General features: G+C 35.3%; 1 protein-coding gene across 1 annotated transcript; it reads left to right on the plus strand.

Moving 5' to 3' along the window:
• The first annotated feature begins 30795 nt into the window (after positions 1–30795).
• LOC148661628 (kazal-type serine protease inhibitor domain-containing protein 1-like) lies at positions 30796–53309 on the plus strand. The gene is made up of 5 exons (XM_088635644.1): positions 30796–31174; positions 34927–35550; positions 47864–48024; positions 50264–50411; positions 52012–53309. The coding sequence occupies exons 2-5, from the start codon at positions 35043–35045 to the stop codon at positions 52104–52106; spliced, it is 912 nt and encodes a 303-aa protein (XP_088491770.1). The 5' UTR covers positions 30796–31174; positions 34927–35042; the 3' UTR covers positions 52107–53309.
• The last annotated feature ends 18780 nt before the right edge of the window (positions 53310–72089 follow it).

Below are 72089 nucleotides of genomic sequence, written 5' to 3' on the forward strand. Positions count from 1 at the left end.
CAGCATGGAATAAACCTGTTAACTGACATAATAATGTAATTGATATACATAAGTAAGTCTCCCAATACTTAATTTTCTAGAGTGGTATTTTCCAGAGGATGAACATACTTGTTAAAGCATTTGGTTTCAAACTTGCTTCATCACTCCATCTTTGTTTCCAAAGGAATAATTTATAGAGAAAATTTATTTAAAGGAACTCTAATCTTAACATTCGGAACTTTCATAGAATCTGTGACATTAAAATCATACAAATAAAATCATTAAAATATTTAAGATGCTCCAAAATGTTCTAGGTGTTGTTGTGCAGCTTTGAAAATTTTCTAACATGTATACAATTATCATTTTTGTTTTTTTTTACTTAAGTGAATAAGATTTGAGATTAACACCGCACACCTGAAGAAGGCTCCACGGCCGAAACGTTGTTTTCTTTCTTCTTTTTTTCAGCATGGAATAAACCTATTACTTGTTTCTTTGCAGCCTACGCATGCTGACGCAGATACCCACCTAAGATTTGAGATGCCTGCCCATGCTTATGCAATTAAAGTATATAAATAGTACGTTTATGTCCCGCTAGAGGGCAGCAAAGTATATTATAGAAAGATTTGTAGAACATACTGTTCAAGCAAAACTGATATTCTTAGAATGATTAAAATGAAATTGTGAAGTTTTTAAAGTATGTCTATAGCTCGTGTTTGCATATTTACTAATAAAAAGGTCTGGTTTACATTACAGTGGTTCCTTAAATTATATTTTGGAGCAATGTCTTTCAGTTTGAGGTGAAAAGAAGCACTAAAAATTCTAATGTAATCACTGCTCTGTCATATGTGTAGTGCTTTCATTTTTAGATTATCAGTGTATGATCTGTTGCTGTCAAAAATGGTGAGCTGGGGAAGAGCACTGAGGTCCAAAATAAAACCTATTTAAGGAAACATCTTTTAACCACATTTCCTATATACAGTTCTATAAGTCTATATTAAAAATTCACTGATAAAGCCCAAGTCATGTGATTTACATGAAACTTCATTGAGCTACTATAGATTTATAGCTTCAAATATTGGATTACTCTTCCAATTACAGGTGTGTGGATTTCAGAATCGCACAACCATGGGATAAAAAGGTAAACACAGTGATGTAGACTCCTTGTAGAACACCACAACTAAACTGCCCTACAGTATTAAATGGTTTGTAGTTTTGTATTTCGACAGTAGTTTAAGCAAGAATATATAATATAGTCTGGAGTGCTCATAAATCATTTGGTTTTTTTGACGTATATCTACTACCAGAGCTAGTCATTAAATGGGCAACAAAAATAAACTTAATTATAGTGCAGATATACACGAAAGACATCATCAGCAGGAAAAAGCAACTAGCTAAATATGGGGTTCTTCAGGAGAGGTTTTATGTTTTGGCTTCTAATTTAAGATGTTTGTAAAAGTGCAGCTGTAATATTCCGACTTAAATGTTGAGTTTTCTTCAGTGAAACGTATCATCCAAATCAGTGACTGTTACATTTGAAATACATTTGAGTTTACATTTGAATTACATCACCTCTTCTAGCACTGGAACGGTGGTAGCTCAGACAGCAAGGGCATCTGGCTCCTGCCTGGAAGGTCCCTGGTTCAGTCCAAGGTATAGGCAAACGATGTAGCTTGCTCTAATTCCTTCCAGACATCTCCCAGGTCCACTCAGCCGGCTTTCCAAAAATGTATCGGGGGTTAATCCTTCCGGGGGTAATAGACCAGCCAGAGCGTGATGCAGACCACATCACCTCCACCTCCAGTGTCGGATGGTTGAGGAAAAACGGTGGCCCTTGCCCCCCATTCCCCCATGGGCCTTTATGGCCTGAAAAGGGACCTCCTGTACCTACCTTCTAGCATTATCAGTAACTTGTTTGGAAGTACAGGTTATCTTTAACGTTTATTTTTAATATGAAGATTTAGTAGTATGTACAATATTGAGTATGAACTTCATTTTTTTCTTTCAGTTCTATTTTTCATTTTTTTGGAAATGAAATTTAATTTTCCTCCTGCCACAATAACACTGAGTCAGGATGGATTTCACAAAAATATCTAGCTATATTTAGTTTGAATGTAATCAGAACTGTGCATTGTAACTGACCATTGTAAATTTACCTTTACCCCTTTATCAATATTCACACAATCTAGCCTTCAGGTTCTTTGCATTTTACACTAGATAGGTTGCATTTCTAAATGTACTGTATTTATTGAACTTTGCATTAAGCAATATTAATTCATTATATAAGCAATGTTTTGCAAAGTTACATGAAGTTAATTCAAAACCAATACATGGATTTTATATTTTCTCTAGTTTAGTTGGATTTAGCTATTACTAATATTAGATAATTGGCAATCTTGTGATTTTTTCTAGGACAATAGAATGGTTTTATGTGGAGCACAAAGAGCAAAGTTAACAGAAATCTTGAATAGCTTCAGTTACACAGTGGGTTGTGAAATTCCTAAACCTTGCTAACAGAGTGGAGGAAATAGTAAATCTCTTCAAAACAGTGAAAAGCCTTTTTCTTTATAGAAGGTTCATAGTATGTTTTTTTATCTCTGAAATGCCATTAAAATGTTTAGGTTGAGGCAGTTTGATAAAGTTCCCATCTATTGTAAATAAGAAATACTGTACAGGGTGTTAATGGGAGAAAAGAAACACTATGATAGAAACATTTGAGAATATTTATAATGCTGGCACAGATTACTGAAACTTCAAGCTGCAGGTCCATAAATTTGCTAAATCTGGGAGTTTAGCCAAGCTCCTAGATGCATTTTTTGGTGCAGTACTCCAGTTCACATGTCTTTATTTCAGAACTCTGTCCAGCTTTTCATCTAAGAATTAATGTAAAATTGCATTATTTTTAGGCTGTATCACAAATAAGTAAAAAAGATAGCAATCATGATTAATAGAAACTACAAAACTATGAAACTTTTTATGGCATTGTATGGCACCACTACAACTGCAACACCTCCATTTAAAGCTCAATAATAAAAACTAATGACAACAGCTCACACCTGAAGAAGGCTCCATAGCCGAAACGTTGTTTCCTTTCTTCACTTTTCAGCATGGAATAAACCTTTACTTGTTCTTTTGCAACTACAGTAGATGTACAGTAATATACTGAACATTACTTTTAAATTATTTTATTAATCCTGATTTAAAAGCTAATATTAATTTGTATTCTTGCAGATAAAGTGAATGCTTTTGTACAAGCAACAGCAGCATTGCAAAGTAGTGATTAGTGTTCTGGACCATTCATCTTTACCCAGATCGGTCGATCAAACTTAGATGTGCAAAAAGATTAAAACATTTTTGATTATAACTTCTGTAGGTCATTTTAGACAAAAGTGACCATCAAACAAAACATTAAGAATTTTCTAAAGGTTCTTTTCTCATCCTGTATTTATATGGACCCTTTAAGGCATAAACACTCCCTTTTGGAGTATTTTGGGGTTTTTAGTATATAACAATACATTTTTGAAACTAAAGCATAATTTGACACATATTTTCCAGAAAACCATTTAGGTTTTCTATGACCTTGATCTAATGTTGTGGTAACCACTATGAAGAAAGTCCTGAGAAAACAGATGTGAATGAATTAATATTTGATTGCATTTTTAGTTACTTAGATTGATGTAAAATAGGTAACTACACACCCATCCATGTAAAAAGCTAAGCATAATGGTTAGTTTATTATTGTGTTGAAGTGTAAAAATAAATTTCTATTCAGTCATAGCAGACATGACAGGAGGAAGAGTCAGTATAATGAGTATAAGTCAGTATAAAAATGCTTTTTTCAGTTTTTGTTCTGCTCAAAATATAATGCTGTGAAAAACTGTTACATGATGCATGCATATTTTTAGTAATACAAGTTTCTAACCAAAAGATTTAGTCTTAAAAATAGTTTTTTGCCATTTACTCGTGAAAAAAAGCAGTGAAAAGGGAGTCTGTACAATGCATGCTACAGTGCACTTTCCACAAAATGGATCTGCCCTACTCTGGTTTTCATTGTTACTTACATAATATTAGTTTCCTATCACTTACCATTGTACCTAAAAAGAAAATGATGTTTTGTGTTCATTGATACATCTCTCTGCTAGTAGTCCTGAAAATGGCTTCATGGTTGGTGTTAGGCCAGGAACAAAGTTCATTCCCTCTGGCAACTAAGCAAGGTTAGTGCACTAAAAACAACAGACTAAATATTTTCTTTCTAATTATGTTCTTATGATTTCTTTACAGGCAGAAATCAAAAGAACTGTCAAACTGTTCTTGTTAAACCATTACTTTCATGTAACAAGTACGTCTGTTTATTGTCTGTAACCTAAGAGAACATTTAATAGACAACACTGTCGATCTGCTGTAGCCAAGTCATATTTTTTCCAATAGATACACAGGAAATTTGTACACTACAGAGACTTTTCTATTTTTTCCAAAAGAAATATAATCACAATAACTTTGTCGCTTCCCTAGGGATACTACTATTTATGAATTTATTGGATATTTACAGTGTACTAACCAGACATCAATATCAAGTTCTAAATATTTATTTCTGTATAATTCTAAAGATATCTTTTCATTACACTCTAGATTAGAATACAATAGTAATGTCTGCTTTATTTAAAGTCCAGCTAAAGCTGAAACATAAACCTTTTTTAAGCTCCAGTAGAAACAGAAAATTATGTATAACTGCATAAAATGCTAAGGGGTGACTCCTTGTCACGGAGAGACACAGGGTTCTTTGGTATTAATTGCAAGTTGGCCTTTAATAACCTAATAATGAATTATTTACTTTATTCAGTTCTGTAAATGAGGAACTGCAGGGCGCACATTCCCCTAATCACAAGTATTATTTTTCTATGTAGATACAATAAAAAAACTACAAAATCCCTCTCCTTAAAAACCTCTAAAAGAATAAAATATTGGTCATGGCCACACCCCCTCCTTCCTTCAGGGGGTACTGAGAAAAGCCCAGAACCAGGTACACATGGAGGCACCATTGTCCTCGATATAGTTTTACAGCTTTACTGCTAACTTATTACAGTAACTTTAAGTTCACTCCATCTGCAAGGCTTCAGTTGGTGAATGTGCTAAGTTGCCTATAAAACCTGTTGTGACAGTTATTGAATGTTGGGCATTTCAATAAGATATTCAGATGTAATGCTGCTAGCCCTTACTGTATATTGCCAATTCTAACATCAGTAAACCAAACTTAATTACAATTTTGAATACAATGCTTGAATAAAATGTTTTTTTTTTTATAAAAACAAATTTTAAACTGTCCTGTTGGTCCCATGCTCTCAGGGTGAGCAGTTTTGCAACTCACCAACTCAGGTGAGGTGAGATCCACGTGTTTGCTTCAAACTCTGCTTTTGTTGGATCTGTTAACTGTTCCCATGGGCTACTTTTCAAAATAACTACTGAAGGCTGTTAGAATGCGTTTATAAGATGCACTTTAAAGGAATCTGTTAAACAGGTTCCCTGGAGTACTTCAAAACCAAGGCCCACTGCCTGTTACATGGGACAGCTTTCCGTTGACACTAGCTAAACAGTACAGGTACCTCCGTCAATCATTTTATATAAGGTAGATGTAAGAAACACCTCATACTGTATATGTGTGCTCACGTGTGGTATTACAATGTGGTTTGGCAGCAGCTTGTTGTCTGACCGCAAGGCATTACAGGGGGGGATCAGGTCGGCCCAGTCCATCATTGGAGTACAGCTTCCCTCTATAGCGGACATTTTTACAACTCACTGTCTCAGGAAGGATGGAAGTATCAATAAGGATACCACTCATCCTGGTTTCTCATTTTTCTCCCCCCTTTCTTCTGCTAAACGTTATAGCAGCGTAACAGCACAAAATTCCATATTCATACAATTTCTTCCCACAGGATGTCAGATTACTGAACCTCTATCTTATATGTTATTCAACTTGTTGTTGCTGTTGCTCTGTGTTTGTTTTTGGTGCTTGTTTTAATGGAGTCAAGTAAATGAGCACTTAATTGTACTTGTGCATATAACAAAAAACTGAACAGAAATATGACAGTAAACATAACTGACTTTATATAACTGTTTAATTATAACTTTAAAGCAGCCTGGTCATCTGCATGAACAAAGAAAAAAAGCTATTTGAAATTTCATCACATCAGGATGTAATAGTTGCAACTTAAAGAATTTCATTACTAAGTCAGTTCATTCTTACTGTTAGACATTTCTGCCTTTCTATGGAACTTTCAGCAGTTTATGCATATAAAAGTCTTCAGCATTTCTCACAAGATCTTCTTAAAACATTAAAATGCCATTCCATTAAATTCCATTGCCATAAATAACACCATAATTTCTTCCCAGCTGTGAAACGCAGATATCCCCTGAGTACAGTGTGTAACCAATGTGCTTTTTTACAGCAGTAAAAACAAATGTGACCAGCACAGGGGATACATTTGAAGACTATACCTTGTTTGATGGGGTGTAAATATTCTGGTAAGACAGCTGATGGTGTGGGGTTTTCCTGGGGCACTTTGTAAGGTCATGAGAAGAAGTTACTTTTTTCTTGCTAGAACAACACATTTCCTGAATAACACAAAGGGATTTCTGTTCGTTTAAGTATTTAGTTTTCTTTATTTTCCTTGTTCTGCTTGAGAAGGCTCAGGAGGTGTTTCTTAGGTCCACAAAGAACATGCATTGAACTGTTATTCAATTCAATAAATTTCTGACCATAGTGGAGAGTGGGGTAGTCTGTTGGCTAATACAGTATAATGTGCACCAGATGTGGAAGGACCTTATTGGTCTAATGCTGGAAGGTAATTCATATATTGTTTTACAGTCACTGGTGAAAATGTTTTAGATGTTAGGCTTAAGTAGGATCCCTTCCTTGAGAGTCAGATTTGGTACAGGTATACAGTGCCTTGCGAAAGTATTCGGCCCCCTTGAACTTTTCAACCTTTTGCCACATTTCAGGCTTCAAACATAAAGATATAATTTTTTTATTTTATGTGAAGAATCACCAACAAGTGGGACACAATTGTGAAGTGGAACGAAATCTATTGGATTTTTGAAACTTTTTTAACTAATAAAAAAATGAAAAGTGGGGCGTGCAAAATTATTCAGCCCCTTTACTTTCAGTGCAGCAAACTCACTCCAGAAGTTCAGCGAGGATCTCTGAATGATCCAATGTTGTCCTAAATGACTGATGGTGATAAATAGAATCCACCTGTGTGTAATCAAGTCTCTGTATAAATGCACCTGCTCTGTGATAGTCTCAAGGTTCTGTTGAAAGCGCAGAGAGCATCATGAAGACCAAGGAACACACCAGGCAGGTCCGTAATACTGTTGTGGAGAAGTTTAAAGCCGGATTTGGATACAAAAAGATTTCCCAAGCTTCAAACATCCCAAGGAGCACTGTGCAAGCGATCATCTTGAAATGGAAGGAGTATCAGACCACTGCAAATCTACCAAGACCTGGCCGTCCCTCTAAACTTTCAGCTCAGACAAGGAGAAGACTGATCAGAGATGCAGCCAAGAGGCCCATGATCACTCTGGATGAACTGCAGAGAACTACAGCTGAGGTGGGAGAGTCTGTCCATAGGACAACAATCAGTCTTACACTGCACAAATCTGGCCTTTATGGAAGAGTGGCAAGAAGAAAGCCATTTCTCAAAGATATCCATAAAAAGTCTCATCTAAAGTTTGCCACAAGCCACCTGGGAGACACCCCAAACATGTGGAAGAAGGTGCTCTGGTCAGATGAAACCAAAATCGAACTTTTTGGCCACAATGCAAAACGATATGTTTGGCGTAAAAGCAACACAGCTCATCACCCTCAACACACCATCCTCACTGTCAAACATGGTGGTGGCAGCATCATGGTTTGGGCCTGCTTTTCTTCAGCAGGGACAGGGAAGATGGTTAAAATTGAGGGGAAGATGGATGCAGCCAAATACAGGACCATTCTGGATGAAAACCTGTTGGAGTCTGCAAAAGACCTGAAACTGGGATGGAGATTTATCTTCCAACAAGACAATGATCCCAAACATACAGCAAAATCTACAAAGGAATGGTTCACAAATAAACGTATCCAGGTGTTTGAATGGCCAAGTCAAAGTCCAGACCTGAATCCAATCGAGAATCTGTGGAAAGAGCTGAAAACTGCTGTTCACAAACGCTCTCCATCCAACCTCACTGAGCTCGAGCTGTTTTGCAAGGAAGAATGGGCAAGAATTTCAGTCTCTCGATGTGCAAAACTGATAGAGACATACCCCAAGCGACTTGCAGCTGTAATCGCAGCAAAAGGTGGCTCTACAAAGTATTAACGCAAGGGGGCCGAATAATTTTGCACGCCCCACTTTTCATTTTTTTATTAGTTAAAAAAGTTTCAAAAATCCAATAGATTTCGTTCCACTTCACAATTGTGTCCCACTTGTTGGTGATTCTTCACATAAAATAAAAAAATTATATCTTTATGTTTGAAGCCTGAAATGTGGCAAAAGGTTGAAAAGTTCAAGGGGGCCGAATACTTTCGCAAGGCACTGTAGTAAAGATACTATATATAGTCAGAGTGAAAAGTAATTATATACCAGTTCCTTAAGGTACATATGTGCGATGCATCAATGTTATATACTGTATAAGCTAAACTGGTTTAAGTTATTAATGTGGCGCTTGTTTTGCATGTTTATTTAGAAAAACAGTTCTAATGAGAAGTCAGTATTAGGCCAGTTGCCATTGCCTGTCCAGGACATGGAAGTTATTTAAATCAGAAAATCAAATACTTTGTTGTTGTAGCAGCATGTGGGACAGACAATACTTTCTGGAAATTGCATGTCTATGTCTACTATGCTATCATAGATTCTATATCTTGTCACTGTAAGTGTTTCTAACTGTTTAGAGGCTTGAATTGATTTTTCAAATATGTATAGCACTTTACTTACAACTGATTTAAGCATATTTCAGGGTAAGGAAGCTTGATTATGAGAATTAAACTTAGTGATTATGATCTATTTTGCAACTATAAAGATGAAATTAAAAAATGTGCACTGGTACTAGTTATCATTCCTAAAATTATATCCATATATATCATGTGTATTATTCATATATATAAACCTTTCAAATTTTAAAGCACATTACATTAGCCTAACATATTTGACACCTTTATTCACAATGGAGAATGGAACACTTATTTGTAAAACAAAATATTTTAACTTTAACTGACATAATGGAACTTAGAAATGCAGAATAGCTGTAAAACCTGATTTGCATCCATATTTCAGATTAGAAAATGTCATTTACATTTTGTGTGTGTATTAGTAGATGCAGCATTCTATTCCACCTAAAAAATTGAAATGAATCCTCCAGTTATTTCATAACCATTGCTCTACTATTTTGCCTATTAACCAGCTGATCATTTAAGGTCTTGAAGAAGCTAGCTGATGGTTTGTCTGGTATGCATTCACGTTCTGTTCAAAAAAGTTTTTTTAAGGCAGTTACTGTAATTCTTATTTTTCCCCATCAGAAGCCCTTTTGAGTTATTTCAATACAATGTCACTCTTCAAGCTATTGCTTTAATCAAAGAACTTGTATCATTAAAATAAAAACTTGTATCTGCTTTTGTCTTGTCATTATAGAATGAAGGGTTCATTAGTAATGATTTTCAACAGGCAATTTGGCACAATGTCACATTCTTCCAAATACATCAAAGTTTCTTCATAACTTTAAATATCTATGACAAGCCTTTTCTTTTACAAAATGTTTTGTCCCCTTGCTTTTTTGATTTCTTATTTTTACAAAATATACATTTTTTTTAAGCCGAGAATTATTTGGTGGTTACTTTTTTTCTTGACTAGCAGCTGGAAGCCATCTAATTAAAATTACCTCCATCAAACCACATACAGAGCACCTCATTAAATGCAAAGAAATTTCTCACTCCTGTGGATAGAGTTGCACAGAGAGGTATACACTGTTTTTGTTCTGCAGAAGTCAATTTAAGCACACCTACATACCGTGCCTAATTACCATTCAATGCTAAGCACAATAATCTTTTCAACCAGTATGATACTGCTTGTAGTTTTACAATCTCAAGTTACTTTGAAAAATTCTGAGACTAAAAGACAGTATGGCATTGACATGGTACAAAGAGTAGCTTTAAAGAATAAGGAATTTGCTATTGCAGTATTGTAAATGTTTCTTAATTAAAAAGAAAACTTAAGCAGAGTTCCATCAAAATATAAGATCTATGTAATTAAGGTTATGAGCAAAGCAAACAACCTTATGTTATTATCCAAGCAAGACGGTTGCAGGAGAGTATGTCTAGTTGCTACAAAACCTCCACTTCTAGTGCTTGATAATAACCTAACTGCGTGTTGCTAAATACAGTAGATGAAGCCCTGGGAGCTCACTTGTTTCCCCTCCTACAGGCTCATCATGTCATGACAATTCTAGAAGGACTATGTACATTCTTTGCTTCTCATGTAACAATGGTTGGAGGATAAGACTTTGATAGTAATGAACTGATGTTCTGCTTACCAGAGCCCTGTTGAATATTTATGGGATGAGGTGGAATGTTGTGAGGCATCTAGGGTTTGGACACCAGTGAACATGCACAAACATGTCCTGGCAGCACAAGACAAATGGGACAGAATCCAACAAGACAGCATCTGCATTTCATGTGTCACAGATGTATAGCTACTATTGCTTCTAATGGTGACTACTCTATGATTTCCATTGCAGAGCACCTTGTTGATAGCAAATATTAATTAACAATGTATATACTTATGCCATAACTGTCCAGTAAAATATCACTGCATCTGTTACAAAAAATGTTTTAGTAACCATTTAGTAACTGTTTTTGTTTAATTTGATTAACAATTGTATAAATGTTTATTTTGTTGCTCTGTGTACAGTGCATTGTTCTATATTGAACCCTGATTCTACTATGATTCATACTTTACTTTTGGTGCACTATCAGTATAAAATTAAGAGATCCGTTTGCATTACTGCAGACAGACTGTCACTGCATACCATTAAATTACCATTAAATTTTGCATTGGATAATGGCATCCTAGCTTTTGACCACACCAATGGTCACATTTCACATACCTGTACAATGAAAATGTTAACTGTTATATACATGATATCAAAGTAACTCAAATTTGAATAGATTGATTTCCTCCAGTGCTCTTCAAATTGAATCAAGCTGAATCTTCTGACAAATATAAATTATATGGGATATGACCATTAATGAAGTTGTCCACTATATAGGATGAAGATCTGGCTTTGCCAAGTTTTTTTAATTTACTTCTGTGCTTTTGTTTTACATCCATAGTCTGTTTGCATGAACCCTTCTGCTCTTATACATTTTGCATCCTATTAAGGAAAGCCTGTCTCACCATTTGGACTTCAGGATATAATTTATACTGGGGTACTTGTCTGATACTGCAGATTGCTTTTTCATCCAATATCTACACATTTAAGATCTGATATAGTAAAAAGATTCACATTACAGAAAACAGGGAGTGTCCATACTCGTCTATCTAATCCAAAACTTTTTACAGATAATTCCACTTACTGTTTTCCTCACCGGAGGGACAAAGGAATAAACATTCTAATATTAACAATGTTTTTATGAACTTCACTCAATGCAAGCTTCCTTAGTTTTCTGACTGCACAATTGTCTCCATTCTAAAGTGCATGCCTGTGGTGTCCCATGAAGGACAAGTTTATCTATACACCCAATGCACAATGTTTTATAGAAATAGAAAGGGTTTTCACATTTTTTAAATGCCAGCTTCATATAAGCATTTTGAAGTGGTTTCTATCTGGAAAGAACAGGTAAGGCCATTTCCTGGGACAAAAATTGGGATAAAATGAATTCTGCTTCCAAAAATTCTAATCATTCCATAATACATGTAATTAGTTCAAATAGTGTTAGTTCCTTGTCTCCTGTGCACAGTCCATTCTGACAGTCCACCTGACTGTGGGCACATTTGTACATATTTTGGGAGTGACTAGAAGTGGTTAAGTTCTAGAGGTGGTTATCTAAGTTAAGGTTGTTATTTGTCCATTATTATAAACATGGATATTCCCCTTTCGTGCTTAGTACTCTTTCCAGGTGATGGTTCCAACTGGGCCTCTCACAGAAGCAGAAACAAAATCGTATTACTGGGCCCCCTTCACATAAAATACTTAAGACAGTGGTACAAATCTGTACAAATCTGAGCTCTGACCACATATGCTCCACCTTTATTTAAATAACAGTTTCAGCTGCTGATTCTAAATAAACACACTGTCCAAAATTCCAAAAATTCCGTCTTCTTGTGTGAGAGGGCCAAGCTGGTTGGCTCCAAGTAGTTAGTCACGTTTTAAATAATGGCTTTAAGGGACCCCTTTAAACTTAACTGGTATTCACAAAACAAATCCCCTATCAATAAAAATGCTGGCCACCACTCAAGTAACTTTTCCCTGACCTGAGCCCCACACAGCCAATCTCACAAGTGTTATTACAACTCTGATGTTCTTATTCTGGGGATTGGATGCCAGCAAAAGATCCACTGAAACTTTTGTTCTGCATGTATTCAACACCACTTTAAAAAAATAAGCTTTTTTTTTTTAAAAGGCAGTATTTTTAAAATGTCCCAATTCCAATTCATTAGCATTTTTGAATAAGCATGTGACAGGTCATACTGGGTATATTTCTGGCACAGTATAAGGGACTGTACTCTTCCAGTAGTAAACCACTACCACTTGAAACAGACGAGGCCAATATAAATAAACCAGCAAGCTGTGGTGTCTGGAATCCTTACCCTTAAATTAAAATTGAGTAAACAAGCAGACTGCTGTAAGTCTCAGGAGAGAAATTAAACCTTCTTAAATATTTCCACTCTATATGAATAAATGCAGTCTATTATAAATTATCTGACATTAATTACTGAAAAGTGGCTATTGAACAAGTGTTTTTTAACCATACTTAAATGTCACTTGGTCTTATAATTACATACAATCAATATGGTAGAATAACTACAATTAAGAAGATTTTTAAAATAGAATTAAAGCCTCATCTTACTGTAAAGAAGAGCATTGCAGTTCTTCAATACCTGTGAAAGAGAACCTTTTTCATTGGAACTGGCAGTTCCTAAAATGGATGGAGTACCATCCTGCCTATATCTCGAGATTTATTTACCATGGGTGCTGCCTCATGACCCAGAACAACTAATAGTGAGAGTGTCCTAGAGATGTTATTCAGGGAAAGGGGAGATATTGGAATAATTCTTTCATGGAATCTTGAAGTGAGTGATGCCAGGAAAAATCAATTGCATTTTGCACTGGAATTGTATCAACATTTCCTATTGGTTATTTTACAGTCTGCATATACTATAAAAAGTGTGCGAAAGCTTTGGGCTTTTTATGGACCTTTGTCTGTAGATTTTTATGGAGAACTGAATCTTATAATTTTAATATCATGTGCAGTTCTCTGAATTCATTAAATAAAGCAAATCCTGGACATCACTGTTTAAAATGTCTCAAGAAGGGTCATTTCTATGGCTTAGCATCTACTACAGTAGGTTATTCTAGTACACCATATTTTTAATTACATGTTATACCTGCTAGATTAAATTTTAGATCTTAGTGTGTGTAACTACAGACAGAAAAAAATAGTCTTTTATTTAACCTGTTGTGTTCCAAGGTATTTTTCAAGGAGTTTTTACGTTATACTTCTCTCTGTATTCTTTTATTTTTCTTTATCTAGGCTAAATAGAAAATCAGTAGTGCAGCCATTTCCATTTCTTTTTTAACTGCAAAAATTAATATTAATGCTAATGCCCTGGATGGTTGCCTACCACGAAAAATAAAACCAGATAGTGAACGGGTCATAAACATAAAGAACGGATGTTTCATTTCCTTCAAACTATCACTATAATGCAGAACTTAAGCTTTACAAGTGAACTGGTGAGTGCTAATGTGCTACAAAATAATGGACACCATTCTACCACCAGACAGGCCTCAGTTATAAAAAAAAGAGAAAAAAATGAAGAAACAGTACTTTATTCAGAGGAAGACAGTAGCCAATGAAGGCAGAGAAATCCATTCCAGCCAAGAAACACATCACAGATACACAGAAAAGTTACTATGAAAATAAATCTGACTAAATTTATGAATTTCAATATCTTCCTGTCAGAGCCTCCAACACTTGGTGCGGGACCACAAAATGGATCAGAATACATTTGTTGGTCAGGAAATTTTTGGTTTATAATAATTTCTTTTTTCACTCCACTATTTTCCACTTTCTGCAAATGACAGGTCAAATGTTTCAGCACCATGTGCCCTTAGCAACTCCCACTGGGCAGAATGGGATTGGTACCATATTGTGACTAAAAGAAACTAGTCACACAAGTTAAGACATTGTTTAACTGTAATACTGTATATCCAGCTACATCTTATTTTGTCTTATGGTCCTGCTGGTGTTGTCCAAATGTAAGCAAAAAGAAATATTTTTAATAATTTGCAAGTCTTACTATACCTTATTCTTCTTCTGTGGTAGACAGAGCTCTTTCCCCCAATACTTTCACCAGTTTTTGGTGAAAGCTTTCAATTTAAGGAACACTAGTTGTTTCTGATCAGTCCCAATGTTTACATGACACCTTTAGTAACACCACAAGGTGTCATATTATCATTAAAATAGACACCAGAAACTCTCTCATTGGGTGTGCACCAATGTTGTTACCATTTGCAGAAATTATTATTTTTAGTGTTCATTATAACGGCATGGACTGAGAAATAGTCTTTTATTAGTAAAGTATCAGTTTCATAAGTCTTTCCTTATAAGATATTTAACAAATATAAAATATTAGCCATTTATGATTGACAAAAGGCAATAAGTAAAACCATCACTCATTTCTTATCCATGACATACTGTACTGTATGAAGCCCCAGTATGATAGTCACACAATCCTTATAAAGTTCACCAGATTATGCACTGCCCAATTTCCAGTTGGAAAACACTAAACATTAATTACACGTACCTAAGGTGTTTCATTAATATATTTACTTTTCCACCAGTATACAATTAAAGGCTTTGGCAAGTATTTTCTCTAGACAGTGGGAAAACATTCTAATACACTTAGTTGTGCCACAAAAGCTATCAAATGGAAAAACAATGTTGGAAGACCACTGCAATAGTATGTTGGCTTCAGACAGTGGGAAACACTACTGGACTGACTTCCACTTTTCTAGTGAAAAACAGAATTTCTTCTGTTTGTATATTGTAAATGGTGGTGTTAAAAAATGCCATATTTCAAAATGCCATATCTCACAATTTAATCACTGTGGCCTACTAATTTGGAAGACATCATATAACGTCAGCTTCCTTTAAAATAATGACTCAAGTCATTATTAATCACAGTTTCTTACTATATGGAATTTCTTACCATCTGTGGTATTTTAAAATGATAATATTGCTTGATTTGAGTACCGGGTCCTGCACTTGCAATTTCCTCAGAAACAACTGAAATGTTTTTCAGTTATTTCTAGTATCCAAAGCCAAAGTGGGGGCTGCACAGAAACAGACAGACTTATTTTTCATTTTAATGACTTTTCTGGGCAATTACATTGCTTCATAAAGAGCAGGGGCAAGAGCAGTGTTAAAGTGCGTAATTAGGAGAGAAAAGGGAAAACATTCCAGGGAGACTCATGGGGATATTGAACCAGCATGGACTGTAATGAGCCTGCCAGTTTCCAAAGCTTATGCTTGGTCACTGGGGCAGGAAAATGCAAGTTAAAAACCTTTTAGGCTCAGAAATAGTTTCCATCCTTTTGCCAAAGCCAAGGTTCTCACAACATGTTTCATAAAAGCTGTTGCTTCAGGAATAGACATCATTTTGAGGAGCATCAGTCACAAAACAGTCACAAGGGACAGTCTTTCTGCTGCCAGTAAGGAGCACCGGATTTCTGAGGTCCTTTGAGTATTAAAAGGCAGGCACACTAACCTGCAGACACTCAAAACTGCCCTCCAGATTGTAAAAACCGTAAGAGTAGATATTTAAAAGTCTCCATCTTACAATTTAAGTTAAGATACACTAGCAAACTTTAGCATTATGTTAGACTGCTAAAAATGGTGTTTCTTAGCAGTATGGGAGTTTATTGCAAGAAGGATATTGGTTGTTAAACTGTAAACTGATGTGTCCATTTTGTAATTTGTGCAGTTACCTAGCATTTACAGTATATTGTTCAAATCAATCCACCTTTCCATTAACTACATAAAATACAAAGCACAGGAAACTGACTCGCCAGTTTAGAGGTTTATTCAAGTGGATCTCAGTCTCTTAAGCACAATGTCACATTTTTATTTTCTTGTACAACCTTTAAAAACAGCGTCCCTTGTGAAGCCCTAGCCTTTGACTATTTATTTGTCAAATCATGTGGCCCTTCAGCTTCCAAATTTTAAGACCACATCTGGACTTTTTAACTCTAAATTCCACCAGTTCACAATGTCTGGAAATCATTATTTTTCTACTGTGAAGAACGTGACAGGCATTTAGTAGATAACATGTTTGATTGGAGTGCAATGTAAGTATACTAGTTGTTTGTTTTCTTATGTTTTCTACACATTTGCAGAACTCTGGGAAACTGTTGCAAGAAGTTTATGACTACATTTGATCATTCATCCTTTTTATTCCTTTGAAAATGAGGATGTATAAGATATTGTATATAGGAATTTCCTGATATCTCTAATGCTGGAAGGATACTAGAAACAGATTTGTGGTATTCTTTGAGACTCAGAATGTGAACTCAACACTAACCATATACTGAATACATACTGTATAGGTTATTATGCATGAATCCTGTCACAGCACTGTACAGTATACTATCTTAAAGTTACTTCTATAAATAAGGTAGTCAAACCTTTTTCAAGTGCAATTACATTTAAGAAATGATGGACCTCATTCCTTCCACCTGGTGCTGGTCCCAAGGCTGTAATGAGATTCTATTGACAGCTTGTAGCCCTGTGCTTGCCTACTGATGACAACACCCCCGGATGTTTGGCAACATAATGGTCAAAACATAAAAAGCAAACAAAATCTAGAATGACAGCTGGCCAGTTGAAATACAATGGGTCAGTTGCATCTGCATTATAACTTGCATTATGAATATTCTATAATACGCTTAATTGTAACAAACTACTCTGCTGTTTCATGCGGGAAAATATTACAAACTTCAGTCACTTAATGTGACAGAGGAGTCTGTCACGAGGCACGGTAGCACTGGATAATACAAATCACACTTTCCGCCGACCAGTTGCTAGCTAGTTCCTGAGGATGCATACTCAGGGTCTCGCTGGTGACTGCTGTTAATAGTCATTTGTTAACTGGAGGCACAGATGCATACAAGGTGATTGACCATTCATTTGAGTGTTGAGATTGTGTGAATGGAAAGTACTCTCACTTTGAATGATACTTACCGTTTCATTCTGTTCTTCAAGACTTCCGGTTTACGCCAACCTATGGTAGCTTCGAAGGGCCAAACCTAACCGCCCTTCTACAGGTGTATTTATAGTGTAAAGGGAGAAATTCAATTTTTGTTTTCTATTTGAAAAGGGTAAAAAATAAGTTGTAAAATGTTGTTTTGATATATCTGTTTTTCGCTTTAATTTGTGAATATACTGAACGAATTGCGGAATTGTTAACTATTTTGTTTGTAAAAAGATAATGTAACAAGACAATGGTTCATTCCAGGGGGGAGGGGCCATACATAATATAAGCGGCTCCTCAGGGCTGAAGGTTGTTGGGTGTAGTTGGATGTGTGGGAGATAGTGGGAGATAGTGGGAGATAGTGGGAGATAGTGGGAGATAGTGGGAGATAGTGGGAGATAGTGGGAGATAGTGGGAGATAGTGGGAGATAGTGGGAGATAGTGGGAGATAGTGGGAGATAGTGGGAGATAGTGGGAGATAGTGGGAGATAGTGGGAGATAGTGGGAGATAGTGGGAGATAGTGGGAGATAGTGGGAGATAGTGGGAGATAGTGGGATGTTCTGGTGTGTAGTAGTAAGCATACAGAGCTTTAACTGTGGTGATTTTTTTTGTTCCTGATTTAAGAACTGTTTTTGTTGGGAAGAGGAGCAGAGGAGCACTGTAAATAAATTGCACTTGATGTATATTTAAAAAAAACAGACCTAATTTGACCATTGCTCGGGCCATTTTGTGACACTTAACCAAAAAAGAATAAGACTTTATTCTTATTAAATATACTGTATGTATATGAATTTGTTTGATTGTACAGTATTTGCAGCAATCCCTGCTGTAATGCTTGACTGAATGACATTTCTCTATGTAGTATTCTAGTTCCTATAGTATTTGTTTTTAATTTTAAGGATTTTAAAATTGAGTGCTGTCCCACAAAAAAGTGTCATAAAACATAAAAAAGCGTATTAAGATAAAAGCATAGGTTTAGCTGTAGCCTTGTAAATCTCCACTCAGAAGACTTACAACAGTTCAGGCTGGAGTTTTGTGGACACGAAATCAAAAACTGGCAGTGAAGTCATTGGAGAAGTTGACAGGTTTATATGCATGAATGATAGAACTTCTTAAGGAGGTGACGGCCACTTCAGTTCATTATCATTACTTTAAAAAAAAAGACAAATACCTTTAACTACATAAGTAATGCAATATTTGCTCTCAATAAATATGATGCATTTCAGTAACAAGATATTCATCACTAGAAACACTAGATAAATAATAAATATACTGTATAGTTCTTTTCTTTTCGCCCACTCTTTAAAAACTTGTCACTAAGCACTGTGACCACCCTTGGCTGAAAAAAGTAAATTTATTTAATGCAATTATATCATTATTGAATACCTTAGGTTTATGGAAATAGTGCTGACATTGTTTTTTAGTGTCTACTGTACCTTGAAGTATTTTAAGTACCTTGTAGCTGAATAGATCTCAAAAATATAATGATAGTCTCACCAACAACACTATGGTGTTTTCTAGACATACTGTAGTAAATGTATAGCCATCTCCTGGTAATTCCTTGGAGCTTGAGTTACAAAACTCTGAAAATTGTCTTTTTATCTATAAAAAACAAGATAAACTGGTAAATAGTTTAAAAAGAGTTATGGTGACATATACTGTAAGTATATAAAAACAGTACTGTAGATAAAGCAATACAGTATGTAGTAGACTTTTTGAAAGCTCCCACATACAGTATATACACACTCCTGTGTCTATATATAGTGCAGAAGCTTATCTAAAACCTTGCTCTTATGTGTCATTTCAAATAATCAGTGGTGTGAAACAGTGCAGTGGTTGTGCACACAATGTCACTTTTCATTTCTCAGACTGGGCCCACCTGGCACAGCAAGTAACTGTACAGCAGTTCCCATTACATATGACATGAGCTTTATTAGAACAAGATCCCCACTTATTTATTACAAAAACACTTTGCTGTACCTGACATTTTTGGGGGATGTACAGTACATTTTAATTCCAAATCATAGCTAGAAACATAGTTATCATAACTCTCTGCAGCACCTCAAGATAAGTGCTTTTCAAAGAGTACAAAGTTTCTTTTAAGTTTTATTAACTTATCAATACAGTAAATTGTAAAATGTACTAGCATGAACTTGATAATCTTGGAGTGGGGTTTTAAAAGTTATGAATTGAAGAGTGTCATGTACTGTATATATACAGTAGGTACTTTTACTGGCCAATAATGGCCAAACATGATTTTTTTTGGTTGCTTAATATACTTCTGTGAAAAAGTTCATTTTTTGAGAGGTATCTTAGTTATTAAAATGAGTAAAATTAGTTATCAGCTTTTATATTTATATATTTATATTTCTAGAGTATATTATATATACATATATATTTATATATTATTATTTATATATTTATATTTTATATTTATAATTAATTTGCTTAACATAAGATTTTAATTTTCAGCATTTATTTATGAGATGAGTAAACATTTTCTTTGGAATTACTGACTGATTTTGGTAGACTGGCAATCTTTTTTTAATTAGATATTCTATACTTTCCCATTTGAAAGTGATGCACTTGTCTTACCGTTTGAACACTGTCCCCTGCCATGAATCGTGAGTATTTATCACAGGACTCATTAAACACTGGGATGGAATACTGATTAAGTGCTCTAAGCCTGCAGCAGAATCAGGCAGGAAGTCTGAGTTCTAATCACCTCCGAGTTTATCGCCACACAGCTGGGATTTATTTTTCTGTTACTGGGAGGAATGCTAGCAATTATTGCTTAATAAATGTGTTTGTTTTATTAGTTACTTCATTTATGACTGAATTGTACAGAGTGTTTTTGTTTTTTTTGTTTCAGGAAGTCACTAGATTCATTTCATATTAAGATAAAACATAATGAATGTATTTGCCTTATGGTCAGGCAAGCAAAACAGCCTTCTGAGGGAATGAACCATTCCACACTCAGGTCTGAAGATGCCATCGGAGGAAGCCAAAGAACCAACATACTATGAGCAGTTACTTCAAATAACAATTGGGAAAACAAGTTTCTTTTCATATTAAAAATAAATGGTATCAAATAATATTTATAATAAAAATCCAGGTTATTTAAAATATATGATACTGTACTTTGTGTACATTAGATCTGTTTTGCATGATCTCCAGGCTACTGAGTTCAAAACTCTCCAGGGTTAAGAATAGATAATGAAACGCATGATTTATTTTAGTTTCCAAAATGATGTGCTGTATTCTTTAAATTATTAGATCTTCCATGTTTTTATAGTCCTTTAAGTAAAATACTGTAACAATCATATTTTATGGCTTAATATTGGAGCTCAATTGCAATTGTGAACACTGTTCTTTTTTATGTATTTAATAATCATATTCTTCACTAAAGTGGTTTAAAAGGAGATGTGCTTTGTCACTTTACTGTACATTTAAATTTAAATACAGATGATACAGTATGTACTGGAAGGTAAGTTTTTTTTTTAAGTACACTCCAATCACATTGCAGTGTTATGTACATCACACAAATTAACCCCTTTTAGGTGATGTCATTGATACAATTCTCTGTACAAGGGATTCTTAGGGATACAGAATCAACTATACAGTTTAGTGATTGGGTGATTTAGAAAAGAGTTTTACTATCCACAAGTAAGAGTCAATGCAGATGCTGGACTTGTATTACATTGACATTTACTGGACCCAGCATACCTTTTTACAAGAACTAAAAAACATTTATTTTTCCCTGTAAGGGGTAAGCCATGAGAAACCAGAAAGAGTAAATCAAAGCACACCCCCTGCTTTTTTAGTGTGAGTTTTAATGAAAGCCACTCTTAATATAAAGTACTGACTTTATATCTTTGTAATGTGATATCTTTGAATTTTGGCCTGGAACTTGGTTGTCATGTGGTTCTTTATATGAGAATGAGACTGCCAAAGGAGGTATGCATTTCTGATGTGTTCTCATAAAGCAACTCTGTGTCTTCACTCCTTCTTCACTGAAGGACAAAGATCTTGGCTGCCATTTCACCAGAATTACAGCTCTACTGTGAATATTGTGTATAGCGAAGAATCATTGATTAATTACCAAAGCTGAGTTATAGAGCAATTTTGACATCTATTTCTTGTTGTCTATCGGGTACATACTGTATGGTCGATACACAGAATTCAGTGCTTTAACTATTTTAAAAATTATACTCTATGTATTACTCTAGGATGCCTACAATTATGCCTGCAATTATGAGATTGTAGTGCAGTCGTTCAGATGTAATTATGTTCTTCATTCCAACAACAATAATGCTACCTTCTATAACTTTTATGTACTTTATTATCGTAAAAAAAAGAACTCAAAATTCTTCATGGTGTGTGCTCATGTTTATAATAGTTGCATTTTAAAACTGTAGACTTTGTAGCTGTGTAGTTTAAACTTCCGAACTTGCCTTTGGCATCAAATTAGTCACAGAAAACTTAACTTTATTGCTCTTACTAAAAATATATTTCTATTAAGGTCAGCCTTGCAGGTTTGTACTATAATGATCTGAGCCAAAGCTTAGTTTGAATGCTTTCATTTATGAGCAAGATTTTCTGGCTTTGGCTTGGATGGACTAAATCACACCTAATGTAAAAAACAACCTATGGCCTCTACACAAGGAGAATATGTAGCAAGTTTTTGCTTGGGTCAAAAGACCATTGACAGGTTCCTGTGAAGATGTCTGATAGATGGAAGCCCAGAGCTAGCTGTGCTGCCCAACATAACAGGCAAGACAGTGTGTAATGATCTGAATGTTTTTTTAAGGCTGTTTTCTAGTTCTGCTATACCAAAATAGGCTTTATGATGTTTGGATTCTGTGTGGCTGTTTTTATCCTTTATCACTATATTTGGAAATTGTCCCTCAGCCCTGAACCGTGCAACAACTATCAATAGTAATAAAAAAACAAGCAATAAGAACAAGAAATGTTAAGATGTGCAAAGCTTTTATGGTTTTCTCCTGAGGAGTTTGACGTTCCTGATGAATAACATTAGCTTTAAGGTTATACGGAATATTGAAGGTGCTAAAGAAATAATTTTCCATTATTTTTTGTTGTCCCCAACATTAATATAGGCCAACACTTTGATGAAATTTCAGATCCAATATTTGAGGAGCAAAAAGCATGTCTCAGCCAGAATTAAGCGTTTTGGATTTTGTGCCATTTCACAGTTTGCCTCACAAGCAGCCTTTAACGTGAAAATCCATTGATGTGAAACATACAGTAGAGACCAATTTTCTTTCGTTTTCAGCATAGCCTAGTTAGTCCAAAATTAACTGATTTATTGATAAATTTTTGTTTACAACACGTTCTAAAATTCATTTTTCTTTTGGGGAAAAAAAGTTTCTGAAAATGTATTTTTTACCTACAGTATATGTTTTCAGCATCTGTTTTTTAATTATAAGACCACCTGTTTTTCAGACTTGAGTAAGAGCCATAATGGGTGGAACTGCTCACTGAAAACTGTCTTAATATCCTTCATGGAGGCCATACAGTATATAGTTTTTACATATTAAAGTAAGGAGTAAACAAAAAACAGCAATGTAAAAACCTGAATGTGTAAAAACACTGAACGTGTGAGCCAATCAATATCTGCATTATCCCATCTTTAGTATTTATAATGCTCTGAATTGTGTTGAAAACCCAGATTAACAAGGTGATCCACTAAATAAAGTCCCGGGGTGAGCTATTCCATTTTAAAACAAGACCAAGTTATCATACAGGCATTTATGCATTTAACTAGAACTGTAAAAATGTAGGTTCATTTTTGTAAAGGGGTTCCTTTTCAAACTTGACCCATGTTAAAAATAATTTTAATCTGTAATGCAATTATATGAAGCACTTAACCTTAATTTTATTTAAACAAATATAGAATTACTGAAATATTAAAATACATGGGTACTAGGTTTGGCAGCATTTTAAGTACGTTAAGTGACCATGGGTCCTCTGAGAGAAATAAAACAATCTAACTTTTCGAGAGGAACTATTCCAATGTTAATGCAAACACTTTGTTGTGAGTGTGTACAGTAATTTCTTGAATTTCTAAGCATAAAAGATTTTTTCAATGAAAAGCTTGAGAAACTTTATTAATTTTGAACTAAAAAAATGCTTTGGGGATTTGCCTTTTGTATTTCCAAGGAATTGTGCAATAAAAATACCTCTTATAATGCTGTTTTTCCCAGAATGTGAATAATCCCTGGAGAGGTATGTGGATATAGACTGAATAAAGACCCACAGGAACAGCCTACTGGTATCTGTTTAAAAAGTTGGCTTTTTCTGTCCCCCTATAATCTGAGCTGATATAATTTACAGCTGTAGAAAAGACTGAGGTATGGAATATAAACTAAGGAGGCCCCCACTGCAGGATGGAATGTCTTGTAATGTAAAACGTGCTTGTTTTCAACAAAGAGACAAATATGCTTTGGGAACTGTGGATATATTTAAGATTTAATCAGTGGCTTTCAAAGATGAAATATTAGATGTTTTTATTTTCTTTTTTCAACAGGTGGTTTAGAGAGTATGACTTGGCACTTGCATAACTGTTGTTAGATTATCATCCTCTTTCTATCCCTAAATGTGTGAGGACAATTTTTTTCTGGTTCACTGTGAAAATATTTAATTTAATAAAGTAAAGCCAAACCCAGTTACTACCTTTGCAGAAGTCAAGCACTTTTTATATTTTGGGATTTATTATTCTACATATAGAATATTATTATTATTGGACACAAGTTGCTGTGATACATCTTTCTTATCGCATCATTAATCTTGAAAGGTTGTTAAATTATTTCTTTGCAAAATATACTGATGACAGCTTTTTATTTTATCTCCTAAAACAATTTCAACTTGAAATCTAGCAAAGATCTAAATGGAAAGGGCTCTCACTAGTGTAGCAATCATAATTTCCTCAAAAATAATTGGAAATTTACAGTGGAACATGTTTTACAATTTTTTTAAATGTTGCTTGTGCCAACAGTCTTCCTCTGCATTTTCCCAAAACTTATACTTAACAAATTTACTCAAGGATCTCACTTTTCAGTTCTCAGGTAACTGGAATCATAAAAGTGTTTATATGGTCTGGAAAAAACTGAAAATAAGGAGGAAAAACATTGATTCAGGTAATCCTAAAAACACAGAAATCAATAAAAACAAGCAACAGATCTGAACATTATAGTAATATCACAGTTTACAAAAGTATGATTGAATATTCTACTTCAAAGATTATATTGACCATTAGACTCATATACTGTAGTACCACCATTGTATTATGGGCTTATATCCAATTAGATTTATAATCATAAACAGCAAAGTGGAAATGCACTATTGTGTATACTAACTAGACAAATATCCTGATCAGAATCTGAAATATCTACAGTATTAACCAGCATAAATTCATGCATGGCTTTATGCAACTTCTAGACTTTTTTTTTCCCCCAGTCATGAGGATGCAACTGAAGTATGGTATTTCAGGCTTTCCCTTCAAAAGATTTGACATAAAGTGGTTTAATTTTAGTCACTGTTTTTTGAATTAAAATTACCTTTAAACAGTAATACCTTTTCCTTTTTCAAAGGAAAGTTCTCATGATAACAGAATGATATTTGGTAGATTTTAACATGGATAATTGAGTGAAAATGTGTTATAAGAAGAAATATTTGATAGTCTTTAATGAGGCTGGAAGTGCCGAAGACCACACACAGGAAATCTTATGCATGAAGGTTGGTCTATTTGCTTAAAACATGGCTACTACTTTGTTGTGCAGTTTTGAATCTGGCAAGCTGACCTTTTGAGATTATTCTTGTTAAGAAATATATTTGTATAATTATAAATCATTATAATTTAGAAAAATATGTATTTTTGCTCCCACATCCTATATGATGTTCTGCTATAAAAGAAGTTTATAACATGGGTTCTGGAGGAAAATTATATCCAAATCTCTCCTACTATGTATATTTACAGTATATACAGGTACAGTACCTACTGTATGTATTTTTATTGTGCATATTGACCTTTTGGACTTTGTGCACTGCTCTCACACGCCTCCCACTACCCAATCTACACCTTTGCAGCAGCTCCCTAGCTCATTTCTTGAGAAGATGATGATGGGGGGGTTCAGTTTAATTCCCATGGTTTTACAGCCATTTTCTCAGTTAGGAATGTTAAACAAAATAACACCTCCACCTGTTCATCTATCACATTCATTGTCAGAACCGAACTACTGAAATGTTTTTTTAGAGAAACCTTAGCATATACTGTGAAGCATTTGTATTTAAAATAACACTGTATGTCTCTTTCAGTATCTATGTTCAGAAAAAGAATATGGATTTTTCTAACGAAGTGTCCATTTTGTTGAATTACACATGATGTACAGTATACACATTTTAAGTCGATTTTTTATAAACACTGAACACTTTTAGAAATGAGAAAAGTAAATGGTCAGCAGAAACTGCAATGAAATAGGAAAAGTAAAAAAATTGATTGCACATGTGTATACTTCCCTGAATCAATAGTTCACAAGGAATGACAAACATCCCAAATGAAAGCGTCATGGAGCTAAATTGTGGCTTAACTTGCTTGGCTGAGGGCTGGCAACCTGGCTATAGGACAAGGAGACAGGACCCCCATGCAGGGTGACCAATGGGTAGCTGCAGAAGTGGAGATGGGGTGGAGGTGTGATGCAAGAGAGAGATGGGGATCTCTTAGGTATTTATAGTGTTTGGGAGAGGAATGGTTTGTCAGGAGCGATTGCCAACTACTGACAGCCAAGTCTGATTGAGCTTGGTGGTTTTCATCCCTCCCGAACTTTTGTTATAACCTCCATTTAGTTGAAGCACTGTTGGCAGCAATTTTACAGATGTTGTATTGAATAAGTACCATCTTTGCTTACTGGAATAGTGGTTTTTCCCCATTTGTCTTTATAAACTTGCTCAAGCTCCATTAAGTTGGTTGGAAATCATTAATGGATGATGTTTTTCTAATTTTGCCACAGATTTTCTAGCAGATTCAAGATTGCTAATGTAACAACAATAAATGTCTCAATCAGTACTTATGTTCAGAAAAATCTATTGTAGACACTTGGACACACACGCACTTTCCAACCCACTCCAACACAGCAGTGGGTCATTCTTCTGTTGAAACATGAATTTGTTTACCAGTTTTAGATCTAGTAGACTAAAAGCAGATTTTTCTCTAAGATTTGCCAGTACTTTGCTGAATATATTTTTACTTCACTGCTGGCAAGCCTCCGAGTCCCTACTGATGACAACTAGCTCCATAACATAATCCTGCCCCCTGACAGAATTGGTGGTGTTGACAGAGTGGAGTGCTGTGTTGTTTGAACTGTAATAAGGCTTTGGATTTCACCAAAACAGTTCCAGTTCTGTTTGACCATGAATCTTACCTTTCCCAGTATACATTTTTCCACATACAGTATTATTTAAAAGATTTTTACAAACTCTCTGCAGGAGTTTGAGGTAAGTTTGTCACACTCTGTCACTCTGTCACACAGGTCTGCCTTACTGAGTGACCAGAAATTGTTGGCTCATGGACATTTTCTCTCAACTCAGCAATCCAGCTCCAGTAGCTTTTTTAAAGTTGACATTGGTATCACAGTGGTATTTCTAATTGCTTTTCTCCTTGTTCAGGAGCTCAGTTTAGATGCATAGCCTGGTCTAAGCTTTGTCAAAATGGTGCAATATACAGTACCTTCCACTTCTTAATCATTGACTTTACTATGCTCAAAAGAATATTTTGGTGTTTTTACCCTTCTTCTGATCTATACCTTTCTACAACTTTATGCCCAAGATGGTTTGAAAGCTCCTTGGTCTTCATGGATGAATTGTTTATTAATAAGCATTACCTGATTGAGGGACCTTGCACAGATAGGTGTACTGTATTTATTCTTGTCATGTGAACCCCATACTGATAAAGGTCGCTCAACTAGTTGTGTAACTTGTAAAAGTAATTTAGTGCAACTAAACTCATTTAGGAAAGGCATAGCAAAGGGGAATCCATATTTATGCAATCAACACATTTTAGTTGCAATGATTTTCATTGTAGTTTTTTTATGATATTTACATTCTTTCATTCGGAAGTTCAGTTTGAGCTTTCAAGTTTTGTCTAAAAAATATTCACTTAAAAAAATCTGTATACATTTGTAATTAAACAAAATGGTATATCATTGGAAGGTGGTGGATACTTTTGCAAGACCCTATACTTGCAACAGGCCAAATAGAGAGAGACATTTTAATGCAGGATTAGAAAAAATATGGTTGTGTCCTGTATCTTATTAAATCACTACAGATATCTAACAGTTCCATTCATTTAAATTCATTCATCTGCTGTCACAATCTGCTGTTGGACTCATTAATGAGAGTTGATACAGATAGCTCCAACTGTTTTGAGGCTAGACCACATTTTTTTTGTCTTATGCTTCTTTGGCTGGCATTTGTGCAGTAGTCCATGGATAAGAACTTGCACAAGCACATCAGGTTTAACTTTGACTTCCTTTTCATTCAATTGGCTCAAGCTGGGGGAGGGAAGTGTCCAGATCTTTTGAGCTTCAAAAGCAAAGCCAACTTCTTCACATCTAAAGCCATGACCTCATTCTTCATTTTACCATTAGTATTTCTTTGTGATAGGGAAAAGAGCCGTCACGGGTTAATGCTGTGAACTGGTGACAAAAAAATCAGGATTTGCTTGTCGTTTTAGTCATCTGCCATGCTTAAGAGAGAACAACAAATCCCAATTATTACACTCTCCCTCTGAGGCTGGGCTTCCCGCCTGTCTGATTGAGGCAATATGAGTGTGAGATGATAGGATTTCATCTAATTAGAGGACAAGAATGTTCAGAATTACAGAAAAGGGCAGACACGGGCTGATTATTGATTTAAGAGGAGTGAGCAGGCAGGGTCCCAACTGGAATCTAGTTTCCTTGTAAAAATAACTGGGCGAACAAATTAAATGGAAAGTGAAATTAAGAAGCTTCTCCTTCACTTTTATTTGGGCATTTATAACAATGCCAACTGTATTACTACTATTACTACCACCAACTCTATACCTGCTATTCTTATTAATGTTTCTTTTTATAGGCATGTGGCAAGTGCACCACTGTATATCTTAAACAGTTGCACATATCCTTGGAAAACAGCAAAAGGTTCCCAATCTTAAACTTTGTACAGGCAATTGCAGCACATTTTTCCACACATAATAATACACACTTTTAAGGAACGATGAACTCAAATGGCTAGTCTTTCTCTTTGGCACGTCAGTTTACAGTAAAGACACTGGAAAAAAGACAGAGAGGCCAGACCAATAATTCTTTTTGTTTCCTGCTATTCTGACAAGACATTCATCAAAGACTGTCTGACTTTGTATTACCTGGGCCTGTTATATTATTATAGTTAAACTCTTTGACATAATGAGTGCCTGCATGCAGTAGCAGATATGTAATAGTCTGTGGCAACCTCACAATTGAGAATGTGGTCACATGTTAGGATCAGTATCAGTCTGTGATTTAGAAAAACGAATGGCACTTTAACCTCAGGGTGGAGTAAAGAGATACACCCACTGCTGGATGGTTAGATTTAAAAATAACCAATACTAAACATGTTTAAATCAAAACTACTGTTAACAGATAATCTATATGACATAATTGTCTCTCTGCATATAAAGCATATAAAATATAAAATATTATATATACAAAACAAAATATATGTGAAAATAAAAAATAGTTCAGCCATAGTTTTACTTCAAGTTACATGAAGATGGTAGAAAAACATTTTGGGCTTCCTCATGCTGATTGGTTCATCTGCATTGTCTCTTTCTGACTGGGGAAACACAGTTGAGGATATGAATAACAGTTTAAATCATACTAAATACTAAAAATAATATATAATATACTGATCAAGTAATCCATGTTGTGTCTTCTCCTTAATAAAGGATCAGAATTTCCAAAATTGTAACGTGAGTATAATCAATATTAAGATCTGACTTGACTCTTTACTCAGCAGACTAATCAAGCTAATCCTAGTGAATTAAATGCATGGACAACACAAAGAAAATATGAGAATAATATAATGCTTTGACTGTGTTTCTTCCACTTTCAAGCCAGTACCCATCAAATCAGACCCAGTAAGGGTATTCATCCTATGATCATGGGTTTGAGTCCTTTGTAATGTTATTACCAGGACTCCCTAAGCAGCAGGCAGGCCAGGGCTTTGTCTGTCTGCAGTGGCACAATGACCCCTGTGGCCTCCAGGAAACTTGCAGGCTTGCAGTGCTGCCTGTGATGTATGAAAAGAAAAATGGTTCGAAGGTTAAAGGAGTCAGTCTACATTTCCTCATTCTCCCCTGTTAAACATCATATGGTTTGTACAGTAGCTGTGAGCCAAAACATGAACAATGCACAACTGGCTTTTCCTGGCTTGGTGGGTGTGACAAAAATAATTGGTGATTCTAATTTTTTTTAAATCCTTATACCGACCACCATGAACAAATGTTTTAATTATTCAAGTTCAATTTAATGCTCCATGTATTGCTCAATCCATAAACCCTTGCATTTATTGCATTTATATAGTTGTTTTATCCCAAAGGATTCTAAAACACTCTACATATAGAAGGGGAACCCACTGCATCCACCACTGAAGTGCAGCATACATTATGAGCCTGTAGACAGCTGATAAGTTAGAAAATTGAGAAACTGCTGCATTGATTGAATTAATGAGGAATTTTTAGAAAGGCCAGATTGTGCAAGCCCAAGATGGAATTTAGTCAGGCACACCAGAGTAACAACCCCTAGTCTTCTGAACTATGGAATGGGATTCCCTGACATGCATGGTCAGGTTCCATCTAAGCTCATGCATCTCAAGTCTACATGTTTGGAGAGAAAACAAGCAGAGTTGCCAAGCTGGAGGAAACAAGAGGGGGAGGAACAAAGTGTAGAGATTTGTTTCTGCAGCATCATGTCAGCACTGCTGACATTTTATTGTGTTAGACATTTTTTTGTAAGTTTGCTCCCTTGGGACCACGAAAATACATGGACGTCAACAAATTCCAACACCTTGTTTTAACAACTATGGTTAACCACACTCAGAAGATAGGGTGATTAAATGGAAAGGTTAATAAAGAGAAGAAGTGAAGCTTACTGAAGAATACAGTTCAGATTTTATTGGCATTTAAATCATCAGCTGCATCAGACCACAAAAGTAGCTGACTATATTGTAGCACTTTTCAACAGAACACAGTGAGACCTTCAAACTCACAGGGAGTGCTGGAGTTTTAGACCTTAGGATCAGAAAAGGAGAGAACAAAGAGAGCAAAGAAAGGAATAGACAAAAAAGAATAAAAAAGGACTGGGTGGGACAGTGTGAGGGGTACCCGACAAAAGAGAAAGAGAAAACAACAAGAGACAAAAGGAAGCAAGAAGCTGAAGGGAGAGCAAGGGAAAGGCAAAGAACTGGGTGGGGGAGAGAGAAAGCCAAGGAAGGAATCACATTTCATTCTGACATCACAAGTCTTCATTGAGAGACGGGCTGTGAGTAGCAATAGCCACTGGAAAGGAGCTGCTTAAGCACTGCATAGTGCTTCTGTTCACTAGACTGACAATCTCCCTTCAATAAGGGATTCCTGCTATCCACAGCAGCTGACAACTTCACAACAGATTGAACGGTAAGCAATACATTCTGCCTTAAGATTCCATATTCTCAACTAAGCATTTGCATCTTCTATAAAAATGGTTGATAGTTGTATTATTGAGGTTTTTTCCATAAGTATGCCTAGCACATATTAGCCATGAAGAGAGAACACATCTGAGACCAAACAGAACTTATACATTGTGTATTTAAACCTGAAATTTACATGAAATGTTGTAATTCCATATTCCATTCAAGATCAATCATTCTGAACAACTTTTTCTGACGAGACTATAGGGTAGTTCTGTACATTTTCACCTGTAGTATCTGTTTTACAGATTTTAAGGTGTTTTACGAAATGTGTGAACAAAAATGAGTTATAGTGAGGGATAATAAATGTTTTGGAGAAAATGATCTTTTGACTTTAGGTTTTTGAAGTGTTTGTATTGCTTAGCAAAAAGTTTGCTGATTCACTGGGTGGTAGAAATATTTTGCTGATTTTATTAATATTAATTGTGCTATGTGCACTTGAAACATGTTATTTTTCTGAAATCTTAAACCACAGCATCTTCTATATTCTACCCCCATGGCTCCAAGTCCACATGAATTTTCCACCTGACCCCGAACTTAACTGAAATCTGATGAAAGAAATGAATCAAGATAAAGCAAAGCTGGCTTAGCTCATAGCAAGTCAGAAATGTCCTGCATGGTTTACACTTTACAGTATATTCAAAACAACCTCAGCCACTGTCTCATAATATATGGCAACATACTATAGTTTGCCTCTGTGATTACTGAGGAATGTCACACTTATCAGCATATTAGAAATTTATGAATTTATATTTCACTTTAGCAGATGGTCTTTGATTAATCTTGATTAAGGCGAAAAACTTCACTATGTCAACAATATTTTTTCAGCCGACAACATCTTCCTCATTAAACTTCCCACTTGCAGTTAATCTGTTTCTTCAATAAAATTAAACTGGTGCATAATATTTCTACCTCACAAAAACAATCTTTCTTTGAGTCTTCCAATACAACGTACTGTAACTGTATGAATTATCTGCAGAAATGAGGTGGGAAGACTTATTCTTTTTAATATCATCTAAACTTTGAAAACTGCTACATTTAAAAAACCATCAGGAAAAAAAATAGTTTTATTTAAAGTCATGTGTTGGTTAACTCATAAAAGCTTGATTTTGAGCTTTCTGATATTTTCCTGTGAGCTTGACAATGGTGTCTACAGACAGATGTGATTTGGATTAAATATTGTAAGAAACTTCAAGTATAGCATCACTATTAAATGTTCAAAAAACAATTCACCATTTCAGCACAAGTATTTATCCTGGTCTGTTTTGTGCTGTTGGAGAGAGTTCATCTCTTGGGATAATCTCAGTGAAGGAAACAAAATTAAATTCAATGATAAATCTGATCTTGAGAGACTTCATGAAAGTGATGAAACTGGGCACAGCTAATAGTTCTTGGGTAAAAGAAGACTTAATTTGCTTAATTGGAATAGTGTTTTAAAGCTACAGAGCAGGAATCAGAGTCAGGGGTCATGGCACATATGCAACAGATGGGGATGGTTTGGAGGGAGACAGGAAGAAGGGAAAGCTGCCTGTACAAAGAGTCAGTCTGCAATAACAGTTAAGGCATGTTCTAAGACTACCTTTAAAGAAAAATAAAGGATAAATACCACAGGGACTTAAAAAAGGAAATCAGCAAATCACACAATTTTTGCCATTGCACAACCATCTACTGTAAAACATCCATGCTTTTTATGGAGCTGAGTGATTTCTACTGTATACAAAATATGTGGAACATTAAATGCAACCTAGTACTATTTGTTTCAATACACAGAAGTGTAAGTTTCGTGTGAGGCAAAGTGTCTCCTTAAAGGTGTAAGGCTTCTACTGTATCAATCTAGAAATATGTGCTTTAAATGAATTAAAGGCAGAAGAAGATGAAAAAGAAGTTAATATCCACCACAGTGATTAAAAACACATGGATCTCCTCAACCTGTCAAAATCCATTAACAAAATAATCTCATGTTTTTGTACCTGTTCTGTGCCAGGAAGAATAAGACAAACAAAATGTCTGAATCTATTCATTCATTTAGATGGTCTGTTTGACAGGTATTAAGGCAGCAGGAAATGCAAACTGTGACAGCAAGGAAAATAAGACCAGAGACTAAAATAAGATGCCATATCTTTGGGTTCCTTTATTATTGTTTGAACAGTGGGTTAATGTTACACATTTCATGAAATGTCACATTAAAGATTGGTTCTTCAAACTGTTTTATAAACAAGACAAATTCTGTAGTCTTTTAGAAGCTGCAGTTACTATAACTGCTCTTTTTTAAAACTGTGTAGGAATTAATAACGTAGTTAAATTAATGTAACACAAAACATTTCTTTCACACACCATGTATCTTCACTCCAAATTTATAAACATTATACTGAATATGATTTGAGTAGAGCCATATGTTTTTTTTTAACATTTGTATTGAAAAAATTAAAGAATATATGGGCTTGAGTGCATTACAGTAAAATATTTCAGAAAGAGGTCTTATGCTTTTATAAATCACAAAATCAAAGCTAGAGTTGTAAATTATAGATTAGATCTAGTGCATATTATAGATTAGGTAAAATGAAGTAGCAGTTTCAGTAACACTTATCTCCACTCCTTGTAGCAATTACAGCAATTCATTGACCCAAACAAAACTCACATATGATCTTGGTTGATTTGATTACGGTCAGTCTTGCTCCATTATTGCTAGGATTTAGAAAATCCTTTGAAGAGTGCAAATTTGACATACAGTGATGTCTCAGATATAGTTCATGTGATTTAAATCTTAATTCATCAGAGAAAAGCACAATAGCCAGCTGAATTGGGTCATCCATTTAACTACAGCTTGGAGGTGCCTGGGGACAAGAAGTGGTCACTGAACAGACTGATGAACATAGATTTCTTTTATACATAAGTCCCTCAGAACAGAACACAAACTAATACTATCATGGCAAGGAAGAATTTCTGCTGTTCAGTAAGCACTATGAAAGCAATTACTAGACTGCATCATTTTGGTGCCTGCTAACTAGTTAGCCTGCTAACTAATGTCTGTCCATTTTGTAACAGGTGCCTCACGGTCTTACTTACCAGCATCTCCAAAGATACTAGACAGTTGTGCTTTGTAGTTTGAAATGTTCTGTTATATGTTAAACAAGGAGCTTTTCTGCAGAAGTTCTATATTAGGATATTGTTCCTCTCACGGAAATATCCCAGTGACATAAAAAGTCATTGACCAGCATCAAAATACAAACGTTAACCTTGAGGTTGTGAACAACTTTAGTAGCCTAAAGAGTGTGTACTTGCATGTGCTGCTTTTTAATCTCAACCAAGTGATGTCTCCTCTTTGAAAATGCTCTTTCCATTATTTCTGTTATTTCTCCATAATGGTCTGTACTTTAATAATAATTAAATCAAAATGCAATGTATCCCCAAAAGGGAATGGTAGTTTACAAATAATAACGAACAATTAAAGCATGAAGTTGAAAAATGAAAAAAAGACAGCCCCTTGAGTATAAAAAGATTTTCCTTTGCAGAGGCAGGTTTTGATCACTCACGTGAAACACACTCAGTATTAGCAGTTCTCACCAAAACATGTGTTGCAGTTTCTTTACCTACTGAATGGATAATCCGCTACCCCATGCCATATATTAATTACTCACTGCATGAAAGAGTTCATTCAATTATGTTGAGGAAGAAGAAAATTGTGTTTTGTTTCCAAAGGGCTGGAGAGACAAAAGTGTAATGACTATCGGTCAACCTGAAAGGAAACAAAGAAGCAACACAGGAGCAGGACATGAAGTGATGGATTATTTTGGAAGAAAACTCCTAGCTTGCTGATGGAAATGCAGCATTTGAAGTACCACATGTCCTGTTGTGGGGCACTGCTTCTGCTCTGCCTGGCCCTAGCACCCCGGCAGCTGGTCTTGGCAGCTCCCAGCGGCCCGGAGTACCTGCAGCGTGGCTGGCAAAGACTGCTGGAAGAAGGGGAAAGCTGTGCAGACTGCCGGCCTGAAGAATGCCCTCCACCTCGTGGCTGCCTAGCTGGAGTAGTAATGGACCACTGTGACTGCTGCTGGGAATGTGCCAATCTGGAGGGCCAGATCTGTGACCTGGACAACACCAACCACTTTTATGGAAAGTGCGGGGAGAACCTGGAGTGCAGGTTGGACATGGGGGACCTGCGCGAAGGGGAAGTTCCTGAGCCACAGTGCATGTGCATCTCCAACAAGGCAGTGTGTGGCTCTGACGGGAAGACATATCCTGAGATATGTAAATTTCAAGAGGTTGCTAATGCCAGGCCTGATGCCAAGCTAAATATATCCCACGAAGGGCCATGTGAAGCAGGTAAGATTTTCAAATTGTGAACACAGAGTGTTAAATTCAGCACTTGGTGTTAAACCGTTCTTAAGAGCAGAACACTGATTACGAGCATGTTACAGTGTTACATGACACCAAAAAGCTGGAGAATGCAAACACAATAAACTTTAAAACAGCATGACGTTACAAGTTCTGCTAGTATCCCAATTCACACATTAAGGTATTAAAACAAGAGTTTCCAGAGCAGAACAAAGCCACAGCTGTGAAATAGATTTTTTCAGAAGGTGGTCAGTTACTCATTTCTTCAGCCATGGTACTTTTCCAAAACAATATGTTTTCTCGCCATGGAAAAGAGCTGAGAAAGACAATGTCGTACTGTTCAGTTTTGAGCTGCTTCTTTTGAATCCTTCTTATAAGAGTGATAGTTTATTGAATAAAGTCCTGCACATTTACATTGGTTTTAAAACTTAAATTAAATTAACTTTGATATGTGTGTTTTTGGATGACATACTATAGCTACAGTATTACAGTGCTTGAACCTTCAGCACTGTAACACAGCACTTCAGAACAGTACCTTCTGTGTGAGTTTGCATGTCCTCCCCATAGCTGTTCTCTAAGTGTTCAAGTTTCCTTGACAGTCCAAAGACATGCTGTTTAGATTAATTGCTGCCCCTGAATTGTTTCCCATATGTGTTATATTTTTACATTACAGGTTAGGTTTTAGGCAGTTGTTTCTTCTCTTTCAATGATTCTCTGTTGTAAATGTTTGTTTACTGAAACAAATATCTCAACTTCAGATATAAAGAACTTACTAATTATTTTTAAATAATTAAAGCAGTGAACAGATTTCTTCCTTTTACTGTCAATTGTCAAATCCAGATACTGATGAACACTTGCATTTCTGTAGTTAGACTGTAATATTACTGTTTTTAGCGGAGGCAAAAACCAGTTTACCTCCATCACTGTAATACACCTGGTGGAAATGATTTGATCAGTGGTAGACATCTCTACAAAGTGCCACTGAATACAGTCACATGAATAATGCATGATCAAGGCTGTTTTAAAGTGCATTTCAACATATTTTCTTTTTCAAAGAATTGCAAAATGCATTTCATTAAATAATTTCATAAAATTCTGTAAAATCAGTTTACACAGGACTTTATTTCTAACACAAATGTTTGAGCTTCTCATTACAGTGTTGTGAATGTTTTACTGGTCTAGACAGGTGTAATTCCTATAAATAGAGAGGACACACAGGGCTAATTGACGAACACCTGGTCTGTGACCATTTGGCTTTTGGAATTCATGGCGTTCTTGTTATGAAGAATCTTTTTTTAAGGTTGGTGGTGAAGAAAATGTTTGAAGCGTCTGGTTTTAGACGAAGTCTTACTAGAACTAGGTGAGAAGTTTAAGATTTCAACTGCTTACTGAAATCACAATGAACAAATCCAGATTGCTGACACTTTAAACAAGTGGTTGTCTGACTTCATTGCATTGTGTGAGCAGCTATTATCCATTGTAACTATTTAGACATTTTGTATAAATCTTTAGAAGGAACATTATTACATACTAATGACAAAAAAATTAAAAACCACAAGTAAATAACCATCTTCCTTACAAACAGAACTTTATAATGATAGTGTGAAACATTACTAAATATCCATGAAGCTGACATCCATTTACAGCTACATAAAAGCTAAGGGCATTCAAAAGCCACCTTAACAAGCTGCCAGTACTTTGGGGAGCTGCCAAAGGCTGTAATTATTCCCTGATTTATGGGTTGTCAAAAAAGCTTGATACTTAGCAGTATGATGGCTTTGGCAGCATAAGGGACTAAACTTTTAAGTAGCAGTCGGTATTTTAATGGACAGCATTAAGTGCTCCTACTCCCTCCAATTTCTCTCAGGTTTCAAGGACACAAAAACAGAGCTGGTACGTTCTGCTGTCTTTTCTTAGGACTAGGGTCCCTCTCAAAGTAAAATGTAAAAGTAAAATGGATACAAAAATCTTTTCCAAGGAAGGAAATATTCAAATTTTAGCTAATGGCATGTGGGCATTCTATAACAACACAACTTCAAAAGCTAGAACACTTTCCTTCATTTGTCTTGTGACTAGTTAGCAAAAGGAAGACCGTCAAAATTTCATTGAAGTCTATACCAATTTCAAAATGTTGAGTCTTTCGTTTGGTGTATGCAGATTTAGGGAAGTGATGAACAATTCCAGTTCTAAAGAGTCTTGTTATAATGCACCATTCCAAAGAAGGCAGATGGTGTGTGGCAGCTTCTATCATAGTTTCAAATGGAGACTGTTGTGAATAATTTTAGAAAGAGATTACCAGGTGAGGAATGTCAAATTCATTTTTAAATTCAGACTTACACAAACCAATATGCTCCACAACTAGACATGACAATTGCAAAACTTACCTACCTTTGCATTTAATGCAATGTACTAGGTGTTGTGGATCATTTTGTTGTTTTATGGAACCCTCATCAAAGAATGATTAAGATCTTTTAGAAAGTCAGCCCTGCCAAAACATAACATAAAGACAATTGAAGATGAGATCACTTCAAGAGTCCTGTGAAGAGCAAATTATTTTTAATTCATCCAGCATAATTATCATTAAAGAGGTGTGTTTTTCAGGTCATCTCAAAGAAAATTTATAGTTTCAAAGAAAGGTAGTTTCTTTTCTCTTTTAATATGTACTACAGTGTAGGAAAGCGGTTCAGGGAAGAAACCAAATGTCAGATTTCTACAATGTAAGTGATCTAAAAGCCTGCTGTGTTGCTGACTATTTTTTCCATAAGGAACATTTTCACAGACAACTTCATCAACAACAGCTGAAACTCCAGCTCATACTCCAGTATAACTAGATTTAGATAAAGGTGTTATTTTAATCCTTCAGAGGACATGCCAAAACAAAAATCACAGACAAGCCGCAGTTAATACTACAAACAAGTGGTGCGGCAGCAGTTGCTGTGTCTACCTACACAAACTGTCAGTTCTTCTGAATAATGAAAACCTAGCTTGCTATTGCTGTGATACCACTGTTATATAGGAGGTTTACAGTATATGCGATTCAGATTCACAGAGCAGTCGTGCATTGCATTGTAAACAGAAAACATTTGCTTGTCTCCTTGGTGTTTATTCATTTTGGGGTTATTTGTTTTTGCTGAAGACTTTTTTCATGTGACATTTTACCGGCATTTATAAAACATTAATTGTATTAGTTGTTTAACTACAAATACACACAATAAAAACAGAACATGTCTAACCAAAGAAATTAGTTATATATTAGTTATGGACCTTTAAGGCATACTGACAGGTAATCAAAAAATAATAATTAATAGAACTAATTCTAGTTCCTGTTTAGTTGGCATTACATACATCAATGAAAATGCAATAACTTATGCAATATCTACAGTATAAATATAATTCTTTGGTCAAGCATGCTTGTTTAGCTGTCATTGTACCCTATAATGCCAAAAGGTCATGTGTCTGCTGGTTCGTATTGAAGTCATACTGCTGTTTTTCCTTAATCAATGATATACTGTACATTACATTTAAATTAAATGCAGGCAGTTGTCTAAAGAACCTGAAATTGTAAAAACAGACACATCGAAATATTTGTACTTCAGGTGCAGAATTACATACTGGAGACATTGTTCAATTTCACGTATGTTCCATACAATTTTCTGCCAGTAATTCTAAATAGATTCTGAAGCTTACTGCATCAGTCTTTACAGCAAAAGAAATTTGAAATGACAGGTGAAAAGAAATAAAATATTCTAAGAAAGCAACAATGAATGATTCTAATAGTTGGCACAATTTTGCTGATTTTCTTAATCCTTTACAATATTTACACACAACTATTCAACTAGAAGAGTTCTGCTACTTTATATGCCATGGCATACAAACATAAGTCTTGAACTAAGCTGGAGAGCAGTTATGTAATATATAACTCATTCTACAAGGATTGTGAATTTTGTATCCAGGTAAAGATTTTTATTCAAATTGGTCACACAACCTACTGCCATTGCCATTTCATTCTGCTTGTATTTCAACAAACACATTTTTGTATTTGCTTTATGCAATTTATTCTACAACATTAGTACATTTAAATAAAATCTCAAGATGAAGATCTTATCCCTTAATTCTTCAAAGTACAAAACAACTCTTAACTCCAAAATACTGCAGGAATTTGTTGTAGCTTTCCAAAGTATATTTCAGTAGTAAAGAACGATCATACAAATTTTGATCCCTTTTTTAATGAGCCTTTTTGGAAAGTATTTAATATTTGAGTTGTGCAACAGTTAAAACAAACATCTGTGGTTTTAAACCAGTTCTGTGAAGTTCTGTTGCCAAACAATCCCAAACAATCACAATCCCAAACGAAGAAGAAAGCATACTCAAAAATAGAACTTAAAAAGTATGTTTTGTATATAACAGCAATGGACTTGATAACCCTAGGCTATTTTTTCCCTTTTTCAATGCCATTTTCCAAAAGTGGCATAAGTGTTTACAGGGGTGAAAATTACTGTATACCACTGAGAAAAAAAACCTTCTATTTAATCAGTTTTATTGTTGCAAAAATAATGGTACAATTCATCTAAACTATTACAGATGTTTAAGGCAGATGTTTCAGTAATTTTGTTACCACCCTGTATTAGAATGTCTTTTCATAGAGGCATAAGTGAGGTCTTGCATTCAAAGACATTCCCTTGCGTGCCTTGTTTTTGTTTTCAGTTATGGAGTCAACATAAACTGATTGAAATCTGTTATTCAACTAATAAACAAGGTAGGGCTAAATGAATCATGGGCCATAATGAGACAAACCAGAATCTCATCTCTTAACCCCCTGTTACAACACTATCCAGAAACATCACATCTTAAAAATTTTATGACAGGCTTTTGCCATCCATACGGACAGTAACAATGATGTTCGCATGGTTTAGCTAAACATTGGTTAATGCTAGGCATTTTCCTGTGTTCAAGTTAAGTTTGTGTTACAATCGCAAACCTCTCCTCTTAAGGGCGCTCCAGCTCTTCCTTGTTTGCCTCATTCCCCGCACCTGTTCCTTGTTTCAGCCCCTTTTCAGATCCCCCTTAAAAGCCAGATGCTGACGCTAAGCCGGGCTCTGCATTGGTTTCCGTATCATGCGAGCCCGGGACCTGGATGCACCTGGCTCTGTTATGGTTTCAGCTTCTGTTCTTGTTCCCATTCCCGATTCCCCTGCCGGTCCCGACCCGGTTCTGGTTTTAAATAGTCTGTCCCAGATGGATTGTCTGGCCTTGGACTTTTGCCCTGCTTTCGGATTTCCCTCTTGACTCATCCCCGGATTGTTCGCCTCGGCCTCACCTCCCCCGACCACCAGCACTCCATGGACACGCCCCCCCTGTTTAATTCCTGTATCCTGCATGACTTTTTCCCCATGTTTTCTTCGCTAATCCCTGGATCGTGTCGTCTGCATAGGGTCTGGAAAGAACTCTCTCTGACAGTTTGGCTGTTTACTGATAATCTGTGACCACATAATATAGAAAAAAAGTTCACAAAAGATATAAAAAATGAAGATATACATATTTCAATTCAGCAGAAATCATGTATTATCTAATGATAATGGATATTAATTATATTTGAGATTCACCAGCCTTTGCTCCATGCAGCATCTCAATCTGTTCTGCAGTTTCTACAGGTCCTGAATGATAAATGACACAAATATGAATTCAGATACAATAGCACATCAATTGTATAACAGCAGAAATCTAACAATATTAAGGAATTAATCCACCCACTAACTCAGACCCTTAGTACTTATTGCCAAGGTTTTGTTTGAATGACATATGAAATCACTATGTATGGTTGACAGGTGAGCAATCTGTTTATTCGTAATTATTCCTGGTGTTTTTTGCAGTTTAGTAATACATAGGATATTTGCAGCAAGGCCTAAAAAGAGCAAAACAAATTCTAAATTTTATTGGAACTTTTTCTAATAATGAGGTCTGTGTTTGATACTGAAGACGAGTTTCTGCTTACTATTCTTTACAATGTGTGACCTCTTTTGAATTGAACACTCAACAGATTTTTAACCTGTTTCATTTATGTATGACTGTTAATTGACACCTCACCATCGTGAGGGAAAAAACTTCCATAGATTCTTTAGGATTCAAGGGAGCAAAATCATCAAAACACACGTTGGTATCAATTAACTATATTTTCACTGGTTGACAAATAAGGTAAACACTCGAGTCACATAAAAAGAAAATGAGAAGTAAATAAAGGAATATGATTTCAAAATAAATATACAGTCAGATGTAAAAGACAAAGAAATCCTGGAAATCCCTGAATAGCTGATCATTCTTCTCAGCTTCACAATCATTCACAGTTGCTGTGGCTCTTAACAATGCCTCCCGTGATTTAAAAGGAGACATGAAGAATAAAACAGCAGCTGTGTGTGGAATCAGCAGCATAATCTCATAAACTAATGGCTAAATCTTTAAGATATTTAAAAAAAAATTAAATATGCTCATATTAAATATGCTTTCCTACTGCAAAGCAGAAGTAAGTAAGATCTAAATTTCCCTGCTGTCTCAAGTCGCTTAATTTCCCCTCTGTGCAGTTCTCAACTTCCTGGAATTTCATCTGGTCTGGTGCATGTGGAGCTCCAGCAGAGGACATACTGTCTAGGGCTGGGGTGCACCATCTAGTTCCTGGATGGACAGTGCATCTACACATTTTTTTTTCAAACTCAGCATTTAAAAACCTTAATGAACGTATTATTGGTTTAATAGGAAATTTATAGGTTGAACTCAGGCTTTAAGGGGCTGGTGCTTTAAATAACCTAGAATCCCTGCAGACACGTAGGACCTTCAGGACCAGAGTTGACTATCGGTAGAGTATACCTGAATCTAGCAATAGGAGAGTATAGCTTGTCCAGTGTGAGGTATTTTTCACCTCTGTAGTCCACTCTGCTTAATGCTGTCTAAACTGCTCACAAACTGTAGCTGGTCTTGTGACTATTGCTCTACAAGATTACCTTTCCTGAAGCTGTTTCTCACTCTCTCTCAGTTCTTCCCATACAGTGCATGTCTGTCCATCTTTAAAAATGGAGGAAAGGGCAAATGAATAATTTGCTTCAGTTTAAATCAAGGGTTTTATTCATTACAACTGATGGAATTGTTTTGGTAAGCAAGATATAATGAACAGAGGACAAAATATAGCAACGAATAGAATAAAATTAATTCAATCTAAAACATAGTTAATATGTAACAAATTAAATCTAGAATAAAGCAAGATAATTCAAATTTCCTCACACTAATTCATTACTTATAAGGTGACAGATTGAGAAATGTTTTGTTCACAGGGTTATTCATCACAAGAACTGAAAATGTTCAAAAAGACACACATAGATATTTCACCCTTAAAGAGAATTCCAGAGGGGAAAAGAAACACAATGTAAAGCAAAAAGCATCTGTTGTGGCTTATTATGTATCCACCCAGATATTTTTACTGCTTGCATTTGGCATCCAAAGAATGCTAAAATGGTGTGTATCAAGTGATCCATGCAAAAGGTTTCTTCTCTTGAAATATAAAGCCAATCTGAGCGTGCAGTGGAACAATACAAAACACTGTAATCCCTCTGGGAAATAATCTTGTATGGAATGAGCATGCCAGTGGTCAGCCAAACAAGATTTTCCAAAAATCATAAATTCTAAATTCAGAAGAAATAGTCCCTTCATTATTCGCATTTGGGCTTAGGGAAGGAGAATTGATGTGTACCCAATTATAGAAGTATTGTGACAGGAGCCTGCAAAACATTATGGGATGTTAACATTATTTTCAAATGCTCAGTAGAAGTTACCTTATTTGCTCATAGCTTGGTTTTATGAGTATAAAGTATATGTATAATATAATACAATAATGAAATACATATAGTATGTTAATGAAATGTGGATTTTTTCTTTGTCATTAAATGTTGAATACAATAGACTATAGATTGTAACGTCTAGAAGAAAGGTCTTTTCAGGTTGGCTTAAAATTAAAAAGGAGATCACTAGTGAGATCAATGTGCCACACAATGAATCTGGTAATGATGAGATCACTTGAAACCTTATGTATCCTATAGAATGAGGGTACCAGTGCTATACTATACTAACTGCTCTGAAAAAGAAATATGCAATGTTGTGGAGTCTTTTCACTAAAAGAGAAAACAGATTAACAGCATAAGTTAAAAAAAGCATGAGTAATATTTGAAGTGTTGTTTAGAACACAGAGAATAAAAACATAAAAAATAAAAATTTACATGAATAAGGAATCATGAATTACTGAGCCTAATTGCACATGACAAAATGAAATCATTAGCATATGAAGATTTCCAAACTTGACAGTAAGCAAGATTGTTTTTATTTGTGAGAGGAGACAGATTCCTCCTTGCTGAGACTACACAAAGGGACTTTGTTTTCCTGAGGTCTCTGAGTATTCAATAAGAGAAAGGTAGAAGGTTTTGGGATCAAAAGACTATCTTCTGATGAAAACATAAATTTAACATATTCTTACCATACTCTAGGATCTTATTGTGTTCAGCAGTCTATTTAGAGCTGACGTTAAAAGACCATCAGTTTTTTTTTTCTGAAGAACAAATAAAAAACTGCATCTTCATAATCTTTAAATGATTTAACATTCAATGAGAGAAAGTGAGGTTCCTTTAATTAAAGACTCTCAGCTTTAAATTAAAATGGGCATGTCTTGCACCATTAAATCTGCACATTGAGTTCTGAAAAAGATGATGATTGACTTTAGTGCCAGTTATACAGCTGTGAGCATGACATTTTCTAGAAAAAATAAATTTATCCTCTAAACGCAAAGCTGTAATGTAAATAGTCTGTGAATTTCACAGTTACTGGTGAAGTCTCTCAGTATTTCGAAGACCAGCACATGCATACCATTTTTCAAACAAGGTTTTAAGTATTGTTAACAAGCACATTTTTAGGTGTGCTATGACCCAAAAGACTTTAAAGCTGTTCTTTATTTCTGTTTTTTTTTCTTTTATCATTTTGGGAGATATACTGTAAGGCTATCTGTTCTTACAAGGTGGGGATTTACATCAGTAATTTAGAAAATATTATAAACAGGCCTTTACGTGAATATATTTTTTTCTTTCTCTCCAGGTTTATGAAATCCACATTGAAACCCTAGCCTATGTAATCTTTAGGCCTTACTTGTATCCAAGTTTGTCCCCTTAAGGGATATATCACTAAGTTCATTTTATTGCTCAATTTACTCAAAAGCAGATTGAGCGGATATTACAACAACTCTCTTAGCTTCTTTGAGATTGCAGGGAGACAGTGCCATGCTCATAAATTCTCAGTGCTATGTTAGTCTTATGTTAAAAACGTATACCTATGGGAAGATATATAACTGAAGGTCACTGCTACTTTACTTTTAGACTGATAACAAGAATGTACATTACTGGTGATGTATTGTTCCCTCTGTAATGTTTCATGCTCTAAAGTCAGTATTATAGCTTTCACCCATTGTGATTTACCTAAGCTGATCACTGCTGTTTGCTAAATTGACAAATCTTTTGCAGTTTAAGTTCCCATAATAGGATTTATCCAAGTTCCCCTGACACACTAATGGCATCAATAACTGTGAAACATTACAGAAAAGGCACCCCTGTGCAAGATTCCCTGGAAATTAAATTCCATGTCCCTAGAGGCAGATGGATTTTGTTCCCCTGCCGACATTGCTTGATTTGATTGGATTCTCTTCTTCCCAAAGAGATTGTCAAATCTGGGGTCTTCATATAAAAGCTGACCCTCTGCAAGGAATGAAGGAAAGGGCTATATGAGAGCATGCCATGTGCCCAGACTGTATACCCAGCTGTCACCATGACCAATCAATTAAAGTAAAGACTTGCATGAGCTTTGTAGAGCTTTCAGGGCCTAGAAATTCTTTCCTTATGCAGGGCTGTGGGATTCTAAAACACATTTACTGTAATTAGAGAGACAACAAAATGTATTTTTATTAATGTAGAGTTCTAACACAAAGTTTTTCACACATCCCAAAACTAGTTTGATAAATATTACAGGTACAGTGCCTTGCGAAAGTATTCGGCCCCCTTGAACTTTTCAACCTTTTGCCACATTTCAGGCTTCAAACATAAAGATATAAATTTTTTATTTTATGTGAAGAATCACCAACAAGTGGGACACAATTGTGAAGTGGAACGAAATCTATTGGATTTTTGAAACTTTTTTAACTAATAAAAAAATGAAAAGTGGGGCGTGCAAAATTATTCGGCCCCCTTGCGTTAATACTTTGTAGAGCCACCTTTTGCTGCGATTACAGCTGCAAGTCGCTTGGGGTATGTCTCTATCAGTTTTGCACATCGAGAGACTGAAATTCTTGCCCATTCTTCCTTGCAAAATAGCTCGAGCTCAGTGAGGTTGGATGGAGAGCGTTTGTGAACAGCAGTTTTCAGCTCTTTCCACAGATTCTCGATTGGATTCAGGTCTGGACTTTGACTTGGCCATTCAAACACCTGGATACGTTTATTTGTGAACCATTCCTTTGTAGATTTTGCTGTATGTTTGGGATCATTGTCTTGTTGAAAGATAAATCTCCGTCCCAGTTTCAGGTCTTTTGCAGACTCCAACAGGTTTTCATCCAGAATGGTCCTGTATTTGGCTGCATCCATCTTCCCCTAAATTTTAACCATCTTCCCTGTCCCTGCTGAAGAAAAACAGGCCCAAACCATGATGCTGCCACCACCATGTTTGACAGTGGGGATGGTGTGTTGAGGGTGATGAGCTGTGTTGCTTTTACGCCAAACATATCGTTTTGCATTGTGGCCAAAAAGTTCGATTTTGGTTTCATCTGACCAGAGCACTTTCTTCCACATGTTTGGGGTGTCTCCCAGGTGGCTTGTGGCAAACTTTTGACGAGACTTTTTATGGATATCTTTGAGAAATGGCTTTCTTCTTGCCACTCTTCCATAAAGGCCAGATTTGTGCAGTGTAAGACTGATTGTTGTCCTATGGACAGACTCTCCCACCTCAGCTGTAGTTCTCTGCAGTTCATCCAGAGTGATCATGGGCCTCTTGGCTGCATCTCTGATCAGTCTTCTCCTTGTCTGAGCTGAAAGTTTAGAGGGACGGCCAGGTCTTGGTAGATTTGCAGTGGTCTGATACTCCTTCCATTTCAAGATGATCGCTTGCACAGTGCTCCTTGGGATGTTTGAAGCTTGGGAAATCTTTTTGTATCCAAATCCGGCTTTAAACTTCTCCACAACAGTATTACGGACCTGCCTGGTGTGTTCCTTGGTCTTCATGATGCTCTCTGCACTTTCAACAGAACCTTGAGACTATCACAGAGCAGGTGCATTTATACAGAGACTTGATTACACACAGGTGGATTCTATTTATCACCATCAGTCATTTAGGACAACATTGGATCATTCAGAGATCCTCGCTGAACTTCTGGAGTGAGTTTGCTGCACTGAAAGTAAAGGGGCCGAATAATTTTGCACGCCCCACTTTTCATTTTTTTATTAGTTAAAAAAGTTTCAAAAATCCAATAGATTTCGTTCCACTTCACAATTGTGTCCCACTTGTTGGTGATTCTTCACATAAAATAAAAAATTTATATCTTTATGTTTGAAGCCTGAAATGTGGCAAAAGGTTGAAAAGTTCAAGGGGGCCGAATACTTTCGCAAGGCACTGTATATATTTCTACTGCTCTGTTTTGTAATAGACTTTAAGTCTAATGTGGATACTTGAATAGTCAAAGAAAATCTTAAATCTTACAGCTGAATTGGTTTTGTGAGTGTTGAACTGATGTGAGCACATAATGAGATCTAAACCCTCCTTACAAGACAATATAGGAAAACACTTCATCCTAGATTTTCTACTGACCAAAACTATCTTCATAATACAAAAGGAGTATTGTATCAGAGTCCTTCAAATGACCAGGGGACTTGGTCAAAGATGTTTGCACAAAACAGAATTTGCTCTTTATTTGCAGAATGTTTTTCTGAAGACACCATGAAATCTAGAAACAAATTAGAAGTTAATCTCTTTCATTTTAATATTTTGTTATTTAAAAAGTGTTCCATTTTGAAAGAGTAAAAAAAAAAGTCGATCAAAATGTGTTCACGTTGGCTTGGTAAGTACTTTGTTGGAGGATGCAAAAACTATATTAAAGTACATTACAGTTTTGTTCAAGTGTAGTTATAGACAAAATGGCATCCTGACTCACTCCTATCATACAATCCCATGAATTCTACCATATGGTCTAGTTATGGTTTCCCTTTAGCTACTAACTGAATTGTATGCTTTTGTGCAGCCCCACATATCATCTCTCCACCGTACGACATATGGAACGTGACTGGTGAGGATGTCATTTTCGGTTGTGAGGTATTTGCTTATCCCATGGCCTCAATTGAATGGAGAAAAGATGGAACAGAAATGTTTCTGCCAGGAGATGATCCCCATATCTCGGTCCAGGTAATTGACAAACACCTGTCTTTTCCAGTGACAATAACAAGAGGGTAGGTGACTCAACAGCAGAATCCAAATTTGTAAAACTCGAAAGATTATGGTAATAAATAAGCCTAGAGTAGCTTTTACATTAAAAATATTAATCTAATTTTGATTTTGCTCTACACCGTTAAGTCAGGAAATAAATATCAGGCATGACATAAATTATTTTGGTTTTGTCCTACAGTATGTTAAGAAAACATCATTATAGGATCAAATTAACAATAAAACATTTATTTCGTTTCTCGTCTCATGGATAACAAAACCATAATAAGTACAAAAATATATCAGTTTTAAAGATATATCAAATATTTATTATTAGCATAACATAAAGTTATTATTATAGAAAGTTTAAAAAATGCCATAACTTAAAATACGTTTCAAAATACAGATGTGTTAATAGTAGTACTACCATAAATATAATATTATTTTATTATTATATCTATATATAATAATCTAAAAAGGTTTAAATTCACACTTACTAAAATATGCATTATATTGGTAGCTATTTTCACTGTGATTAAAGTTTGGAATTGTACTGTTGAAACAAGTACTATTACAATGTAAAGTTTTCAAGATGTTTTTGCTTATCTGTTTGCCACCTGCCTATTTAGACACATGGAAACAACATTTCTCTAAAGAAAGTAGAGTTTGCCAGAGAAAATAGAGGATTGATAGAGTTTTGTTGCTAACTCAATTGCTACCAAGATACATTGCTCTATTTAACTAGGGATATATTTTCTTTGTTTGATTTTAGACAGTCATCCAACAGTTTTTGAATGACCAAGTAGTGAATTATATTTTAACCTTTTTTCTTCATCTATACAGTACAGTATGTATATAATTATCCTCCTTTTAGCACAGCTAGTGGCGGTCTTGATTCTTGTTGTGCTTTAGTGAAGGCAAGGTGAAAGAGGGTTTGAGATTGTGGTTACGACATTTCTGTTCACTCATTATAATATTATGGAAATTCTTTCCATTGTGAATTAGAAAAGAAGCAAATAAACATTTATTTTATTTTTATTTGTTTTTTTTTAGTTATCTCTCATGATATCTGGATCAAGATAGTTACAAAGCCTGTATATTGCTTTACAAGTAAGAGGTTTGCAGGAACTGTTATACAGTACGTATGAATATGACCGTATACTGTAGCTTCTTCAAAATAAAGAAGAGTGGTTTAGTTTAGTATTCCTATTTGCTGAATTTGGGTTTATGTATCAGCTCTACACAATTTCATAACAGTCCAGAGCACTCTGAAGAAAAATGTAAAAGGATAATTGTCCTACATTAGATGAAGCACTGTGATTTGTTGACAGATTTTATGAAAAACAGAAGTGACAGATTTCCAGATTGTTCAAAGTGCTTATTGAGCAGATATTGAGTTACACTATCCAGCAACATCAAGGCTCTTTGGATATAATTACTATTCCTGCTCTGTTATCTGTTTGGTCTGGAATATGTGTCTCCCAACTCATAGAGAATAAAGGCATTAGAAAGAACTTGGCGCAGCAAAGAATGAACACAGCAAGAAAACTAAAATACTCTATATATTCTTTACTGAAACCTAAGTGCTGCCTTTTGCCACTTTTCTACAGCCACAATACTACTTATAATAGGATTCAGATGTTAGCTTTTCCAAAGTGTAATTTTCTGCCCAAAATACATATCATTTCTTGCTGCCCAGTAAGAATTAGTACCTTCAGCCTGAAATTAAATGTGCTGGATAATGAGGTGAGTGCTGTAATCAAATATTTTAGTGCGATAGCTATTTCAGCAAAAGAAAGACAACTTTTAGGAGCAGCATAAGAAGATTTCTGCTGCCAAAAGCAAAAAATTAATTTGATCAAAGTATTTAAATACTTCATTTTTTTTCTGCTGTTTTACAAGTTTTGAGTAATTTGTTTTTTCATCTGTACTTCTGTTCTATAATGAATGTAGTGCATGAGTGAGTATAGTAGTGACCCAAAACACTTGAGTCACAGCATCTACTGAAGTTACCATAGAAGCAAAACTGTAGAAAGGAAGGAAGAAAAGAAAAAAGAACAAGCATAAACAAGTTATTGGTGTCAAGAAGTAGCAAACGTTGTATCAGAAATATAACTGTTCAAATTGCATATACTGTAGCGGCATCTCAACTAATAGGAGCAGCGTACTGTATGAACCCCATTTTAATAAAGCATATTAATAGAGTAATCATCTACCTCAGTTCAGAGGTGGCCCACAGAAGTATGAGGTCTCTGGGTGGCTGCAGATCCAAAGGGTTCGTCTGACAGATGAGGGGACCTACCACTGCTATGCCAGAAATCGACATGGAGGAGTGACAGCGACAGCCACCCTAACTGTAATCACTCCAGGTAAGACTGCTGAAACCTTCGTATGGTCATGGTTGTCTTGCCACTATTTGCACAGTATGTATGAATAGATGTTATGTGATGCTACGGAGAATTTATTACAGATTTGTACTATAGTTCTTTAAAATATGGGTTTATATTTTGATATTTCTCTCACAGTGATAAGAGCATAAGATTCTAAGCTCTCTAGATATTCTTTCCACAGGTTGGCACATAACAACATCTTATTAAAAAATCCTGTTGTTAACTTAAAAGCTAAGCAGAATCTCGTCTTCTGCCTGCCACAAGTGACAAACTATTCACTGGAGGTGAAACCAATTGAAACCAATTTAAAAAGAAACCTATTAATTCCATGGCTGCTTGTTGTGCATTTAGTCAGTGCTGTTGGATCTCCAGACCCCATTATATGACAGAGTTTTGATTTGAAAAAATATTTGAAACAGCTTTTTTTCAGTTACTCAAATCCCTTTACAGAAAGTTTGATTCCCTATTCCCTAATCTAATTCTAGTGTTGACATGACTCAATTTCTCAATCTGATAACTCTGTAATAGAATTTCCATTGGATTTCTCCAGCAAAACAGACATAATGAATGAGATTATATACAAGTGATTTAAAATGACCTTATACTGCTAAGGCCATTTCAGATGTGTTAGGTATAATGCACTCATACTTTTGACTGTATCATTACAAAGTTCTGATGAATTAAGTCTGAAAGTGTATCTCAGGTACATGTAGGAAAGCAGACAAACTCTTGAAAGAGCACTGAAAACACACAGTGCCCTTGAACAAAATACACAGCATAATATAAGAAGGACTGCAATTTGATTACTTCCAGTAAAGGTGGAACTACTTCAGACTTGGTTTATCCTCTTTTTTTCACTTGAACCTGACTTTCTCTCTTTCCCCTAAAGTGCAGATAAATTGCCACTTGAAAAGCCATGTAGATCCTTTAAAATTACAAGATGTGCGAAAAGCATCCTTGTACCCATTTCATTTGAAAAATGTCATCTTTTATCTGAAGGCAAGACAAAGTTTCTTATTATTTATTGCTGGTTTGGGAGCCTTGAAGTGTACACTAGTGACACTATGGAACTTTTCATCCTTCTCAGGGTCAGATGTTTTCAGTACTTTTAAAGGCAAGACTCTTATTTAAAAATACTCAATGTACTGTTGCTTTGGATTATAGGAGTCTACAGAGAAGCAACTGCTGTTAGTCACATAATGACAATTAAAGGGCGGTAAGAAAATGTCTAACAAAGCAAACTTACTGTACAGTAGATAAGTGTAATAGCAGGTTTATTTGATATGGTGAGACGCGTCTCCCTCAAACAATTCTTTGAGATCTACCTAGGTTTCTTATTATAAATGACTATATGATATATATAAACTCAATATATGTAACATACTGTATGAAATAATTATAGTTTTTTTACCTGTATGTATATAATTAACTACTATGATATGTCTGAAAACATTATTTTTTAAAGCCTGGTCCCCTTACATTTTTGTTTTTGTCTGTCTTAGCTGAGTGTGATACACAGTTCTCCTGCTCTAACTAAATAATATGTTCTGACATCTCACATCTCTTGTTTGTGTTCCAGACCAGCTGAATTCAACTACACTGCAGCTACCTAAACCACCTCGTCACTATACTGAAGATTACTCTGATTCGGAGGACTTTGATGACTATTATTGAATTAGTTTTGCTCTCATTCTGTTTGTGTGTCATCCAGGTCCAGGGTTTCTCAGGTTCAGTCTTTCAAAGAAATCCCATTATTGACTTGCTGTTTTTCATCTGTGAATTGGTAAGAGTGGGATTTAGCAACCAGTTTGCTGTCCCTTAGTTCTTTCTCGGTACAGCTTATATCATGTGCAATACTTGTGGAACTTCTATTTCTTTTGACTGGTTTCAAATGTGCCAAGTAAGAGGTAAATTTCTATTCAGTTGTCATATAGTATGTACTGTAGGTGTTCATTTAAAAGAAAGTTAAAAGTTTTTTAAGTAGTTCACATAGGGAGCTGCATCAGCATGCGTAGGCTGCAAAGAAACAGGTTACAGGTTTATTCCAGGCTGAAAAGAGAAGAAAGGAAACACTGCGTTTCGGCTGTGGAGCCTTCCTCAGGTGTGAGAACCTGCTCCTTAGCAGTTTTTTTTAAATACAGGTTTCTTTATTCTAAAAAAATAAAAGTATTTTTAAGCCTATGTTCTATTTCCAAATGCATTCCATAGCTAGAAGTTACTATATACTGTAAATATAACAGATATGATTTGCTTGATTTTATAAACACTGATTTTTATTGTGTATGGAGCATAAAAGTATCTATTAAACTCTTCATTGGTGACACTCAATATAAATCACAACCAACATCCCTGTTACAGGCCAGTATTAGCAAGGAAAGGAATTTTCACAAGCACTTGTTACATTCCCCTTCCTGTTTTTTCTATTTAACATCTTCGGTATTTTTTAAAATAGTTTGAGAACGTTTGTGTTTTACATTACAAAAACTAAAATGGTAATCTATTCAGAAAATGAACAATATGTGCTTCCTATTTCTATCTTTTGTTTTATGAAGCAGAAAAGTTAAAATTATATTCTGATATTTGTCTTTGTAACAAGGACGTGAACTGATACTTTTCAGTGAAACTGTCTAGAAAATATTTATTATTTTTCATGTATATTCTGTGTCTTTAAGTTCTCCTTTGTAGTGTTTTCTGCTGGTCAATCTATATCAGCTGTGTGTATAACAAATTCACTTGTTATGTATTGTAAATATTTAATCATACTATTGTACAAATAAACAAAGTGTCTGTATTTCAGTATCTGTATAAGGCTGTAATATATATAATTACATTTAGAATTTAGAAGTAAAAAATAACTATGCCTGTATTAGATCCAAAGTTAGATGTTTTGCTGTCATTCTTGGTTTTGGATTTTTAAAGTTCTGTGAAGAAGTCTTTGCATACAAAACACTTCAAAAAATATCTTTGGGAAGTGGTAACTTGAAGGGGAAAATTAAACTCAGGCCTCTATACTTCTTAGCAGTATGAACCAGTAATCTGTCTTCTCATCTGGGCAGTCTCATCAAACACTTTTTCAACATGGTGTTGCAGTTTGGTTTGACATTTGTCAGTACAGCATGTGTTTGACATAATATTGGTAACAGGATTGTTTCCCTTGTTTTTCCTTTTCTCTCCGTTATCTTAGTACAGCAGGTATGCGAGCAATGTTAGAGAATTTGTCTGTGCCTTCAGCTGTGCAGGGTAATTGTAACAGTACAGTGTGTAATTGCATTGAAAGTGACAATGAACGGGGAAAAACATAACCAACCACCTGATTGTGGTATCTATCAATGGTTGTAACAGAAAATGTTAAAGTCATTTACTGAGAGCACTAGTTTTTTTGTTTCTATTTTTTTTGTATGTTCTTTTCTGGGAAAAAGAAAACTTCCATTATATTCTGTTTCTGTGAAGCCTGAATCTATTCCTCTAGAAAGACATTTGTATGATGACTCTCCAGTTTCTACTTCCTACAAACCAGACTTTAAACATTAAATGTAAAGCCACATGTACTTTTGGTAAAGTTTCTCTTATGTTTCAAGAATTCAAAAAATGATCAGCATTTTATAGGTGTCCCTACCTTTATCTCCATTAAGATACACTACATAGCTCCGGAAATGCATATATTACTGAAAATCTAGTAATCATAATCATGATGACTGACAAAAACATCCTTATCATTTACACAAAACTGTTTTTTACTTGCCCTTGGAGTCTTTAAAAATATAAAGTACAGCAATGACATTTGTGAAATCACTTAGTCCAGTAGCTGAACTTTTTTCACAGAGGTACTGCAAAACATCATGAATTACACAAAATTATTAAGGAAGCAGTGTCGCCTAGTGGCTAGACAGTTTTTAAAGAGATTATTCAAAGGGCACACGCATATTTTATATTGGTTCCTCACCAACTGCATAACATTAATGTCACTACTGCCAAATTCCTGACTTATACGCAATGGCAAGACAAATGTGATAAGCTTCAATCATGACTATGTAATTACAGCAAAGCCAAACAGTGCTTTTTGAAAAAAGATCAATTAACTTTCACTTTAGCCATTCTCCTCCTGTAATTTGTCATGAAAAGAAGCAATACAGGATCACTGTCTTCTTTTATTATTTCTTCTCAACGGAAGCCCATTAGATCTGATTGATGACCCCTCAGAGAAGAATTCCAGTAAAACATTGTGACACTCGGTAAACTGTGAAGTATTAAAAACAAATAGAAGCAAGCAATTCAAAACTCTGTCTTTTGGAATGGCAGATGTTTCATGCCAACCAAGAGAACTGATTTAGAAAAATGTATTTCCACTAACACAGTCTGGATTAAGAAATCTCTTTAAATCTTTTCAACACCATGTACTGTTGAGGGATAATTTAAGTATGATGTTTGCACTCCAGTCTTCACAAACAGCAAAACATTCAAAAGTGCTCAATGTGACCAAGCACAAGAGATGGGACCTAAGGAGGACATGAGCCGAACACAAGCCCTGTTGTATGCCACAGTCCATGGCAGGGAGTTGCAAAAATCCTAAAAACATAAACCAATGTTTTGCTAGTTGTGTGAAGTATTTATCACAGGTCACAGACCAAACTTGGTCCAGTATCCCACTAGAGCTGTAGGGGTAGTTGGGAAAGTCAGTCAGTGGATAAACAGCCTGACTCCACAGTTTACATTATCACAGCTGTTCTCAAAGGCTGGCTCTCAGTTAGCATCTTACTGGCAGATGATCTGAGCAGCCGTGCCCACTCATCGCAGAACTGAAGTACTTTGGCCTGCTGGAGCCATAAACTGTTTAGACAGCCTGAATATAAAGCTATTAAAACAGATCAACTTAATTACTTCATACAAAGTGTGCAGCATATGAGTAATAGGAGTGATTAAGGGGATGCCCTTACATGGAATCAATGAAGACAAAGGGCAGAGTACATAATGGCCACATTAGTGTGATGAAGGCCTAGGTATCCTAGTGAAAAATATTGTGATTTGGACATTTTGGATGTTTAGTACGTATGTTTTACATCTGAACTCCTGTTGAAGGCTAATACACAATATATCATGTATAATTTAAATAGTTTCTGATATGTATGGCAAGGTAGTAATACATTAAGTCTCATCATGAACAATAACCTTAACCTTAAAGTGTAGGACACCCACTCCTCAGCTGGAAAAGCATCCCCATCCTATTAGGCATGAAAAAATGAGGAAGCTGCAAAGTTTTTGTGTAAATATGAGTGAAACACCATTTTCCTGATCACTATTACTGATGTGTCACTGGAATTGGAGAAGACTGGAGGACATTAGTGCCATTTTTTTTAAGAAAAAAAGGTATGTACTACTCACGTAGTAGCTGGATGTTGCTGATGACATTGCTGACTTGACATTCTGTTTCTGGGGACTGGGGAATGCCAATTCCATTGACAAAGGAGTGCCATTTGGTTCTAGTTGTTTTGCTATTCCATTCCACCACGTACAGGTGCAGCTGGGTAAGACACTATGAGAGACCTGAAGGGCCACCCCAAGAGAGCATATGCCATGTTTGGGTTCATGGATGGTTTGCAGGTACTACAACTAATTTAAGAGGGGAGTCACAATTTAGAAGAAAAAAACAAAATTAGCCTTTTCCATCAAACATCCTGTGACAGAAAGTGAAAAGTACAGTTCAAAGGCCTTTTTTTTACCTTATTATTGCCCCATATCTTATAATGAAAGGATCAAGTATTTTGGAAGACAAGCAAGGATGCTTAGTCCAACAGAGACCTCTGATATGTGTGTGAACCAATGCCAGCCACTCTCCCCAAAATGTTTAACTAAAGCATTGCTGCTGGCTCCATGACTTTGAACCCTGCTTTCCTGGGAAAGACAACAGGAATGACATTACATAATTTTATTAATTGCATATTGGACAGCAAGGCCCATTCTGTAAGTGGGAAGAGTGCCATTAAACTGAATAGGAGATTACAGATATTGTCACATTTTTCTTTTTAGTACTAATGCTTTCTTAGGCTGCCTGCATTGCAAAGTCCACAGTGATAGTTCTTCACTAAAATATAATTCTATTCATTAAAATATAATTTAAAACATACTTATTTAGTCTGGCTTTTAATATCTGGTATATACCATCTGAAAGAATATGCTTTCTTTTCATTCTGTTTGTATTGCAAGGCATTTTGTAATCGGAATTTAGAATGGTATTCTATAAAAGAAGCTAGTGTGGAGTGTCAGAATTTTCACTGTTGACACAGATATTAATGTTTTATGTAATACTCCTGAGGCTGTGCAGGCCCATTATGCAGTCTACCATATAATAGTTTATATACAATATACTTCCTCGCATTTCTTTTTTCAGACAACAATCAAGTACTTTTGAAATGATAGACTCTTTGTGTAGTGAGACAAAGGGAGAACCAGCAAAGCAATAATGAAAACATCAGCCCTTCTACTGAACTAGTAAAGTCCCTTTAGCATATATCACTGCAACAGTTTGACAAGGTCAACGTATCTTTATAAAGCTGAGGGTGCAGTACCTCAATATTAAAAGTAATTGGCTGCATTACATAAACAGATGTAGGATGGTGCATAAAGTCTTGCTTAGTGCAGTTGCCTTTACTGTGAGTTCCTCTATCAATAGTTTAGTTTATGATACCCCAAAATTAATTCCTCCACTGTCTAAATATTCAACTTTGGAACCATCTGCTGTTTCCAGTACTGTTTCCAGTTTAGTGGACCTAGTGGACGTAAGAGCTCTAACACAGGTTGTATTCTGTTTAAACTTGCTGTAGACACCTGGTAATCTTGCAATCCTGAAAGGCAAAAGCATTTTGATTGCTTGGTTTTCAATGGAGGGAGTAGTCATGTATATTTCTGTAAACAGTCTGACAGATAATCAATTAATACAAGGTCCTTTAATAATATACAGAAAATCAAACACACTAAAAGACATTTATGTTCTTGGAAAACGTGAATTCTCATTAATTAAATTTGTTTTATTATTATATATAAGAGAGAAGTGAGGACTTTTTAAATCCTTGGACATGCTCTTTCATCCAAGATGTAATGCTGAATTGCAGTGCTTTCATAAGACACTATAGCACCACCTACTGATTTTAATATGTATTCAATTGCACTTCTCAAATGATTTGGACTCCTCAAATGATTTGACTTGGACTTTTTTTCAAAGACACTACTGAATTTGTGCTGTAAAATGGTTTCTACTTAATTTTCGTTTGATAAGGTACTTCATTTTGCTTTAAGACTATTAGCTCAGTCCTGTGTACATATGATTAGTTCATTGTATGTACACAGGATTGAGCTAATATTCCTAAAATAAGGCTTTTAATAAATGGTGTCAGAAAATAAAGAGCTGTGACAAATCACATTCTTCTTTATAGGGCAGCATTTTTTTGTATCTTGTTAATTCCAAAGTGGTGAAGGATGGAAACCTTTTAGGTGTGGTATTTTATGGTAATGGTAGCATTATGTGGGAGAGAAATTGCATCTTACAGTGTTCTTTTAACAGAGAAACATTGCTGGAATCATTACATTGCTGATGGAAAGCCATTTTAACATAATAATCACCTACTATTTCATCTGTGGAAAAAAAACACTCTTCAAACCCCTAGTCTTCTGAGACCAAAGCTACATTATTTATGATCTATAACTTCCACGATGCACAACACTTAATGCCAAGATGCTAGGTTTTAATAAAAGATGCCATAATTTGACGTACACTTTATTATTCAACAACATGCAAATAGTGTAATAAAAACATTAGAGGCACTGAATGCAAAGCTACTATTGTAAAAATGGTTGAGATGTGGTTTTTAATAAGTAATGTCAAGCCCATCTTATGATGCATTGGTTTGTTCAATAATGCATTGGCTGTATAAATTATTCAGTTTTACAAACAGATATTCGCACTTGATAGAGATTGTGACTGATAGCTCCGCTGGATAACTTGTTGGTCTCATGTTTTCTTGTTTGGAATCTAGGTGTTTTTGTGTATTTTCTTTTATTGTGGGGGACTCTTTCTTTTTTTTTCTTACTGTATTTCACATGTTGTAGCTCCTATAAAACCATTTAAAATGATCTCAGAACCAAATGCATTCATGTATTTTTAATGTAAATCATTAGACCCTGATCTCTGCATTAAAGTCGTACCATATCATGTTCATTTATAGCTCATGAGCCTATTTGCTACGCTTTCATTACAAAAATGCTAAATTGCTATAAAATTATACAATTGTAAGTCTGCTTTACATTATATAGCAGATGTTAAAATTTAGCTTCATTAATTAATGGCAATACTTTAAATATATGACACTTTTTACAGAGTATTACATTTTTTCTTTTTGTCTTATATAATGCATCTTTGTGCTGCATACTATTTCTGTATTAACTCAAGCGCCCCCCTGTGGTAACGGAACAGTCCTTGATCAGTCTTTTCTTTCACAATATGTATTAACAGTGGATATCAAGTTCTGTGGAAAGCCCTAGAGATCTACAGAATAGTCAGTCTCCATCTCTTTATAGTTAACCATTTATATATAAACTTGGAGTATTTGGAGTACTTGGAGTTAATTATTTGGTGAAGACCTTCTTCAACCTGCCAAATTGTTTTTTCCTTAACATTCTCCTAAGTTTTGTAAGCATTTAAGTCTTATAGCAGAAATATCTGAATTTCATATTTCTTCAAAAATGAGTGCAGGCCAGGGGCCAAAATCAATCTTCATTCAATAATGTACGCCCCTTTTACATCAAAATGTACTTTCCACCAAAAAAGTGTTCTGATAACATAAAGTAATGTGTTTGTCTCACATGCTGTATCTTCTGTGTGGCAATGTAATTACTGGGGGAAATCCACCCCCACATAAGCTGTGGAGCTGATATTAGATCTGTGTGTGAGCATTAAATATATATTTTATTTGTCTATTACAAATTTTTTTTTGGTCCTTGCCACAGGATCGTGAGAATAATAACAGCTATTTTTTAACTGGTTAATGTGGTGCATATGGTGTATATGTCATTTATAAGAACAGTTTCTGTGTTTGAGTGAAAAGTTGAAAACCAGGAATCGGTACTTTATCTGCAGGGTAATGCAAATACACTGTATTGTGCATCTAACATTGAACCCACCAGTTTTAGTTTGATATTTTCAAGATTTTATTATTATATTAGTGGAGAAAATGAGATTTCTGTTTCTTTTTGGTGACTAAACCTATTAAATGCTAGCAGTAGTGATTGTACAGCCTTAAGCAATATTTAGAGATATTTTGAAATACCAACAAAATACAGATATGAAGATATTAAGCTTGAATATATATACAAATAATCATCTGTTCTTTTATTCAGACCTTATGTCCTGACCATACATGTACACACCCTTACTGTACATTTATATGTGATGTTTTTGTGTGCATGTGAGCTCATGTACATGAGATGGCTTGTACAGAGAGTCTGTGACATCCTGCCTTGAACGACAGCCGACTGTTTCTTGCAGCTGATGCTGAGAGGAAGCTGGAGTACTGACAGATAATCTTGTTTAGAGAACCCTGACAAAGAGCAGGGCAGGGATTGGAAACAGAAGCGGATGTTTGTCTTTCTTACAGATCCCACTGGACACTCCAGAGTAAACACCGGGCAGCATCTTCTCAACACTTTTGACAACCCATCTCGTTCCGACACGTGCAAGGTTAGGTGGGTTCTGGTGCTGGAGTCTGCAAAACCCGGGGTCATGGTGTAGCTCTCCAACCTCTCAGAGGATGTTCCTTCTTCGGGGTCACCTCCTTGTGGTTTTATGGAAAAAAAAATGTGTGTTATATGTTGCATGATTGACTTGTTAACGCTTTATATGCCAATCTTAGTCCAGAGAGCCCAGCAGAAAATTGTGTTTTTGTAGCTAGTTTATACCATAAGACAAATCAAATAATCAATTCTTCAAGTTACCTGAAAAGACTGCCAACTTACTGTGTAGATGTCTTGAAGGATTTGTTACAAGCATTTAGAAGTTATATCCTTTTGTGATTTGGATTGAAGCAGCACAGTAATGCCTTTAATGTTTTCACATCAGCAGTTAATGGATAATGAAAGGTAATCATCAAAAGAAAAGACATTTGTGATATACCGATATTTATTCTAATATACTCAAATACTGTGTTCTAATTTCTCACTAAGCATGTTACAGAAAGAAAAAAAACAATGATTGGGCTTTTAAATCTGTGAAGCATGATATGAAGAAAGACAATCATGAATAATTCATATATTACTCAATGACCATCATTGCAGACACAGATTTCTCTGAGCAGAAACCATTCAGTCACTATGTTTCCAGGAAAACATACTATTCGGCAATGTATGCAGGCTACATTTATATACTGAAATAAAAAGAAACTGTCAAATTACTGTAAATGTTTAAAGCCCCATTTATCTATCCAAGTCAGATGTGTCTATTGAAATTTTAAAATAGGCAATGTGTTACAACCACTTTATACAAGGCAAGTTCTTGTTAATACTTGCTTTCTACAGTAGATGAAACTACAGTACCCTGCATTTATTGTCACATTACTTCTAGATCCTTCTAGAAAAATTACAATCTTTGACCTTATTAGTCTTAACTAAAAGGACATTTTAAACATTTTTTTCCCAATGTGTGTGTTAAAATTTGGCAATTCTAAGAAAACGGAAATAAATATCAGTACTCGAAGCATAGCATGAGACAAGTTTCCTACGTCTCACTAAAAAATTGAAATGTCAGCAGAGATTTAAGTAATAATAATCCCTTACACTTATATAATGGTTTTCTGGACACTCCACTCAAAGTGCTTTACAGGTAATGGGGACTCCCCTCCACCACCACCAATTTGCAGCCCCACCTGGACGATGCGACGGCAGCTGTGACCACACATCAGCTATCAGTGGGGAGGAGGACAGAGTGATGAAACCAGTTAATAGATGGGATTATTAGGAGGCCATGGTTGATAAGGGCCAATTAGAAATTTGGCCAGGACGCCGGGGTTACACCCCTACTCTTTTCAAGAAACACCCTAGGATTTTTAATGACCACATAGAGTCAGGACCTCGGTTTTACGACTCCAGGTACCGACCAGTCGCACACCTGCTTAGCTTCAAAGGGTTGCCAATTGTGATTGCAGGGTGATATGGCTGCTGGCAAGTGACATTGTATGTATTACGTGTTTCCAAGCTGTTTGAAAAAAACAAACAAAAGGAAATTAAAATGCCTTTAATGCATCTAAGAATATATATATATAAATAAGAATAAGATGTACTGAAAAAGGTGGGGGCCATCCTGCTTATCTTGGTCATTTTGTAGTTTAGTGTTTAAAGGAATCTAAAATGTTGCCCACTCATTTCTAAGAACAGCCCAGAGTTTAGGCGATATTGTCCTAAATGGCAAGCCTGTTCCAGATACTTATAATTCTCTTTTAGTTTCCGATTTTGATCCATGCTCTTGCTTTAATAGAGTGTGAAGGTGTCATATGGATTAAACTTGTCTATATCCTCTAAGGATATATAACTGTAAGGATATATTGACATAACTGGTAAAGGTCTTCTCTCAATCTCCTTTGTTCTAGACTGAAAAGATTTAGGTCCCTTAACCTACGGTCTACGATTAAATAGTTGAATTGTTATAGATGTGTGTATTTGTATGTACCATAACTATCATTTTGATGTATTGTTATATATTATACATTCTCAATATTTACCAAAGGGCATCACTCTTTTGAATAGTACATGTGATATTTATCATACTCATATAAAAACAGGTTAATGTATCACAAATAAGTGTTCCCTATGATAAATTTAAAACATACATTCACATTTTTCACGTTTGTGGTAAACTTTAAGCTGTTCTGTAGCTGATTGATAGGTTGAGTGCATTAAATGTTGTAATTGCCTGATATCTTCTGATTTGTAAGAAGTAATATTTTGGAAGAGGAAACCTTGCTTCAGTGCAATTTAAAGTAAAATTTGTTTATATTTCTTATTACTACTTTATTTCACCAAGTGCCCATAGTAATGTATTTAACAATACTGTCCTTGTGGAAAGACCTGGGGTCATTATTATATGATTTGTTCTCTTATTTAGAGTGCACAGCACACATCCAAGTGTGGGTGTCCTTAGAAAGTGGAAACAATCAAATTTAAGAAGTGCCACTTTACTTTCTTAATCACCAGTGGCCTGTCCTCAACTTGGCAGAGCAACTGAGGGTTTCTCTTCACTTATCTGCCACATGATGAAGCATTTAAGATTGACACAAAGGGTGCTGAGAGGCCAGGATATCTGGGTCCAGTAACAATTTGACATGGAGCTGAGACAGCAGGGGAAAATATATTTAGATATCTATACATTCTCCCTTGCTGTTATAGTGCATCATATCAGATTATGACCATGTTAATGTTTTCATCTTTTGTGAATTGAATCAAGGTGTGATCTACATAATAGCTTTAACTTGTCCATAACAAATATCCTTTCTTCTTGATCTCCCTTTAGAGTTTTGCTTCCTTTTACTCACAGTTTGAACATTCTGATCCAACTCAAGTTTTTTTTTGTAAGAATCAATCTAACAGTTTTTGCTGTAGTAATTAAAATTCAACCAAAAATATTTTACATTTGCGAAGGGGAGTGCATTTTTGTTTTTAAAACAAACAGCAGCAGTTCTTAACCAGAACAAATGTAAGTCCGAGCAGCATTAACTCATACAAGTGGTAGATATAAACTGAAGTTCGAGAAGGATAACAACAAGTCAGTCTCACACTGCTGCACCTAATCACCATAATTAAGGAACTAACTTCACATACTGAATTCAAACCCTCCCTTCGCATTTGTCTCAAGCATCCCTCCTCTGCCCCATCTCCATCTTCAGCAACCCCTTGGTTCACTCAATCTGAGTGGGGTTCAAACCCATGTGTCCTTTGTCCAGGAGGCTACCCAGTAACCAAGCATTTCAAGCCAAACCTTTCTCACCAAGTATTCCAAGCATTCACAAAGCATTCAATCCTTGGATGTTGTTGTCCCAAGTGAACTTATTTTGTTGCTGTTCAACAGATAAAAGAATCAGCACAAACATATTGAGCAAGATTATTTTATTTTTAAGCAAAACCTGCCCCAGGATAATCAAGAAACAGCATCCATTTCATGATCCAAATGTAATTTCAGTTGCTGTCTATAATTTAAGATTTAAATATGATCATTTAAATGAAAAAAATATTGTTATTCGAAAATAATTTATTTTGTTTTGTCCAATTTTAAAAGACCTTGATGCAGGAAGCTAAATGTAGAAGTAAATCTGTTGTTTTGTGGATTTTTTGTTAACAGCTGAGATTGAGAAAAAATAGAAATGGAGTTCATTATTTTATTTAAAAATATGAATAAAATGATTACATGCAAGTAATAGGAAAGTCAAGTCTTACATAAACACTGTCTCAACAATATAAGCCTGAGTCACTGTATTAGTACACTTGGTATTATTTGTCTTTTGGTCTATTTATTAAGTTACTGTTCCACAACTTTGGTCAAAATTAATATTACTTCAATTAATAATATAAAAGTTTCTCATCCTTTAATAATGAATGTTTATTTAGAAGAAACAGAAAATATTGAAATTGTAACATTTTGAATGGTTGGAATGTTAATTGTTTTTTAGCATTTTCTCATGTGGAATTTTGTTGTTTCAAAATATATCCTTCAAGATACAGTACGTATATCATCATTAAACACTTTAGCTCCTGGAAAAATCAGTCATACTTCTGAAACCAGTCAACATATGAAATAGTTTGTTTTACTTTTCCTCAAAGTTGCGTGAAATGTTGTGTTATGGGTGAACCCGAAAGTACTTTCTAAAATTGACCCTTTTATGAGAAAAAGAGCATACACCCATTTATGAAAATGTTATTCAAAGGTATTTTTAAAGGTTGCTCCATGTTTATGTCCCCTGACAGTTCATGCACAGAAGTGATAATGGACCTTAATGACCTTTAACCTGCCATTACCAAATAAAGCTGAATTCCAGTTGCAAAAAAATGATGTTTTCCTCCCCAGGGGAAAGGCCTGCTCTTTGTTCAGTCCTGGCGTGGTGCTGGCAGGCAGGCCAGGCTGGAGATAAGACTATAGAGAGAATGACTTCTTTTCCTGGGTTGAAGCACCAAGAGGAATAAACTGTCAGTGTGTGCTGCAGGCTTCACTTTGAGGCCAACTGTGGGCCCTTGTGACAACAAGCCCCAACTACAAGTTTCAGTGAGGAAATCCCAGCATGGGCTGTGCTGGTTTAAATCATTTTGACACCAATGCTGAGTTATCTCATTGAGTTATGGGGCTGTCTGCAGTAGTGGTTTATCAAATGCTCTGTCTGTCTTCTCTGAAGACATTTAGGAGGTTGGCACTTTATTTTCATTCTTGCTTCTGTCCCAGATACAGCTGCCACAGCAGATTCTGGGCAGAGAGGAGTAACCATATTTAGAAGATGTCCATAAAACTGAGGGAGTCCCCCTTTTGAAAACAAAATGTCAAAATTGTGAACAAGCCTCAAAGTGGGGAAGCATACTCTCTGCAAATACTATCTGCTTTTGTATGTATCACGTCAGATATAAAGTGTATATGTGTATGTATTATTTTTATTGCATTAGGATATGTCTTGATTTTAAGACAGTATGTTTGTCTGTCCCAGTTTTAATATAAGGCATCAGTGGTAGTGTAGCGATTAGGGCTCTTGACTCATGATCGGAGTGCTCCCAACAAATCCAGCTGTTAACCTGCATGTCAAAATGTGCTAGCAAAAAAGGTTATCATAAGCATACGCATAAAATCTAACTTTAAATGACTAATTTCAGCATCTCTTTTACATTAGATCATTGAAACAGAATTACTATGGTGCTCTCTTGGAGTTCACAAAAACCCACAGAAAGTCAACAAGAGGTGATAGTTTTTGGAGGACATTGTAAACACTTGATTAAAATGTACATTTAACACATGGGGTATTTTATTCTCCGGCAAGTATTACTATATACAGTATATAACCTCAGGGTTTCCTCCATATCATAAGTGACACATAGGTGGTGTTTTGTTGATATTGTCTCTTTAGTAATGATTTAAGTGTTTCCTTTCACTTAATCTAGCTTGTAGTTGGTTAGTCTAGTAGTCTAATCACTTGGAATTCCAACCCTACTTTTCTAAACCTACGCCAATACTTATCTTATTGATTAATGATGGTGGCTTGGGGGATAGTAAGAACACCACGGAATCTGCAATGTGTTTCCCACAGAATGCCCATCTTTGTCAGTATTTGTTTCTCTGCTGTACACCTGATTTCAGAAGAATGAATCTTGCTAACCCTGCGGCTTCCATCTTTTCTTTCTCATATAACTTAACACATACAAATTCTCTTCGTCTGCTTTCAAAGTTCATGCATTTGCATCTTATACAGAATTTTCAGTGCCTTTAGACAGTTACGTATGCTTTAACTATAAGCTGTATGGTTATGGTTAGATCATAAATAGAGAAACGCAACTGGTTGAACCTAGATTTTGACAGAAATCTTAATTTACGATCTCAACACCTACATAACCATCAGTTTTTTGTGTTCTCTTAATAACCTGTTCAAGGTTCATATACGGTATACCCAAATGCCATGACAAAACAATGTATTGCATATTCTTTCGCTTAGAAGAAAGCTCAAGTGCTTTTGTCCATTTTATAAAGACTGCTTACTTTATCAATGTGAAAACAAGAACTTCAATTGAATCACCAGGAAATTGATTGAATCCACTGATGGCAAGCATTAAAAAAGTCATACAAAATGTTTGTTATCTATTCGACACATACTTACCCAATGGCTCCAGAGTATTTTTACAGTGGTTGCATGTTGAAGATATTTCAAAATAATATTTATTTTGCTTTTCCCAATATTCAGACTTTTTTATGGTTTTCAACCCTCGTCTTTATGCCCACTTTACAATGGCTCCAATTAGTACAGTGCAAACACTTAGTGTTTATTTTAACTGCCAGTTACATCATAAGATTTGTGTTAGATGATGGCAGTTGAATTATTACAGCTGCAGTCTGCTTTACTGCATCTCCAAAACACTGAGAAGAAAATCACAGCGTCAGCAACACCACTACACAAGCATGTCTAAACACTCTGGATGCAATATTGCTAGTTGACATTAGAATCAAATGTGGTATGGATAGTGAAAAAGATTAAAATTTAGTGCACTACACATACACTGTACAGTTGTTGGTCTAGGAGAGTGGTTTGCTGTTGGTATTTTGTGAATATTAATAATGGTTGTTTTCCAGACATGCATGACAATGATGCATCTGGAATTTTGTTTGCCTGTTTATTAAGGTAGCATGTTAGATGGGTTTACATTACAATGTGTGGGTGGGCAGTATCTTCTGGTATGTATGAAAATATCTGTAAAAGGGAGTTCACAGCAGCTCAGCAGAGGTAAAGACTGCCAGCCATGTCAAACTCCCACATGAGAAAATGGTCTTTTCTCTGTCCGAGGACCTCGGATTGTTGTTTATGAATCTATGTCCTCCTCTCAGTTGTGTAATAACTCTGTGAATGTCTATTTGGTCACAGAGAATGTGTTTGTGGTCACTTCAGGTCAAATGAATGACTGGGAATGAGGGCAGAATGTAGATATGCATGTTAAAGCACAAAAACCTCAGGAAAAACAGAATGCTTTCTGTGGTCTCGAGCTTGCTGAATATTTGCTATTCTTGGGGAGAGCTTCTTTCTTTTGACCAAGGAGGGAAAGCAGTTTGTCGTGATTGTTGTGTATTGCAGCATCATGCAGGGAAGGTGTCTTTTTCAGGTCAAGTAAGACTTTAACAAGCAGCCTCTGTATCTGAGAAATGGTGAATGCAGCAGAAACTAGCCGATACAGCCTTTATCTGCATTGTATTACTTGATATCTAAAAATATAAAAAATATGATAATAACTTAAGCAAAAGAAAGAAAAGAAGTGTATGGTAATTGCCAAGACTGTCTGTGAATTTACCATTCATTTCATGTGTACATGAGTAATACAATAGAGTAGGTGTACTCTATTGTAGAGTAGTAGTAGACTAGTTTATTACCGTATGTACACGTACATTGGAATTCCTAATCGTGCTGATCTCTCGGGACATACACAGTACAACAGACAACACCACACAATGTACAACAGACAACAGGAACAATAAATATATTGTGGAAAAAATAAATAAATATGTAGTGAGACCAAAAAAAAAAGTAGACCATGTAAAAAGTGTGTAGTGCAGATGTGTATTAAGGCACTGCAGTTTGCTGTTGAGAATGTGAACTGCAGTGGGATAGAAGCTGTTCTTGAGTCCAGTGGTCCTTGCTTTAACAGTGCGGTACTGCCTGCCAGAGGGTAGGTTTGTGGCCAGTATTTCTGTGATTCTGAATGTTGGATTGGGCTTTATTGCGACAGCGGATGGTGTGGATCTCACTAATTGATGGTTAATCATATGCAATTATCCTTTGTGCCGTATTGTATTATGAATTTGTGAATACTTGTACAGCTGTCAGTGAGCTCAATCTTGAAAAGCTTCTGAAATAACATTTATCAGGCTAGCGTTGAGTATCCGATTTGAAAAAGTATTTGAAATAGTGCATAGTATTTTAATTAGAGTTCCAAATTAAAATTAAATGCTGTCTCCTTATCTGAAATTAGCATAATGTTTAAGCGCTGACAAGATCAAATACAGTTTTCCTGATTTCATGTTACATGCAACACACACAAATACTGTATATGTTAAGCTCTGCTGTTTCTTTGATGTTTATCTAAAAACACATTGCTTTTTTCTGGTATTGTATGTTTTTCTTTTTTTATTATAAATCATTATATTAATATATTAATGTGCACATTTAGGATTTCATTGTGAGTTTCTTATTGGTATTATGGGATAACACCCATATATTCAACTATTAACAGATTATTATAAGCAGTTATTTTTTTGATATAATACTGTACTGCATTATGTTGCCCATTAAAACAGTATTTTACTAATAAAGGGTCATTTCATTTCCCTCCAAACATATAAGCCTTCAGCATTGGTCCATCTATATTCCCATTTTTCCTTAATTCTCATTGCATTAAATTTCTACATTTCATTAAAGAAAATCTCCTGGTGACCATTGAACCTAAAATAATCTGAAATGATCTGCCTGTTATCCTATATAGATGAATTACTGTTGCAAAATAGAGAAATACTATTTTCTTTGACTATTTTAGACTGTTGCACAGAACCCCCACATCAACATGCTCACCCCTGTTGGTATAAGGTCTACCCAATATAAACTCTGATCTGCAACCCATTTGGCACTTGGCTTAATTTGGCTATGAATCTTTATTCTGTTCTCGTCATCGATGGCAAATAGCATGAGGGCTAAGGTTCATGTGAAGCTGTACCTGTGCTTTGTCTTCATCTGTCACCCTTCCTGACAGTCAGATCCATCTTCAATTGGGGAGGAAAAAGGAAAACAATAATTAAACCTCTCCGTGGACTGAACCCAATACAGCCGCCGCACGCATCATGGGTTGACACTTTTATTGCTGTCTCAGAGATGCAATATCCTGGCTGGCTGGCCAACCCGCAGTTTTGGAGCAGAGCACTGTAAGAGACAGAGTGCATCCCTAATCCCCAGCTCAAGAAACCAGCACTCCACAGCACAGCAGCGTCCATACACTACAGAACACAGAACATACAAAGAGTTTTACGAATAGACTATGCACAGGTGTCCTGACTGAAAATAATTAAGGCAAATAAGGCAACTGCTGGAAATGTTGGTATTGGATTTAAGTTTGCAAGGATATCAAGTGTAGATATTTTCACTGAAGAGAGCATTTTGTAATAGGATAGGCAAAAAGTCAACAATGATGATTAGTAAAAATTCTACAGATCTGGAATAATGACATTATTTTCATAAACATTTGTGGTTATATCAAAATGTCTTATACTAAGAAATCCTTGCTCACTTATGGGGTTGTTCTGACTCCAAGGATTATCCTTACAAGACGAATAGCACATAATAATTGTATTCATGTTACAATTTTAGTTATGAATGCTTTCAAAGATTTGGTGAAGCTTTTCCTTCTGGGTGCTTTCTCTCAGTCATCATTTTTGATGGAGTATATTGTAGTTTAGAGTGGTTTGCCATTAACAGGTACTGGCAAACCATTTTGTGTGAGGGTCAAATGAATTCTAACACCAATTCAGACATATCAGACAAGGTTTTGATGAATGACGTATTGATAAATTGTTTTCTAGTTCTGAGGTTTGTGCAGCTCTCTTCCAAATAAAGAGAGTTTTATGCCATAAATCACATGAAAGCAGGGAATGTGTTTCAAAGAAAAAGCAAGTTACCTTTCTTATTTTGCTTTTCCTAGTGCCTGACTTAAATCTTTTTAATATCTATGAGTGATAGATATTAAAGTATAAATAATAAAACATAAGAATGTTCTTCAAAGGTAGGACTGCAAAGGAGATTAAGAAAGCATCACCACAAAGCAATTTGTTGGCATTAAGCTCTAAAGGTCATAAAAGTAATTCTGCAACTTTGTAGCAGTCTACAGGATTGTAGAAATATGTATTAACACTGTGTCATAAAATAGTTAATTCAATATTAATACTTACAACAATATTGTACAAAGAGGATTTCATAAACAGAAAAGATTGGCAGATAAGTATAAATGGAAAATAAATTATTGTTATTATATATAATTATAAATTAATACAGTTTTGGGGAATGATATATCATATACATATAATAAAATGGTTACATTATTTTTACTTGTAATAGCAAATGTATTTTAAATGTTTAAATGTTGATCTATCATGGTTAATCCATATTTTTCCATCCATCTTAGTCTCTCTTAAGTTTGTGGGTTCAGGACTGTTTAAGACATCTAGAAAACATTTCTGAAGGTAAATTGTGTTTCTTGCTCTTACTTTATACAATTTGTTACAGAAAACATTTCAAATACTATCCTTTTATTGATATAGTAAGTAAACTCCTAACTGTATTTTATTTTTTTTCTAATTTCATTCTGTAGATTGACATGTATCCTTTCATTAATCTTGGAATGAAATGGAATGAATGAATAAGGAATGAATAGGTCATAACTAGAGACACTATTAATAACTGTTTTGGTGATTGCTATAAGAACTTCTCTTCCATGATAGAAATTCATTATTTGTCCTTTGAGTTATTTAAGCTCATAGCAGAAGATTAATGGTAAATCTTGGAAAAATGTAGTTTTAAAAAACTACTTTAGGAACTTCACTCAGACAGCTGTTGTTGGTTTTACTGGGTAATGTCATACAGTACATGACATATCATTAGGACTTTTTTTCTATAAGATGTGTAGAAAAAGCACGGAAGAAAATCACAAAATCAAAGTTCCTTGTCATTTCTGTACATCATGCTCTGTGTATCTGTTGATCATGGAACAGACACAAAATATTACTTAATACTCTAGCAAGGCAAATATTTTATTTTGTTTTGTACACTTCAAGAAGTCTTACCTCTCTGCAGCACTTTCTCAAATTATAACTAAAGGGTGCAGATCTGCAGTTTGAAACATTATGCATAAAATAAAAGGTTAATTCAAATTCTTAACCAATTTTAAAAACAAGATTTTAAGATGATTTAACAGATCGCCCCCATCAATTATTTTATATGATATTGAATGTCAAACATTTTGCATCCATTAAGAAACATATTTTTAAATGTTAGCATTAGATTGTGCCACACATCTTTTCTTACTACAAAATCCTCCAAGCAACATCTCTGAAAAGCTGCAAGAAAGTAACTCATCGCATGAAGAAAAGGCCTCTAGTACCACTATTGTGATTGTACATTAAATGTAGGATTTAAGTCATAAGAAGATAAGAAAGATTACAATCACAAGAAAGCCTTTGTCCCACTTATCTTAATAAATGCTGGTATCTAATGTACAGATGATTTAATTCCGTCATTTCTTGGAGGAATTCAGGGTATTGGCTTCACTATCACGGCTATCTAACCCTTTCTGGAAGGGAGTATCTGCTGGTTTCAGTTGTAAGTCTTACTTTCTTACATCATACATTTGAACACGAAGCTGGTATTGGACTATTCTTATTTTTATACATTTTAATACATATTTTTTATCTGGTTTTAAGTCTTTGTCAGTGTCAAGCTCCATTAGGTAATAGTAGGAGAAGATACTATGGATGTCAAAGTATTGTTTTGCTTTAGTCCCTGATGCCCTAAACAGAAGAATGTATCAGAAGACATAAGCATACCAACTGCTTATTTCATTTTTTTACCACTGAATGTACTTTTATGTAGTTGCTAATGTTTAATAGATAATTACTACCATATAAACTATATGACATCAGGTAGCTAAACCGGTGGTCACCATCAAACATTAAAATTACTGTCTAATATCTTTCATATAAACTATAAAAATAAAAAATATATACATTGAATATGACTGAACAGGCTTAATTGAATGCAGCTGATTCACACTGGAGTAATCACCTAATGTTCAAATTTTATTTAAGGCCTCTGATTAACCATATTAATCCTGACTTTTTATATACATGAAAAA

Source organism: Lepisosteus platostomus, chromosome 6 (genome assembly GCF_059453375.1).
Source record: "Lepisosteus platostomus isolate fLepPlt1 chromosome 6, fLepPlt1.hap1, whole genome shotgun sequence".
Taxonomy (NCBI): Eukaryota; Metazoa; Chordata; class Actinopteri; order Semionotiformes; family Lepisosteidae; genus Lepisosteus; species Lepisosteus platostomus.

Bases quoted from the DNA above. Each gene is read 5' to 3' on its own strand.
- LOC148661628 (XM_088635644.1), top strand. From the start codon at position 35,043: ATGGAAATGCAGCATTTGAAGTACCACATGTCCTGTTGTGGGGCACTG. The intron at 35,551-47,863 runs GTAAGATTTTCA...GCTTTTGTGCAG, and splicing joins CGAAGGGCCATGTGAAGCAG to CCCCACATATCATCTCTCCA. The intron at 50,412-52,011 runs GTAAGACTGCTG...TTTGTGTTCCAG, and splicing joins CCTAACTGTAATCACTCCAG to ACCAGCTGAATTCAACTACA.